Raw genomic sequence first — 68613 nt, forward strand, 5'->3', positions numbered from 1 at the left:
GGAGTTTGTCTTGCTAGCTACAAAAGCTCAGCTCTTGCCTCTTCACGGTCATCTCCCACTCTCATCATGTGGACAACCATCAGCTGCAAAGCATCCACCCAAGCCACATGTTTGGGTTGACTTGGTGGATGCCTTCCCAACATCACTAGGGCAGGTGTACATAGCCTGCCCACGTGAATATAGAGCTACTCGCTGTGTAAAAGGCTTCACCTCGACTACGCCAGTTATGGCTCAAGATCTCTGCAGTCTGCTCTCTGAGCAGGTCACGTCACATGCTGCCAAGAGAGGTAGGGTGCAACCCCACAGACGGCCTGCAGAGTCAGTTAGCTCCAACCTGGAGGGAGCCAATACTATAGGTTGGGTTGGCCATCACTGATGTCAAAAAGGTCTTTAGTCCGGAAATCTCTGTAGACCTAGGGAGGAGACACTGCTCCTCAGTGTGAGCTGTGATATCAGCATCCAGCCCTTTGCTGTTCTGGGGGGAAGGAAGCAGGACGGCCTTGCAAGACAAGCGAGCACAAACAGCTAAAAAAGCAAGATAAATATGGGACATAAATATGTGATGGTGCAGGAGGCGTTACCATAAACTTATTTTATTGCCACTCGCCTGCAAAGGCCAACATAACTCACTCCCTTCGCCTCGCTCTGTCATTCATGAATAATGAGATTGCCCAAACACATGCCAATAAAAACCTGCTCACGCCCTGCACCGGGATGTGTGACCACAATCCTGGGTAAGCAAATAAAGAGCTGGAGATTTTTAATGAAGATCAAGCCCCTGCTCTCCATATCCTGAATATCTGATTTAGTGTTTACTGACTATCAGTATAGTCTGATCTTGCATGTTGGCTCCTACAAAGCTGGTCTCAGATTTTGCCCTGTCCTGACTGCTGTATATAGCCCATGAGGCAGATGTCCATGGTGTTTTGTAAGCAGGACAGGCAAAGCTGGCTCCTGCTCTGGGCCGAGCAGATCTGTGCAAATGTAGTCAGTACCTAAGTGATACCATACCTAAGCAAGCATCCTGAAGACTGTTCTGCCTCTCTGCAGGGTTAACGTGGTTTTTTCTTGTTCTGACTTATGGTACACCATGCAAGCACACCTGTAGACCCAGATTCTGCCTGGAGATGTAAACAAGGGGTTGACCCATGTCTTCAGTGGAAGTGGGAAGCCTGCCTTGTGGTTTGAGAGATACACGTTAAATAGTTATTGCCTAGTGCCCTGGGTACTGGCAGATGAGAGGTTAATACCTACTACCCCTTCATCCAGTATCAGCTTCTTCTCACCTGCCCGAGAAACCTGCACTAGCGACATGATTTTGTGCTAGGAATTAGGTGCTCTGCTCCTACCCCTCTACTGAGGTGGTCAGGGCCAGCCACATCCGTGCAGCCAGCTCCAGCCCATGTGTTAGTTAATATCCACAAGGAAGTCGCTGGGAGGAAAGTGACAGGGGAGACATGTGTGTGACTGACTCTGCCAGAGCCAGAAGGAGGGAGCTGAATCAGGCTTGTGGATATGCAGAGCCATGGACAGACGTTTCTGGTGCCTGAGGCAGGGCTGTGCTCCCCAGCCTGTCACTCAAATGCACGGATGTGTGGGCATGCCAAAACCCACATCAACGCTGCCTCTGCCTCCTGAGGGGAAAGCCACTTCAGAGGCGGGATGTCTCTTCCCCTGCAGGCACAGTCCAAGACCAGCCAAGGAGCCCTCGTGGGAGGCAGAGCCAGGGTCACACACTCCCTTCCTGCTCCTCTCTGCCAAAGGGCAGAGCAAGAAAAAGACAGTGAAACAGGGAACATGGGTCAGTAAAGACAGCCAGGCAGCACTTTCCGGAGCCTCTTTCCAGAGCCCACGCTACAGCTTTAGAGCTATTTGCCATGATCCGATGCACAGGACATAGGTGGTCAGTAAGTGCATGCTGGGGGATGCATGGGCAGAGACCTGGTCCTCAGGTGCTTAACCTCTTTCCTTGTCTTATGGACCAGGACATCTGTGTCATCACAGTCGCTGGGAAAAAGGAAAGCAGATGGTTCCCTACTACCTTAGATCACTCTGTGGCACTGAGTAGCATTTCACCAGGTTGTGCATGTTGTATCATCTGATACCGTAGCCATGCTGTTCCATCTGGGCTGAGAACTGGAAGCCATAAATCAAGGTGCCCAGCATAAGTCGTAAGGGGATAAAGCATCCACAGTAAAATTTCTCTGACAAGAAGTCACAGCTGAGATATCGCTTGATGTATGGCAGCAAAATCCCAAACATAAGTTGATGGATTCTCAGAGGCTGCAAGCAGACTGAACACTGCCATGGCTGTGATGGCTTTAGGACTGCTTAGGTCCTGCTTAGGTACTGCTAAGGATGTACCCAGCCCAACCCCCCCACCACTCTCAGTGGGAGTAGCACAGGTAGCTTTCCCTTCCAGTTGTCTTCAGCTGAGGAGAGCTGACTTTGTAGCTAAGCCACGAAGCACAGAAGCAATGGTTTCAGTCCCACCTTGGATTCTTTGCTCTTCTCTGCCTCACTTGTCCACATCAGCAGAAAAGGGCTAAGTAGTGCCCTCATCTATTTAGGGTGATTTCTCCAGGGCAGAGCCTACAATCAGTGGCAATTGCAATGGGGCCTCAGAATGGTTTAATTTCTTCTAAGTGGGTATATAAAAAAATTATAGTGAGTGTTAAATAAAGAGGAGATGTAGGGACCATGACATCTAACCAGGTGCCATGGCATGGCTCCACACCTTATCAGATTATGTCATTAGCAGTGGAGCCAGTAACAATGCTGAGCACTTTATCTAAGTATAGGCTGGTTCCCAGGGCTATGCTGGAGAGAGATATGGGAGAAAGACTATATCTTGATTTAAATCAAGCATCCCAAATGTTATTTTCAGGATGCTGGGAATGTCCCCCATCTTCTGGAATGGTCTGCAGCCCAAACAGGGTGTACGATCACCCTGTAATGAATACTCATCCTCATTTATGACCATCTGAGTTGTAACAGGAATTATAACAGAGAAAATAGTGCCAGATATAGCTTGGGCAGGACATTCAAATTCCCTTTGGTTTCCTGGAGGTATGAGAAATTTCCTCAAGAGATTAGGTACATCTCTAGCAGATTCTAGTACTTCCATGTGCTGAGCATCAGCCGTAAGAATTAATTGGGTCATAGGAACTGACTTTCTCAAGGGCAACTTTCTAGGACTGAAGAATTGCATCTCATGTCCAAAACCATTTATAGTTTTTCAAAAATAAAATACAGGTGCCTAAAGCCATTCAACTGGAGTTAGATACAGGGTTAGTCTTATTTTCTGCTTCCTGCCCTGAAAATTTTCAAAGCAAATATAAATTGTGGTTGTAGTCAAGGTTTTCTAGGGGAATTGCTGAGATTTTGCCAAACATTCCTGCTTTTGAGATTTTTTCAGTTCTGTACTGAGCAATCTAGCAGTTCTCACTGGCGAAATGAAACTATATCATGGAGTCCATTGCTCATGACAGATAGTCTGGTTGAGTATCTCAGCCCACAAAGGGGGACCAGAGCAAAAAGAACAAAATACAACCCCCCGAAAGCTGCCACAGCTCCCAACCTGTCAAGGTTTATGTACTAAATGTGAAACTCAGGTGAGTGAGGCTTGTCATAACACTTCTGCAAAGATGGGCCTGTATTTTGTGACTTGCAATGTTGTTGCATTACTGTCCTTTTTGTTCCCTCCAACTTCATGCGCCACACAGAACCGAATGGTCTGGTCCTTAATCCTCCATCTGGGGGACACCAGTACCCAGCACTGCCTGAACAGAGGTGTCTCATGTGACTCTTATCAGACCCAGTGTGGACTTGTCTAATACATTGGGAGGGAAATGAGAGGAAAGCGAGTCCCATTTTTCAGCTCAAGACGTCTGTGTTCAGCAGATGTGTTTGATGAAAGATGGGCTTTTATACAAAAAAAAAAATGTTTCGCACTTAAAAAAAAAGTATTTTAAAAAGTCCATAACCTCATTTTTGTTTGGAAAAGGCTTTGTGTCATTTTGTGATTGGGCCTGCATTATGCATACCTCAAGCATGCTGGAAACCAGTCTGGTCTACATCAAGGGAGAAAAATGTACATTACCACTGAAGACTTTCCACCCATACCTCCCTTTCAGCAAGTCCCAGCTACAAAACAGAGGAGCAATGTGATATGCAATATGGCCACATATCACTCAGTGCTTACATGCTGTGGTCATGCTCTAGACTCAGCCTACACATAGCAAAAGGCTATAATAAACACTACTGCAAAACCATCCCCTTCATTTCAGTGAGATTCTTCTCACGGAAAGTGAAAGAAATCCAGAGACCAAGGAAGAAATACCCACTGGCTCAGATAACATTTGGATCGGGTCCTATTTTAGATTCTGTTTGCTGGAGGTCCTGGCTGCATTTGGATTCACCTGCAGGCGCATGACCCAACACAGCGCACGTTCCTTCTGCTCCCCAAGCCTTGCAGGTGGTGAAGTGTCCAAGAGTGGCTCAGCTGCCTTCTAGCCCGCATACAGGGTTTCACTGCCATAGCAGCCAAAGCACACAGTGATGAAAGGAATGGTGTCTGCCTTTGCTGTACAGGGTGTCCATCCTTACCAATGACCTGGCCAATTCAGCCTGACAGATTCCCAAGGATGACATTAGGATGAGGTCTTATTTTAGGTTCTGTTTGCAGGAACAGGTCTGGGCTGCACTGTGTATCCCCCAGCCACCCAGATGAGCGAACTTTCAAAGAGTGGGGAAGAGACTATCTGAGTGCCATGAGATGTGATGTAGGATCCAGGAGCCTTAGAAATCTACAGTAACTCACCAAGCCTCCACAGCTCTCCTCTTTCCCTCCTTTCTCAGATAAGGACAAATTTTGCAGAGGACTGAGCTGACCTTGTACTTCCTTCCTTAGTTTTCCACTCTCATTGTGCATTTCCCTGTTTAAGGCAGCAATGAACAGTGACAGCATGTAATTTAAGCTAGAAGGACAACAAGACTTTTCTTAAGCATTTGGACTTTCTGAGATTTGAGGCAGATGACAAACCTCATCAGGATGAAGATCTGAGATTTGTTGTGCATGTTCCTAAGTCAGCATGTTTGGTTTTAAGAGCTATCCCACTAACACTCCTTATTTTCTAAGGGCTGCCACTTTTACACACACACCAGCAATTGGAATAACACTGTCCAGAGCCAAAAACATTCCCTGATGCAGCTTGAGTAAGAGCTCTCTAACTGGGAGCATAACAGACTTGCATGTTGATGGAGAGGATCTGTCCAGGGATATTCTGAAGCAAAACGCACAACCATCTAAAATAAGGATCAGCTCAGATCTTCAGAAGGATCTCAGATTGCATCCTTTCAATGCACATTGAATTGGACCTGTAATCCAAGAGCTGTCACTGCTACAGAAAGCCAAAAAAAAAAGTCACGTGGGTGTTGTTCCTTAGCACTTTGGCTTTATCTTCACAATAACTTGACTCCCTGCTAGTATAGATTAGAGCAACACAATGACAATGAAGTTTAACAATGTAAGAAAATCAGAGAGCTGATCTGATGAGGTTTAAACTACCCAATCAAATGTTTTTGGTTTTCTTTTTGTTTTATTGGACAAGACAGGGCCAACCCAAAGAAAATAGGAATAAGGGAGCCCTGGACATTTCCAAACATCTTTGCCCACATCTGTATTTTGCCTGTGCATTTCTATACATTGAAAGTCTGCAGCCAAAGTGGGAAATTCCTTGTTATCCTTTAACACCTTACAAATGCAATCTGTATCTCCACAGTACTTTTGCCTGCCTAGGTCACATCTGTGGCTGGAGTACATGGAGCTACACTTAGATATCTCACAGCAGATGCAGCCCTAAGACCTTGCAAGGGGAGCAAGACTGGCTTGTTGCAGTAAAGTCACACACACTGGATACCAAAGAGGTAAGGTGGGCTTTCCGTTGGGACATTAACAGTATCCTGGACTCTTTGATGGTATCTGTCTTTCTTACTTTCAGTCAAACCCTCTTATGAAGTTGAGCAGTTGCTGCCTTCAGAAAGACTGACCACAGTAACCACTCTCAAAGACACGACTGCCATTTCCCAGCTAGTGAAAAAGATTATCAGAAATGGCCATCTCCAAAGTGTCCATTTAACTAGGGTTTGCTCAAGCTGGGCTTCTGAAAATGTTTCAGAGCTTTCCTTGTATTTTAGCCACTGAAGAGAAGACACAGGTTGGCACTACTATACTGTATATAGTATTATTTAGATGCCTGGCTGCAGTCTCTTTTGATTTGGAAGATCTGGCCTTGATCATACGTTGGGTCTTATTTTGGATTTGCCCAGCAGATGGAGGATTAGGATTGGCCTTGGAAGCCCTGTTTTTTTTCCCTCTCTCTGCTTCTGTTGTGCCGGGTAGCCTTGGTCAACTCACCTAGCATATCTTCTGCCCCATCTCATTTGTAAAATAAAGATAACATTACTTATCTTTCCAAGACCTGTCCTCATTCAAAGAGACAAAGTGCTAGGCTTTATTAGTAGTAGTAGTTTTCCAGCATTGTCAGGTAAAATGATAAAAGCTTATTTCTTGGAGAAAGAAGGGACAAAGCATGAGGGTTCTGTTCTGCTGGGGTTTATAACCTCTTGCATACTCAACAACTGTTGTAATTTAAATAAAGGAGGGGGCTGGAGGAGAATTCCAGCCTAGTTACACATTACAATGGTGCTGTGCTGCTTCTGGGAGGCCAGCCAGGCATCTGGAAAGAGGTTCAGTTCCCAGTAGGGGGGAGCTGACAGGACAAAGCAGAGAAAGAGGACTGGGGAGTAAGCAGGACAGAAAATACAACCAGAGGAGGGTGGCCTCACTTCAACCGGGAAATGGCAAGATTAGCAACACCAGGCAGCATGAACACAGCAGACATGTTGCAATCTCAAAGGTAAGTCCAGGCTATAGCGGTTTGAGTCCAGGTGCCACAGGTTGTCCCTCTACCCTACTCAGAGCCTTGCACCAAGAGCACATGCAGCTCATAGCTGAGCATCTCGCTTTCCATGGGCCACCTTGGAGACCATTTCAGACAAGCAGACATCCCAAGACAGTACCTGAGAGCTCTGTTTCCTCTCCCATCGGCACAACAGTCCTGCTTCCTTCAGTGGAAACAGGACTGATCCTTGGCTCACCTGCTACCAGAACGTTGTTAAAATCATCTCCCAACTTTCTGCCCTTGGACAGATCATCACTCCTTCTTGCACATATTCCCAGGGCAAAGGTGGGTCTATAGGACCTTCCTCCCCACGTTTTCCCCCACATGCGGTAGGCTTCCCTGGCCCAGAGCATCAGATGGGAATGGTTAGCAAATGCTGAACCTGTGTCTCTTGCAGACAAAGGGTGGTCTTCTCTTTTTTGGCATGCAAAGCAGCAGAGGAGGGTGCCCTGGCAGCTGCTGTTTGAAAACACTGCTTAAGTGACTGTGAAGAGCCAGATGGACTTCAGCCCTGAAGACTCAAGTGCCCTATTTAGCCACAGAGCTGGGACACAGCAAGCGACTGCAGCCTCTGCATGAGCGCTCTCTCAGTATTCTCCAGTTCTGGTCTGGAGGACTCCATCCAGGCCTGGATCCCAACATCCATTCAAACCTGCCAACAAAATACCAGAGCAAGTTGGAGGAATTGAACAACCAGGAGCCAACCCAGTTCACCAGCCTTCAGATAGATAGTAACAATCCTTCCCAACCCACAAGCCTGCAAGCAGGAGAGGAGAAAGGCTCCAGATTTCATTCTTAATCCTCCACGTTATTCATACTACCCTCATTCCCCAGCATTAGGAAGGGCAACGTTCCCTTATATGGTCAAGAAAAAGTGGAGAATATCTGCAATACATTCTCACATCTGTGCTCAGTTGAGCCTGGCCAGCATGTCCCTGTGAATGCAGAGGTCGTAACTGCCAAGAGCTATGGAGCAAATGCCTCCACCCTGCTGTGAAAAAGCAGGCAAGGGGGATAAACAGATACGGGTGGAAACATTGCAAAATGTATCACATTAGGCAATGCTGCTCATGGGTTTATGGTATCTGATCCGGGATGTTTTCCCGTGCAAGCTTGGAGCCCAGTGGGAAAAGGCAACTTGCATATGTGAAAACAACAATAAGAAAATGCTGCAAGGCCAAGTCCCCAAGAAGTAGCTAAAATGAGGCATGCAGACCCTCAAAGGACCCAAAAGATAATTGGTCCTGCTTACCAAGATGACTAGGTGCAGGTTACCTTAAGGAAATTGCCCAACATCTTGACGCTTGATACCAAGGTTAAATATTTGAACAATGGAAACTTAGGGGAAAGAAGGAGGGTTCAGACAGTCTGTTTAGGGATAAAGGGATGAGAGCACTGGAAAGATCCTGCCACTAGATAGCGGGAGGACAGAGTTATTCTGCTGCTGCTGAGAGGGTCATAGTGCCATATTTCTGTGCTGATAGAGAAATAAATGCCATTTGGGAGTTTTGAACACAAATAGCTGTGCCACCTCATGGGCAGACAGCATGACCCATGTGGAGGGTTGCACAAGTAGCAGTGTTCACCTAATGCTAAAGTTCTTGAATGAATTGATTTCTTCTGCTTAGACATCCTGCCTTCTTTCAGAAGCAATCAGATTGTTCAGTGGATGGGGATCTTTCTTGCAGGACCCTTATATGAACACCAAGGAGAACTAAGCATGTTTTAAAGTATAACCCCTGCATCTGAGAGGCTTTTATGCTGACAAAAAGCCATTCTTTAGTCCTGCAGATAACTGAGATGGTACGTATTGCATCCGCACAGTGAAACTCTCTTCTTCCCCAGAATAGGATTACCACATCCAAACCAGGCTCAAGCATTGCCCAGTCCAAAACAGTGCTGACAATGAAAGTGTGTTTGGTTGTGTGCCAGCAGGACCTCCTGGCCTTGCAAAGGGTCTTGTCAGGATGCAAGATGTCACACTCTGCACTCCTACTTCCTTGGTCTTGGCTCTGCAGCCAAACTCCTCAAGGCGACGGTGCTGGGAGGAGGCCATGGTAGGCACCAGGCAGCAAGCTGCTCTCCAAGGCACCTTGGGCTTCCCTCCTGCCTCCCACCTTGAGTCCTGCTAGAGGATGCTCAAGGCCCAGGGAAGCTCCAAGCCTGAGGACCAGGGTGGGATCAGCAGAGGAAGAGTTTGGGCTGAGGCTGGGGAAGGGGGCTGAGAGCTGGGGAGGAGGACTTGAGGAGACAGAGATAACATCTGCCCATCTTTCTGTCTTCCAACAAATATTTGGATTCCTGGGGGAAGCCATCCATTAACTTATGCATTCGACTTGGGGTGAGGTAGTAGGGAGGAGAGATCTCTTTGTAGTTGACTGAAAAGGAAAACACACAGTTTCAAAACCTGCAGTGCTTCTCACAAGTCCCCACACCAGCTCCAGGCCCAAAAAGCTACAAACGTTCTGGAAATCAGAGCCTTTCTGTGTCAAGCTCCATATTTAAGGATCTAAACAGAGGCACTCTGATTTTCAAAGGCGCTGAGCACTTTTATTGTCTTCTTCCCTCAATGGATTTTATCGCTCTTTTGAAACTGGAACACTTTAAAAAATGCCTTAATGTGTGACTAGTGTTTGGGGAGGGCCTTGCTCCAGAGCACAGCTTAACACACAAGAAAACAGTATGATTTTCAGTAAAGACCTTTCCTCCCAGAAAGCAATTTTTCCAAGACAGGCATCTCAAACACAGAGGCATCTTGATTCAATAGCCTTTTTAAAAAATACTAGCCAGTAACTCATTAAATGCCTTCCAGCACTCAAAAAAAACTACTGTATCTCTACATCCTAGAAACTGTGCAGCTGTAGGAAAACCTGAAATCCTACTGTCACAAAGGAAAACACCCCAGTAACTTTCTCCTGAGCATTGCATGAAGAGACGTTGCTGGCAGCATGTTCTGTGTCCTTCTCGCAATCAGCCCTGCTCTTGTGATTAACATTTTGCCACTTGCTGTCAGCTCTGCAGCAAAAGCATGCTCTCGCCTCCAAACACATGGGGACTGGTGTGATACAAGAAGAACTGCCTTCTCCTTATTGAACCAGAGATGGTAGGACTAAGACGCACAGGGAAAGTTGGGCACTTGCTGTTTGAGCTCTATTTAGGAGTTGTTAACTAGCTGCAATGGGAGACAAAAACACCTTCCCACAAGTCTTCTGTCTTGGATATAACACTGAATAGAAAGTACCTTTTACTGCCAATGTCATGATGCCTCTGTGCACTGCAGGTCAACCTGGAAGTCAGAAGTCCTGTCTGGTCTCAGTCTCTGGAGCATGTCTGGGCTATAACAACAGCACGTAACAGTCTTCTCATGAAAACAGCACTAAGGTGTGAATTGCCTATACTAAATGGACATGGACATAATGCTTTCCTTGTCTCCGGCTGTGTTCTTACCTGTTCTGCCTCCTCCTTGGCAGCAGGGAGACCAAATGCTCAATGTGCTCACAGCACTCCGTCTGGCTGCTGCACCCACTGGGTGAATGAGCACAAAATCTGTTGCTTCTCTCTCAGCAGGCTCCCATCTCCCGCTTTTAAAATCAAATTTCACCTAGATCCAGCCAATTTTGTTATATTCAGATAGGATTCCACCAGTGCCATTTTGACATGGTTCTGTGTTTCTCACAGTGACCAAAACCAACAAGATAACTTGGATCCAAGCTTCTCTGAGATATCCTCTGAAGATCTATCAGATCCTGAAGTGAAGACACCCCCAATTTTGGCATAAATTAATATGATTTAATTGTGCTGTGAGAGACTTTGCGAATCCTGTGAGGACTAAGCGCTTTTCAGCTGAGCACCTTGCAAACACATATGGAGACAAGCTCCCTGCTTTAAAGACCTTCACCCAAACTTCTCCAGCTGATGGGGCGAAGAGGAGAGAAATGAATGAACATAAAGAAACGCTCCCCAAAAGTAAGGTGGAAGCGCCCTCTTGTGTCCTCAGAGGAGGCCAAGTTGCTTTGTTATCTGAAAATAGGTGGGTGCATGCTCTTCTTCAGACTATTTTGCACAAGTTAACACCTTTGCTACCTAAATGGCAAGAGAAGTGAGAATAAGGAGTTCTCACAGTGTGACTCCGTGGGAAAAGCCCCAAATCTTGGTATAAATGCAGTGGGAAGGACCATACAGAGCCAGTAAGAAAACCTGTGCAATCTGCACCACACTGTGAGGAAACTGAGTCCACAGAGCCCGCTATGCTTCAAGGGCATGAAGGCAGAGACGTGCTGGGAGGAAAGTGCTGGATGAAGAAGAACAGTGAAGGAATCTAGGAAAATAAAACTTCAGAGAAAGAGAAAAATATCTTTTTCTCCCCAGTGTAGTATCCTTGGAAGTCCCCTGACTCGATCTCGTTTTGCTCTGCAGGTAGGAGAGGACTGGCATAAAGGGAGACCCCCCCAAAGTCCTTGGATCTCAGCTAAGCCGCACTTTGGCAGAAGACCCAAAGGGGCTGGGCATGCACAGATGCTTGTGGGACTGTACTGTGGCATGCAGGAGATATTCCTAGGAGAGGTACTGCCGTGTGGGACTGCTTCCCCCTAATAAGACCCTAGCTAGAAGGACAGGATGGCATTTTCCATAGGAGTCAGCTCTTGCATACTAGACCCTTTCCAGAAAGGGATGCTGTCAAGAGACTGGCTTAGGGCGCCTTCCAAAAGAGCTTTTTCCTCCTGAACCAACCAAGGCACTTCAGTGCTTCCCGCTCCCCAGAAGTTTTTCCCTCTGCTTGGCACAGCGCTCCTCCAAGGCTGAGGCCAGCAGGGCAATGGTACAGTGCTGATGGCCTCCCTCCATGGAGCGAGGGCGCCGACCGAGCTGCCTCATCCCCCCAACACACGCGCCTTTGCAAGCAGGGCCCTTGATCCTCAACAGAAGACAGGTCTCACCAGCGCTGTGCCCCTTTGCATGGCCAGCTGAGAGGCACTGGGGAGAGAGGCCAAGAGCGGCGGACGTTGGAGTGGGTCTCCTCAGGTGGGCAGCAGGCAGCTCCAGGCATGTTGTCCAGGACAACCCCCAGAGGAAAAAATGTATTTATTTAGAAACAATTTTACAGCAGCCTCACAAATCCACTGTCCTCGATGGACTGCCTTCTTTAGGCAGATAAACTTCCCCACAGCAGTGGGTCTACCCAAGAGGAGAGGCAGTGGCATGCCGGGGAACAGGGGACCATGAGGCCTCAGCAACATTTCCCACACCAAATGGGGAAGCCGGGGGAAGGCACTGAATGAAACTACCACTTTACACCGAAGGGCTAAACATTTTCACAAGATGAAGATTAAAAAAGTGCCCTTGGCCATTTCACAAAAAGCTCTCTGAGGTCAGGAGAGCAGCGAATGCTTCTTCAGGATGAAAGAAGGACTGCAATAACACATAAGGAGGAAAAATATACATCATCGAAAACACATGCAAATTGGTTGACAGACATCATGTTTAGTGCGTTTACCTTCACAGGCATGAAGATGAACCTGAGGACAGGGTTGCAGACAAAGAAAAGAAGCTCAAAAATACAAAGAGGTCACAGACAAGGAGAGGGGGAAATAAAGCATGGGCTTGCAGCTCTGTAGCCCAGGATTTATTCATGCAACATCTGTCCACAGGTAACGCAGAGTTTGCTGTGCAGACAGCCAAAGTAACTGATTTACCAGACAACGGCACTGCTGAACATATCCCCACGTATAATCTCTGCTCTCTGACTCCCCTCTGTCAAACACTCATGCCTGCAGTTCCCACGGGGCTTTATCTCGTCAGAGTCCCTTTAAGCTCCTCAGGGCCCAGGCTGTGCCTTGCCTGCCTGCACACGCTTCCATATGTTCCCACGTTGCTACAGACAGACGACCTCTGTCCTGGTGGGGATGTCCCCGGGGCTCCTCGTGTTCGACAGCTGTCTGGAAATGTATTCAGAGCCGCAGAAACGCGATGCTGTGGGATGCACACAGGCAACCTCTAAATCTTGTAATATACTCTTTGTAGTGGCTATAGATCACGTTTTGTATTTCAAGCAAATAGTGGCACCATGGACTTAGAGGTTTCAATCTTCACAAATCTTTCTCTTTACAGGGAAAGAAGGTTTTTCCTTTTTTCCCTCAACTTGGACATATTTAGGAGAATATGCTGAAGGTCTGAGGGACATCATGCTCACTGGATTTTTATTCTGTTGAGAGGGCTCTATCCACTCTATTCATTATTTCCAGAGGAACAAAACATACTGGTGCAAGTACCTTTACTTCAACCACCTTTGCTGGTATATGCAGAAGGGCCAACTTTTTGTCTTGTACCATTTCCCCTTTCCACCCAGCCTAAACAAGCTCTGCTGGAAGATCCTCCTGCCAGATGTGTAAGTGCTCTCCAGATATCCAGCTATTAGCACAGTGAGGTGAACAAATAGATCCTGCTGGAAAAGATCTCTTATTTTCCAGGGGCTGTCTCCATTTTTCTACAGCAGCCTGCCTTTCAAGACAAGTAGAAGCACACTATCATTAATAATAGCGATAGTAATAATGCTGAATAAATCTCACTTGGATCCCACTTGAGGGGCAAATGTGTCTTCCTTATTTGCATCCTAACAAAGGATCATGCAGATATGAGGCCAGATCTATTTATACACAATTTCATCAAGATAGCAAAGTGAAGACCTTCAAAATAAATACCCAGGTTTTAGGAATGCACCTCTTTCTTTAATGAGGATTTGCAGGCAGTGAAAGGCAATAACTGACACCCTGGCAATTCACCTACAGCCTGCAAGCCCTTGAAACCTGCTGCAAAATGTCACGGATCTGCACTTTTCAACCTACAGTCCATTCTGGTATCTGATCTTGAAAGTCAGACCAGGCGTGATGAAAAAAAATTTGTTTCCAGGGCTAGCAAGAGTGGATTTGAGTCCTGAGACATGCAAGACCTATGCAGTTCTGCCCTGCTCCCAATCCCCGGTCACAAAGCCCTTTCCTTGCTCCTAACCTGTACCAGGAGGAAACTCAGCCCAGAGACCGTGGTGAGGTGATGACAGCTGCCAAGTGCCCGAGCCAGCTGGAAAGAGCCTGAGGATTGAGCAGCGCTGCCTGTGCCAGGCTCCAGGGATGAGTCCCTCCACCCCCGGCACCGCTGGGCCCTAGAACGCAGCTGTTCTGCTCCAGACGCACCCGGGATTGGATCCTCAGCTGGCACAAAGCTGTGCCCCTCCGCAGAAAGCGGCAGGGTGTCACACATGTCCCTTCACAGAGGTGCAGACGTGAGCTGAGCCAGGCTTGCCATCCGCTTGCAGCTTGCTTTTTGGAGACCATTCATTGCAGCAGGACTGACACTGCTGCCGTGGCCTCTTGCCCACTCTGCTGAGCCCAAACTGGGGAGCATCTCGCCCTCACCTAGATTTACAGTCACTTGTGCTCCCAAGGCAGACCTCAGCAGATTTCCTCTGCGTCTGCCGCAAGGAGCTTCGTCGCAGCCGGCAGGCAGGAGCGCCTTTCAGCCGGCCCCTCCCGAGCCACCCTTCAGCAGCCCCTTAGCAGCCCCTTTTGTCTGAGAGTCGACGCTTCCAGGTGCAAGGGTTTGCCGTGCCGGGAGCCCAGAGCACAGGCACAGAATAAAAAAAAGAGACCCTAATGGTCGCCAAACCTTTGCATATCTTCCAAACAACCTGAAAACACACTGCAAACTGTGCATCAGGGAGGAGAGGGCAAAGACGCTGAGGGGGTTGCTGTTCCCTTCCCTAGCATCAGTCAAGGCAGTGTGTTTTCTCCAGCTCATAAAAGAAGAGGGAAAGCAAAAGCTTTTGTCCTGTTTTATGGCTGCACCCAGCTCTGAAATATGTCCACAGAGCACAACATCACAGAATATGCATGCTGTGTAGTTTGCAGATACGCACACACACACAGCCCTGCAGTGTCTTGGAGGCAGCCAGGAAACGTTTCCTCATCCCGGGAAACTTATTTTTGCTGATTTTAATTTTCAGATCTTCCCAGGGGGTGTTGCGGGAGGGGAGATACTTTTCAATGAGAAACTGAAGCCTGAACTGTATAGCATTTTAGCATTTTTCTCGGGAGGGGAGAAGAAAAATCCACCTCTGAACATGTTCCCAAAAACATCTCAGGCAGACACTATGAATGAACATTAACCACCCTAGGGGACATCACAGTCCTATACAGGGAGAGTAAGATGGTCTCTACCCTGAAGACTTAAAAGGCAAAGTCTTTCCTTGAGAAAAAGGAGTGCATGGGACAAGCAGAGCACTCAGGGTAAGGACAGTCACACAGCTTTTAGTTAATGTGCTTATTTGTACTGAAAAAGTGAAGGTAGATCGTGTCCTCACCTTTCTTCCTACCCTTTCTCCCACTCCAACATTCATTTTTCACTGGCACATAAATGAGCAATTCCTCTTCTGTGATAAATAAGTGAAATGAATAGTTAGGGGAATCATCTGGTGCCCTGGGAAGGGCATGGAAGGAAGCAGCTGGACGTCAGTGAGGAGATGGTCATTCGTCTTCGAGAGTGGCTCAGGAGTAGCTCGTCCTTTGCTGCTGGCAAAAACCCATGTCTCCCTCACCAGCATGAGCTCAGGACCCCCACGGTGTGTGTCGCCAGAGGAGGATGCTGCAGTACGGGCCTGGGTGGCCGTCACCTGGCTGTCACCCAAGGTCACCCTGCTCCATGGGAGAGATGGGCCACTGCTGAGTGAAACACCACCACCATCCCATCACTCAGCATGGCCCTCTGCATGCCGCAAGTCACTGAATTACTGGGCAGCATGTGATCCCAGCTGCATGGATGTCCGCGGGTTGCTGGTACAAGACAGAGCTTGGGGCAGGTACGGAAACACGGACAGAAAATAGCAGTTTGTCAAAACAGAGACCATTTCTGGGAAGGGCTGGTTGTGATGACTGTCTTGATTTGAAAACTTATTTTAAATGTCTGGCATAATCAAAATGTTTCTTTGGCATCTTCAAAGCCCCAAACTTTTTTTTTTTTTTTGAATGCTTCCTTCTGAAGCTTTATGGATTCAGAGTTTACAAGTACTTCAGTTTTTAAAAGCAAATAAAAGGTTGAATCTCAAACTCAAGATTGCAGCATAAAAAAAAAAGTTTCACTTGGCCATCTTCAAAATTTTCACACTCATTTGCAGAAATTTGAGATTAAGTTGTTGTCTCAAATACAAAACATTGTAATTTTTTTTCTAACACCTGAAAATTTTGCAGCAGATGGGAAAACATTTTCCTGCCAGCTCTATTTATCAAAACCAAGTGGCAAACCTGAGGAAGGAATTAGCAGAGAACTTGCAGAAAGCTCTCCTTGTGATCTTGCTTTTACCACAAGATCTTCACTGTCTACCGGAAAAATTATTCATGGGCCCTAAATCCTCATTCCTCTTCCCAGGGTCTAAATGACAATGCTCATCTCAGTGCTAGTCTCAAGATCAGACCCTAAAATGAAGGCAATCAGAAGCATTCTCTCCTTTGGAGTATTTTGGCCCAAATGCTTTTACCCTGTTTACCCCAGGGCGAACTTCACCTTCACGCACCCTGCTGCAGCGAGTGAACTTACCTACTGACGTCCTGAGGGCCACATCCCAACTCCAATGGAATCCAAGATGCTGACTGATTTGCTACAGTTCACACTCAGGTCTCTGAGAAAAGCAAAGATAAGCAGGAGCAGGAGCTGGCCCTGGAAGTCCCCACACCCTGAGCCCCACAACCAAGGCCGTGTCACTTCTCTGAAACCCAAACTCCACCTGAACCTGCGACTCTGGAGTCCAAAAATTTTTGACTTTGGGTTTTTTTTCTTTTCCCTAAATAAGCCAGAGGCCATCCTACTTCTTGAAGTGGAAATTACCAAAGTTTCTCCCATGATATTTCCAGCCCCCACAAAATCCAGCCATTCTCAGAAGTCTCCTGAGGAAAGCCAGTCTCCTGAGATTTCTCTCCTGACTCCCCAAAGGAAGAAGTTGGAAGAAAGAATTTGCAATATTCAGCAGGGAGCATTCAAACAAAGCGTGCAAACATCGAGGCCTCACCCAGCAGCTCTTGCAACAGTCCCTTTTCCCCCAGGGAAAGTGCACTGGTGTTTCTGGGCGCCAGGGTGAAGCTGGAGCCCTGTGTCCCCAGGAGGTGCGGGGAGCCCAGGGCAAATGAGCACGTTAATTCCCTCCCCAGCACATTTCGATGCTGTGGAAGCTAATTAAAATGGACTGAGTGATGCGACAGCTGTAATGCAAAGACAGGTCTTTTCAAATAAGCCCCATTAGTTCCACATGTGCGTTTGATAGATAATTTTTTGGTTACTTAACATGAAACCAATAATTATGGAAATGACTGCAAGGATACAGATATACTCTCCACAAGAAAAAGACAGAGCATGAAGAGAAAGCAATATGAGGGACTTTGCAAGGGATTTTTCTTCCCCTCGTGCATCCATCCTCTGTAAACTGCTAGTGCACAGCCCTACCCAGCAGACCAAAGGAAATAAAGAAATCGGCTCCGCCAGCATCAGCTCCCTGGGGCTACACAGTGCCTTCGGCTACGTGATGAAACCCTCGCTACGCAGCCTGTACCCAACCCTGCCTCCACGCGGGGAGAGCAGCTCCCCTTGCTCCGGCAAGCTGGGCAGAACGGGCTGGGGAGGGTGAGAAATTTGGCTCCTTCCTCCAGTGCTTGTAGCCAGTTTGCTGTAAATTCCCTTTTCCCTTATAGGGGATCGAATCAGGACGAGGCACAGATAAAAACCAATATTTCCTAGAATACCTTTTACTCCTCAAGCTGTTATAACTAATAGCTGATCGCTATTCACACCCCACACAGACTAACTCCCTCTCGCGGCTCGCTTGCGCCCTCCCGCACTCACTCCAGCTTTCCTGGTCAGAGCAGCACACAGGGGCCACAAATGGGTTTTTGTAAAGTCCTTCAGGGACCCTTGTTTCATCAGGTGCACATATAACCCCTTTGCGTAGAGCAGCCACCAGCCTTCTGGATGCGGTCCAGACTGCACAACCCACTGCCGATGCTCATGGCCTTGCACAGATTTGGCAGGGCTCTGTGTTTATCAGGAACTGCACCCTCAACAGGAGCCCATCGGTCCTTGGGAAATGGTCACACGCTACCTTATCAGCACGGACTTTTCCTCTCCTTGGCTCGTCGCTTTCCAGTACCTGTTCCTCCACCCACACCTACAGCATCCTGCAGGACTCATTCACACAAACTCACACAAATGTGTTTTTATAGCACATACAGATGCCTGCACTGTCAGGCTGCAGATCACAGCCCCAGGGAAGCTGAAACCCCAAGGAACATCCATCCAACACCATTTCCCACAGCATGGCTCCAGCAGCAGGGGAATGGACAGTTTAGGGCCATGCCTGACTCTCTCTCCTTCCAGAGTTGCCCACTCCAGAGATGGTTTCCATCACCCTGTGTGCCACCCAAGGAGATGCTGTCAAGTGTGTTTTGTATTCACCGCACTTGTCTCAGTCACCCAGCTTCAGAGCATGCAATTCCCTGTTGCAGGAAAAATTTTTAGCTGCTGGCTTTGCCTGGATGAAGGGGACACCAGTATTTAAACTCCTGTGTTAGCTGAGAGCAGACAAGGCACTGAAGGCAGTGGAAATTGTGCCCTGTCTCACCTCCCCGCTGCTTCTGTCTCTGTAGAGCAAATCTAGGTGCTGACACGCTCCCCCTCTCTCTCCCACCCCTTCTGGGCTCGTGCTTTTAGTATTTAGAGCTGGGAGAAGCGAAGGCCATCGTGACTGCCCTGCACCATCCTGACAACCCACACACGGGCCAGCTGACAAACAGGGGACAAACATGCATGCAGCAAAATAACACGAAGCAGCCAGAATAGGCTGGGCACACGGGGGAAAAGATGAATGCACACATTTTTAATTGGAATGCTGCTCTCAAAACAACATTATACAACTATGAAAAAAAAAAGAAAAAAGAGGTGGTTATATAAACCCTGTCTGGTCAGTAAAAGTCTCACGTGAGCTTAGGTCAGTCCATTTGACATGGATAGAAACAATTAACTGCGTTAACCATTAATTTCTGTTTATTCTCAGTCTCTGTTCAAAGTTCCCACTTGCTTCCCTCCGTCCTCTGCCCATGCTCCTCAGCCTGCCTCACGTTTCACCTGGATGTGATACCCATCCATAGGAGACTGCATAACGCAGGGCCCATCCTGAAGGGCTCTGAGCCTCAGCGGGTGAGCAATACAGGGATGTGACGTGACCAACGATGAACCGCAAGGGGCTCGAACCGCAGCCTCAACCCTGTACACACTGCCCTGCCTCCCAAACCAAGCGCCTTAGGCATCCTTCTGGAGCAAGATCCCTTATCTCATGGGGTCCCGCAGAAACTTCTGCCTGTCCTGCAGAAATCCTGCCCCTTCTTCAGGTACCTCTGCAGGCTCAAAGGAGTGGAGGTGCCCAGGTGATGCCTGTAAGACCGGGACTGAGCAGGATGTGTAACTTCCCCATGGAGTGGCTGGCCATAGTAAATAAAAATAAAAAGCAGACCTTATTGCTTCTAGAGCAGTGGCCAGCAGATGTCCCAGGCAGGCGATAAGGCTTCGTAGTACCTGGAATAAAATATTAGTCCCTACCCTGGAGAAGGCCTAGGTTGTAATCATAGGACATGAAAAGCTTGATGGCTGTAATAGGAAAGAGCTGTGATCTGACAGAGGAGCATGCCAGTGGCCTCACTTCTTGTACAGACTCATGGCAGCATCTAGGGGACCATCTAGCTCCATTTTAATTATTTTCCCCAAGCAAATTCCCACTGCTTGAGGAGAAAGGGTATAATTTGGCTCATTGTCACAATAAGGAGAGGAAAGGGCAGCCTGGCTTCTTAAAATTTCTCAGCTTTCTTCTCATCCAGTGTGAGAGCTCACAGAGGATCCTTGGGACAAAGGTGCACATAAGTAACGTGGTTGTCCCCACCTTTCTTCAGGAAGCAGAGAAGGTATTTGAATCTGGCTGCTCTTTCCAGTGTGACCTACAAGAACACCACATTTTATTTGGACTTCGGGACATCTGAAAGGGCCCATCCACGAGCATGGAGGTTTGCTCCACCTTGGAGAACCGGAGCAGAGCAGCTCTGCCCTGGACAAAGCGAGCGTTGCTTGGGCTGGTGACTGGAATAAGCATTTGGAGGGCCACAGAGCAACACGCACTGGACGGGTCCCCACAGCACTGCTCTTCCCCGTCAAAACAGCCCGGGGAAACTGCTGAAACTCAAACATTGTGTCCTGCCACAGCTCCTGGTCACCGCAAGGAACCTCTTCTAGCTACTCACACAAGGCGAGATGCACAGTCCCAGAAGTCTTCAACAGTAACGAGTCTCCTTTCAATTTCCTTTCCTCAGTCTTTGGAGAAAAAGCTGTTTTGGGGGCTGGTACATACTTTCTTTCAGTCCTTCCATCCCCTGATTAGTCCACCCTCCCACTACCCTGTCCCTGATTTGTTACCCAAAGTTAGGTCAACCTGATTCAGGTGCATTTCCACAGAAAAGGAGCTACTTACAGCAGCATGAAATAATTCAAGGAGAGGAGAACCAGGGGAAAAACCTTGTGGGATTCTGACCCAAGGGGGATCCGAGCAGGGACCGAGGGGGGCTGGATATGGCAACTCAACAGTGTGCGGGTGTGAGTAGCTCCATTTCAGCACACGTTTCTCTCTCTTTTCTTTCAGCACTGTTTACTGCGTTCGTATAAGGGAGAAAAAAGTCATGACTTGTCTTCCTCCAAGCCCAGCCACCCCGCTTTCGGCAGGACTTGGACCCACCTCTTATTTTCAGCTGTCAGAAACTACTCCACATGAACAATTCTTTCCTATCTTCCCACAAACGCTTGCCAACAGGGCAAACCCCGTGCGCAGCTAATAGTTAAGACTAAAATCACTGTGAGCTGAGCAAAGCCCCCGGTAGAGACAGTAGCTGAGGAACAAGCATAAGCATCATAATCCTGGCAAAAACAGTTTCAAAATGCACTTTAGCTAGTGAATGTGCCTTGGAGCTATGCAGAGAATTGTTTCATGCAGCCTTTTTATGGTGAGAGGAACAGGATAGCAGTAGTCCCTGAAATAATTCACGGGCCTTTGAGCAGCCTCTATTACTCACTATTGGATGGACTGTAATATTCATTGTTTCATACTGTCAACCCAGTCCTTTTCTTCTAAATTAAATGACTAAGAAGGAAGAAACCCAGCTCCAGAGCCTTGGTTTTGCTCATGCAGCTAAAAATCCTTCTAACCTCCATTAGATTTGTCTTGACGATCCAGTAGCTACTTAAGTGGTTGGTGTTTTTCCATTATGGCACAGAGCATCCTACACAATCTTACAAGAACTGAATCTTGTTCAGTGGGAAACATCCAGAAGGTCACGGATACCCTGGGAGCACAGGAAAAGAGTAAGGGGTTCAAGTCTGGTTCAAATCTGTGTATGTACAAAGTCAGGGCTGTGCTCTCAGCTGGTCCTTAGGCACTTCTGTAATGAACATGACTAATGTATAAATCACACTCACTTTACCCACAGGATGTAGAATTAAAATCATTAATGTCCCTTAGTTGTTTTTTAGGTGCTTGAATAAAAGCTTAATAGTGAGTTTTCCATTTGTTTCAGTAAGGTTTGAATCAGGATGCGCAGAAGCACAAGTTATTGTTTTATGAAATAAGAACAGAAACAGGGTGAGTTTATATATCCAGTTCTCTGGCTTTGCCCTAACTACCTCACTCCTAGTATCAAAGGTTTCTTGCTTAGCTAAGGCATTTCTGGGTAAATGATTTTCCAGCTTTTGATGTTAAATGCAGCGCTTCTTGTTCATTATAAACCAACCCCAGCCAACACAGTATTATCTGCTGTTGTTCAAGCACTGGCTTTGTTGCTTGGTCGGCTTTCCAGCATGCACAGGATAAATCCCCAGAAAGAACTTCATAGAAAGCAATTATTGTTAGGTGCAAAAGCATCTCTGTTTGTGGTCATGATGCTTTTCGAGAGGGCTGAGAGGTCACCTTAGTCAAACTTGGACTTTAATCAGACTTAGACTTTACCTAAATTGGATCTCCTCAGTCAGTTCTGTCCTTCTTTGCCCCTAGTAGTGAAGTATTTAAATTCATTTTCTCCGAACCCTGCCTCCCTTAGGCCTGGCCCCCCTTTCATTACCACCTGGCCAAACTCACCAAACATAAACAGCATGGCTAACAAACTGTGAGGAAAAAACAGGGATAACTGGAGTCTCCTGGTCCTTGTGGCTGGCTCTGAGGGGTCAGAAAAACCCATGTGCAAGAGAAAGGCAAGGTGACAGGCAAGGAGAGACGGATTCCAGCAGATTTACCCCCAAATCCGAATCTAGCTTTGGATCTAGATGGCTATGAGTGCCACAGCTGGAATCTGAATCTTCCCCGTGTTTTTGTACGGAAGAGTGAGACTTTATTAATTGGCAACAGGCTGACAGGAGCCAGGAGGAGGCCTGATCTCTTCTGCTCTGCAGTGCCAGCTCTCAAATTCACACTAGCCCTGTTCACACATCAGCTTTTAATATTTAATTGCAGCTTTGCCAAGGGACTTTGCCTCCTGTCTTGTAAAGAAGGGGGAGAGAAGAAGGAATCAGAAGCGTGGTAGTGAATAGCTCCAAGGAGACTATCAAATGGCAGATCTCGGGTGGAAGAAAGCACTCTAGCACGTAAGTGATTTTACACAAAAAACCTCCCAGATCACAGAAAATTGAATGAATTAATATTAGAAAAATCCTGTAAATCCTTAGCAACTGGGGGATGCTGTGATGATTATGGGAACCCTTCAGGGTGGGCTGAGAAGACTATTTCAGTCTTCCTCTCCTGCTGTATTTAAGGAAAGGGGGAAATAAATGGAAAATCAGGGAACACTTCCCTACCAACAGGCTCATTCTGCTGCAAAGTAAATCCCTGAAGAGCTCTTCACCTGGAATTGTTTAAGATTAGATATCACCACAAAAATAGGGAACAATCACTGGACTGTGGGAGGTGGGAAACTGCGATCTAATAAATCTGCCTCTTCCCTACCATTGCGGGGCTCAGCTGAAATGACCTGGAAAATAAAAAGGGAAATTTCTGAAGCGACTAGTAAGAAATACATTTCCTTCCCTCTGATCTTGACTGCAGATATCTTAAAGGCATGAGAGGGGAGACAATAGCACTTGGCACAGTCCAACACTTAGGCCAGTGGAATAGAAATTGATTGTGAAACATATTTTGCAAGTAACATGGCTTTTAAAACATATACACCCAAAATCTAAGTACATCTATCTAATAATCCCATAGTTTGTATGCCTATGTCAATAATTAGAGAGTAATTACAAATAACTTGTAGGTCCCTAGAGCTCTGTCTAAATTCAGAAACTGAACCCCAGATGACCTAATGTACTTCCACGTGTCAGATCATTCACTGCAGATCCACTGTTGGAGACTTCTGCTGTGCATTTCTGAAGCCTCAAAAACAAAAACACTTCTGGCAGAAGAGGCCAAGAGATCATTAATCCTCCAGTTACTGCCTGAATTCAGTGCTGGTTCAGGTCTATGTGACATTAGAAATATGAGAAAAATTTCATCCTACAATGCACATACAGAACTTCCATCAAATTTTTAAATGATTTAAAGCTAAGGCTTCAGGTTCTTTCCCCTTCTCTGTCATAGAGATGGACTGGGAGATTGAAGAGAATAAGAGAATTGATAGTCAAAGGTGAAAAACACCCAGTTCCTGCATTAGGAGAAATTTCACTTAAATAGCATCTCCTTTAACCCCATTTTACTTTTTAAAAGTGAGCTTATTTGATGAGATTTGCAGATATATCAGCAAAGACAGAATTTGTCCCATAGTCCTTCTGCACCCTCCCTGTGAGGGGAGATGGATGCGGTAAATGTTGGCCTTTTCTCCCTGGGTCTTTCCATCCAGGACCTCTCTGCTCTCTTGCTCTGATGCCAGCAGCCAGAGAACATGGACAAAGCTGAGAAGCTGAGGCCGGCTCAGTCCTTCCCTGTTCTGAGCCGTTCCCCAAGCAGCCATCCAGAGCTCAGAGCAGTTCCTCTGAGAAAATCCGTGTCTGTCTCTGAACTGGTTGCCAGGTGAGTGGTTAATCTGCGATCAGATCTGGGGGTTTCCAGGGTGGGCTCTTCCCTCTCCCACCTCCATAACAGATGGATCTCACTCAGATAAGGTCTTTCCCAAGGAAAGCACCCTAGCATGTCAGGTCTTAAGCTAGAGGCAGGTACTTTTCTGCCTTAAGTGCATCTAGCTATTATATATTATTTATACATTATTTAGTCACGGTAGACCAGTCCTGATTTAAAAGCCAGACCTACTTGACAAAACTACCCAAATGCAATGACACATAGAAGAATTTTCCCTCAACCCTGATGACTGGAGTGATCCCAGGTGGGAAATTAAAGCTTTTAATACTGATAGTCTCTAAGGTGCCACAAGGGAAAACAGCAAACTTTGGAGAGAGGTGCTTGTGAGGGGACAAGAGAGACGTAGACTTCTCATCCCCTCCCAGTTTCTAATCAGCCGCTTCAAACCAAAATACTCCAGGGAGAGTCATATTTCAACCCAAGCCCTTTAAGGGACAATTTCCCTTTCGATTACAACCCATAACTGAGATCAGACCACAACACTGCCAAGAGCGAAACAAATAAGATTAGCAACTGTACCGGTGGTTCATCTCACTTAACATAGGGGTGAAAGAGCAGCTGTCAAGACTGTCTCTTGAACTTCCGCTAGGGACAGCTTAGTTCTGAATATCTTGAACTTAGTCAGTTTTCGCTGTAAAAGTCATCTATCTGACTGGAGTCCTTAGAGAGAGCTGATGGTGTACCACCCACGGCAAGGAAGAGAAGGAAATTGGTTTCCTTCCTTCTGCAGCGGTCTCACTTGTCACTACTGTTATGGTAGGCAGTCACTGACTTGATAAACCCCTTAATATTGTGTTAAAGCTAAATAAATTAACAACACATCGACCTTCTGGAAAGCCTGACTTTGGACGCAAGCCTTGTATCACCAAATGCAGTAAGACACCGCTTTCAACCAATACACCCCCCAGCAGATCCTCTGCCTTCTACCACTGGGGAGATGGTGTGCTCCAGGGACGTGTCTGCACTGACCTCAGAGCATGGGAGGAGGAGGGGAGGGCTCACATTGGATTCAGTGATACTGCATTGATCTAACCCATTAGATTTAAAGTCAGGTCTCTTCGGAGGATTTTTCACATGTCTCTCACCCTTAGAGACTGCCTTTGAAGTCAGTTGGGCCTAATATTTTCCAGAGGATAGAGGAAGACAGAAAGATCCTGTTCACTATGGGGGGAGGGAGGGAAGGGAAGTGTTTCCTAAATGCCGTGGCTAGAAAGGATTTAAGCTGCTCTCTCCTGTCTCCCCTGCAGGTACCAGAGCATCCTGGACTGTGAAAGCAACATGTCAAAGCAAGAACACCCGAAGGTGAGAGCCAAAGGCTCAGATGAGTCGACAGAGCACATCCCACCAGCAGAATGTTCCAGTTCTTAGCAATTAGAGACAAAAAAAAACAGCACTTTTTTTTTCAATTGCAGGTGCTGTTCTGAGGATATCTCAGGGCAGGTCAGAATTTGCCTCCCTGTAACATATCCACTTGAACTCACACAGAAAAGATGTTCCATAATGGGATGAAAGCTTCTTTTATAACCTTCAGATTGTTCTGGACTGAATAAATCATGGGGCGGAGCATTATGGAAGGCCCTCAAAGGTTTAGGACCTGACGGAGGATTTGGTGGTTAGAAAATGAAGGAAGTATTCAGCTTGAAAGGAAGGCACCCAAAGATATTAAAGCACCTAGACATCCATACTGGGCTGACAGATGTGACAACTGGGACACCTCTGCCCTGCTGCAGCAGCAGCTGGAGGCTGTGTGGGTTGTCAACACACCTTATGCATCTCAAATGACACTAAGCAGCTACTAAAGGCAACTGTATACCCCAGGGTAAGGAAATCACTTTCCTGTTTCTTTTGATTGTAATGGGACTTAGATATCAAGTTCATGAGTAGATTTAGCTCACAGCTCTGACCCAAGAGGGAAGACAACCAGTGGTAACACTTTTTCTACTCTAAAGCTTGCTTACCTGACCATGAAGAAATCAGAGAGACACATAGGAAAAAGGAAAGACAGAAACTTCTGCCACAGTTCAGAAAGGTCTAGAGTGTTTTTAGATCATGTCCCTGTGATTTACTCCAGGGAATATAGATCAGAAAGTGACAGGACACTCTTTCATCTCTAAGAGTTAAAATGGTAGCAGATGTGATGCTTGCAGTAGAAGAGTAGGAAATTAAAACTGTAGTGGATTTCTTATGGTAGTTAGATACGAGCCTATTTTGATGAGTTTTGTTCTTTTTTTTTAAGCTCATGGAGAGAAGATATCTATCACAGGCTAATGTCAATCCAATGGGGAAAAAATGTGCTTTATCTCAAAACCATCTCAATGACATGTCCAGGAGCAAGTCCATGGAGGACCTTCCCGTGCATAACATCAGCCCAACAAGGAGGAATCTCAGAGGGCTCCTGACCAGCTTTGATACCCCTAAAGCCACCCCAAGGAGTAAGACTTTATCTTTTGCTCCACTCAAGACAGCATCTCCCAAAGGCATCTTGAGGAAGAGGGAAGCTGACACTACGATCACGGCAACAATCCAGCCCCTGAGCAGGGAGAGCAAACCGTGTAAAGATGCATCCTTCCCTTCATCTCTTCAGGGCAACCAGAGGAAGGCACAATGGAGTCCTGCCACCATCACGTGGAAAGAGTCTGCAGCAAAGGTTAGTGAGTGCTCTTCTTCCAAAACTCCCCCAAAATCTATTTTCTTTGGGTATCCAGAGTCATCCTTATAAATGGTTGCGCTTCATGGTGGTGGTTCACCATCCACTGTTTCCCCTGGGCATGAGAGCAGCCCTGTGTAATGGCAACCATAGCTAGGGGAAGAGAGACAGTTTTAAAAGGGACCTGTGTTGTGATACCAGAGCTGCCCATCAGGATGCTCCTAGGTGCTTGTGGAGGTGAGCAGGAGAGCCTACCACCAAAAACTGGCCCCTTTGCACATTGCCTCCCTGTGGCATGGAGGGTACCCCTCTTCCTAAGCTGTTAAAAGCTGGCAGACACATCACCAGGTCTCCAAGCACATGCTGGGTCTCCCTTGCACCAGGTTCTGTAACACCACAGTGTCCAGTGGAACAAGGGTACTACTTGCTGTGATGAGTGAAAGACAGACTTGACTCTACTGTTAAATAATAAAGCACCGAACAAGATGGAAATGGTGTCAGTTCATGCAAGCAGCCAATATTGTCTGGAATCAGGCAACATCTACCAGCAAAAACAAATTGATAATGCCATCTACAGCTTAAGCTACCTTCCAGCCCTGTTACTTTAACCACACACAACAACACATTTCCTTGACCCAGTCCTCTCACTCCAAACATCCTTTTTTCTTTCTGTGCTCAGATATAGTTTATCTCTAATCCCATCCAGCTCTGAGTGATTTAATGCTGTCTGTTATCAGGAGCACAGGTCATATTTTCAACAGACTATTCCTTGCAACGATGCCTCCTCTAATAACCGGGAAATGGGGTGGGAGGAACGTATTCAGGGTGCCCCTGAGGACAGGCACTTAACTGAGGCTGCGCAGCATCTGTCTCCCTGTTCTCTTGTGAGCCGTGAGCAAAAAGGACATCACCTGCAAGCACACACAGGTCTGTGGTCTGCAGCCCTTGTCTTAGTAAACATGACAGGAGAGTGATCCAAGACCCCTGGAGTGAAGGAATTAGTAGGAGTGGACATCTACATGGGAGAGAGACCTACAGGGACCTACATCAAGCAAACAAGAGAGTCCCATGAAGTCATTATCATCAGGAATATTAATTCTGGGCAAGATCCTGTCTGACATGGCCAGACCCATCTCACTGCTGTATGGTATTGCCCCAGTGATTAATGCTCCACAGGAGGGTCTGGTTGCTTCATGAGGGATGCAGTGAAGGACAACTTTGATCATTACTGGGCTTGAGAAACTGAAATTGTTTTGGGGACTGGTAAAGGAAATAAAAGGATAAACCTGACCCAGAAAGAGAAAGAAGCAACGGTGGCCTGAAAATCTTAGGTGGTTAGAGAAATTACTGCTTCTCTCTGTAAAGAGAGGGAGGCCATGCCCAAAGGCCTGTGAAGCACTGTGCTTGGAGAGAACACAGCAAAGCCAAGGCCATGGTTAGGTCTATAGGGAGAAAGGCTAAACCAAGCCCAATACATGGAGGCAACATAAGGGCCACTTTCACCTCTGGAAACCTGCTGGTGCAGTTGCCTTCCCCACACTGGGGCTTTGCTTGGTTCCTCTCCTCTGTTTATGGGAATTTAACTGTTTATGGGAATCTAACTGTTTACCTGTTGTCATTCCTGCACAGGAAGGGAAGATCGCCAGCAACAGACAGGCGATCATCTCCACAGTGCCAGAGACAGCCTTTGACTCAGCCATGGGCAGAAACTGTGAGTTGGATTTATTTTGGTTCCTGGTCATCATCGCCACTCCAGTGCCAGCTCTGTAGTTGCAACTGGGAAGGGGCATCTTTGGTCTGTGGGGGAAGCTGTATTTCCCACCTAACCTGTAATGGAGAGTGGAGACTGGCAGAGCGATTCTGGCCCTGTCTGCATGTTCACACGGGTACTCCCAGGGACGGCTGTGCAGGAGTGCAGCCGAGGATAGGGAGTGCAATGAGGAGAGCAGACGGCCACATAAATGCAGCTGTACTCCTTCCAGCCCTAAACGGGCTGATCCACCCATTGCACAGAGCTGGCAAATCCCAAAGCGGCTCAGGTCTGGGCCACTGATGAGTCCACAGAGCCATGTTGACTCTCCCTGTGCTATTATTCCAGCATTTAAAAATAGTTCGTATCAAACACAAGGGCAGAAACACATCCATGTTTAGTTTGGGATGAGTAATTTCTCCCTGCACTTCAGTCCTGAGGGTGAGAAAGGGAGAGGCTTCTTTGTACCTAACTGAGGAGTCTGGCTGGACTCCTTTTTGAATTTGGCAGCAGCAGTGTATGAGACACCATCCTTGGCTCCAGATAGGATATGTAAGTGATCCCTAATGATATGATATCATTGGCACTACAGCAGGTCAGGGATATTTCAAGGCAAGAGGCATCTGTGAACAGTGAGATATCCAAGCTGAAGCCTTGCGTGGGAAAGGGTTGAATTTTACCAAAACTCGCTGCCAGGAATGTTTCACAGATTTGGGACAAAAAAGAAAAAACTCTCTTGTAATCCCATAATGGCTGGATTTGGGACAAAGGGGACCACCCTGCCTGCTTTGGACCTCGATCTGGAATCCGGGGATCCCGTATCCAGCTGTCTAGGGTTTTTCTTTTTCCTTTCCATTTCTTCCTTTTCTTTCACACAAGAAAAAAAATCACATGCTGCCTGGAATTGAGACGCTGTATTTAATTACACAACTATATGGGAAATAAGTATCTCATATGAGTACATAGGTAGATGAAGGACCTAAAGTTTCCACAGAGTTGATGTTGCTTTTTTTTAATATCAAAACATGTGAAGTCACCATGCTATCTTGCTAAACAGGGTCACGGTATTAGCTGCCTTGTTCCTTTTACACCGTTAGGGACATCTTTTTCTCTGGTTGACGAATGATGAATCACTGTCTATCTTAGTGCTTTGCACTGTTCTCTAGTCCCTGAGTCAAAGCCATTGCAATAGCAAAGACTTCATATCATCTCTGGCACCACTGCTTTGGTAGGGCTAGACTCCACTTGGTGTGTGGGGTCCTTTTGGAGAGGCAAACGCAGCCAGGAAGGATACTGGGAACACAACAGCTACCTCTGATGCAAACTCTGGATCTGCTCGGAGACAGGACTTGCAATGTTTCCTGAAGATGTCCAGGAATGAGCTGTCCCATATCTCCTCTGGGACAAGACTTGTCCAAACCTAAACATGAGCTCTGACTGGTCATTCACATGGAGTTAGAGAGGGATCAGTACTCCACGTGCCCAGCAGTGAGCAGCACAGGTCTGCTACAGGAGCCTCCTTGACATCTCCCAGGGACAGTCCCACAGGCCTTTTCCCAGGACGCCCAGCTGATACAGTGACGTGGAACAGGGAAGGCAGTGTGCTGGGTGGTTTGAAGCCACATGTTGTTATAAAGTTAAGCACAGAAGACATTTCTCAGGCTCTAGTTTGGGCCTCAGTGGTACGGATGACAGCAGCTTGACAGTGTACAACACAGCTCTGCTGCCTGGCATTTGGCTTATCAGCAAATGCATGTCCGTGCAGTGGTTCACTGCTGAATAATGACATGTGCAGTCAAAGCATCAGCTGCTGTACCTCCATCCAGACACAGCTCAGTCATCTCCAGGACACTGAGGGAGTCCTGAGCACTGCTCAGAGGGAAAGGCTGACTACACACCTTTAGAAAGCCCAACTTCCAGGCAGCTAAACCATCACCCACCAGGCAACATCCCCAGCCACACCGAGGATCCCAGATGATCTGGAGGAAGCTGTCACGAAGGACGTCACTGATTAAAAGGGTCCAAGAGGCTATAGTTAGCAGTAATGAGATTAAACTGCGCAGTGGAAGATTTGCACAGTATAGCAAAATACTTCCTAAGAAGGAAGGTGGTAAATCAAGAAACCATTTTCCCAAAGGGAAATGGTGGAAAGCTTGAGTCCTTTAATATTAAACAGCAGAAGACATCAGCTAATTTACTGTAGGTGCAGTCTCTTGAGCACACTGGATTTAAAAATTAACTACTAGATGAATTTTGGCAACGAGGGAGATGAGAATCGCAGCCAAGAAACAGAAGAGAGGGACTTGTGTGTGTGCATGCCATTCCCCTGGCTCACACACATATATACGCTTCTGCATGCGTGTATTAATATAGCTCCATTATTCAGTGCTTTCAGCTGAAGGGCACACGAGGATGTTACCTCAGTGCCGTGCAAAGATAAAATGGGAGTCTGATGCGACTACAAATTACAGAGCTGCCTCCAAAACGCATTTAATTCCCTCCTCCCCTTCCCCCTCGCTGTTCTGCATTCATTTGAAACTCTACCCATGGGGATTTTCCGAAGCCCAGAGAGGAGAGGCAGCGAAGGAGAGCACAGAAACAACCCACTGCCTGTCTTTCGCGGTTGGCTCCCCTGTCCCCGATGCGGGGAGAGTCGCGTTTGATTGCAATGCTCACTTGGCATGGGATGGCTGGCTTCCCCCGCCTGCTGCAGCACCTGCAGCTTCTCCTGCAAGGGGGTGCGGTGCCATCTAGCGACGACCAAGTCATCTCCCTTCAGTCCCAACCCCGACCTCAGTCTGTACGCCGCCGTTACAGCAGCTGCCGGACACCACGTCTCAGGCCCAGAGACAGAGGGAGGTTGTCACCTGTGGTCTCCCCACAGCCTGGGACCCGGCAGCCAGTACCAGGGAACCCCCTTGATTTAAGAGAAAAGTCCCAGGTGGCTCTGAGTTCGAGGCAGCTCTGGCACTCGCAGTGATACAGGCTCCTGCAGTTAGAAATCATTCTCAAAAGCTCATTTCCCTTTCAGTAGTGTCTTTGCATGAGCGTGACAAGAGGGAATTGAATGTTGGGTCTCCTGTAACGAGCTAATCCATCCAGCTCTCAGTGGTTCATGCCTCCCCGCTTCAGCCAGGAAGAAAACTTGTGGTTTTAAAGATGGGATCCATCTGCCCCCCCCCCCGACTAAAGCATCCTGTTTCCCCCCCCAAAAAATGGGGCAAAAACAAGCCAGTAGCAGATTCCTTCCCCTTGCACCTTCTCCAGCCTCCTGTGACAGCCGGTCAGGGGTCCAGGGGTCACAAGCAGCTTTTATGGGCTGCTGTGGGAACGTATAAAGGTTCACAGCCCTGCCATTCCCACACGGTCGCCAAGGGCAGGACCAGTGCCTCTCTCCATCGTGTGGGACTGATCACCCTCCGCTCACTCCCAGCCCTGCCCTGCCTGAACGATGATGAACAATTAAAGGCAGCAGGAATCAAAACAGATAAATTAGTCCCGTTGTCTGGCTTTTCCCGAAAGTCCTAGTCTCTGCATGCATAACAGAGACCTCTCGTCTGATCTAACCTAAAGAGCCTTTCCCCTGCTGAGCTCTTGTTGTCTTCTATTCTCGGCACCTGGGAGGTGTCAGCCTGGTCTCGGGTGAGGGCGCAGAGCTACGCTCCGCTACAGAGACTCGCATCCCTTGGGCTGCTTATTTCTCCCTGCACGCTCTTTCTTCCTGTCACACTCCTGGCGCTTCTCAGAAAGACTCAATGCCCCATTGATTTTTTTCAGGCCCTTTCCTGCTTTCTAATAAGTTGCAGTCTTCCAGACAGGAGGAGAAAAACACCTCCCTGGGGGCTTTGTAGACCTGTCAGGTAGCTCAGATCTTGCACGCTGGCATGGGAGTGCTCCTGGGGAAATTGAGGAGCTGAGGCAGATGCTTGCAAGACACTGACAGGAGCACACATGGAAGACACAGCCCATAGCAGGATCAGGACCTCCACAGAGGGCAAGGGAGATGGACAGACAGAGAGAGAGGTACCATGAGTATGAATGCATGACACAGACCACCAGTCATGTGCATGTATGTTGTGTGGTATAGCTAGACAAACAGACGGACAAATATACATTGCAGATGAAGAGAGAGAGCCACATGGATGGATGGATGTGCCCTATGCGTTCCTGCCAGACACGCACATGTCCCAAGGACACTGTATGCATGACCATTGGGAGCTGCTAACTGCGCTGATGTGCACTGCCCTTCACCTTCTGCCTCTGTGTCCTTCCACCCCTATGAAATAAATAAGACCCGCTCTGCTGTGCGTGTTGCTCCTTGCCTGCTGCTGTGTTTGCTGACTCTCCCCTGCCACCCTGTTCATGAATAACCCTGCCACCTGAGCGGGTGCATATGACAACACTTGCCATTCCCAGCCCTCTGACTCACAGCTTGGCTGGCAATCAAGGACCTGTCTATCATCTGCCTAACAACATCCTTCACTTTCCTGCGCTGCATCAGCTGGATATGCTCAGGCTGGGGCACTTCGGGCTGCACCTCTTTGACTGTTAGCAGCGCCTTGCTTGCATCCGACCCTTACCCCTTGTACAGTCTCCTCCTCGGCATGCAGTAGTAACAAGAGCAGCCGCATTTTTTTTCCTATGGATGGTTAAATTTCAGTCTAATTTAGCTCTTTTCTGTGATCCTCATGTATTGAAAGAAGCAACAAAGGAAAAAGAGACTATTTCAGAGGCAGGGGTGATAGTCTTTCTCGATGCAGGGCTTAGCAGAGACTCTCACCTCAGCGGGGGGCCAGTAATTCATTGCCTGGCATATCTAAAGGAACCAGGCTATTACTGTGGGGAGGAGCTGGGCCCTTTCAGGAGGCCTGATGAAAGCAGATGGTCATCTAGAGCTGGATGTGATGTGATGTGACACGATGCCATTCAATGCATGCTGGATGTGATGTGATTTTGAAGGGGAAACCTCCCTGTGGCGTGCGGATCTGTAGCCTCACTGACATGTAGCGTCCTCTCCAGGGAGTGATGCCTGGAGACTCGCAGGGAAGGCAGGAGGATCCTTGTGGCCCTCCCTAACACCCTCCATAAATCTTTCACAATAGTATTCAGTGGGAGGGAACCAAGAAACACAAAATCTCAAACTGGAAAATTGGCACCCATGAGCTGCTTGGCCCTCTGGAGCAAAGAGCACAGAGTCCCTTAGGGAACCAGGATCCCTCTTCACCTCCTCAGCACAACGCTGCTGAGATCTTCGTGTGACCAGGGTGCCAATGAGCCCAGCTGAAACAAAGGCCTCCCCACGCTAGGTGCCATACAAACACGTTGAAGAGAGGCAGAAAGAGCTTGGGGTGAACGAAGGAAGTACCCTCACCCCCCGTTACTGATGGTGCATCGGGGCACGGGAAGGCTAAGGTGGCTTCTGTGCTACTATCTAAAACAGATATGTCTGGTTCAGCACAGCTCTTTGCAGCTAAACTCCCTCCCCCACAAATGCAGTGTAGATACTGGGAATAGGCCCATGTTGTCTGGCATTGGGAATGGCCAGTTTTGGGTGCTGTGGTGCATGTGCATTGCCTGGCAGGGTACAAACAGGATGGGACTGAACATGGGTGTCTTGCCGTTGCCACCGTGTTTCACGATTCTAAGCACCTCTGAACGCGTGCTTTATTCCAGGCGATGATGGCATCTGTATTTACTCTTCTGGTACTGACACAGCAAAGCCACATCTCCGTCCATCGTCCCATAGTGGTTTACTCAAGCTTAAGCTCCCTAAAGGTGTCCAAAAAGTAACTGAAAGAGAGAGCAACAGGGTCTGATTCAGACTGGGTTCTCCTGCCCTTGGCCAAATGGCTATCCCGGTCTTGTAAAGATGTTAAAATAAAATGACTGTTAAAATAAGCCCCAATTCTCCAAGCCATTCGCTGTGGCTGTATTTGTAAATTAACAGGGCCAGGCCAGGGTCCCAAGCACTGTCACACAATTGCACAAGCCATTAAATTGCTAAAAATAGCATCCATTGCCCAACTGAGATTTGAGGATATCAAGAGCCTTCTGGGGCTCAGCGCTTTATTATTATCCCCTCTCCAAACACTGGCTAAAGCACCTCCCTGCAGTGCCGCACCATTAACGGAGGAAGGGAGTACAAGGAAGGAGGTGATTCCTGCCTGGTCGCAGCTTGCTGACAGGTTGTGCTCCCAGACGGCACGTCTAGTGGTGCTCTTGCCTCAGTGAGGGAAATAATAGCTGCTGTGGGTGTTTATCCAAAGAGTCTTTTTCCAAAAATGAAAGGCAAGTGTGCAAATATGCATATATGGGTGTATACATCTATAAACTCAATGAACAAGAAATGCTTTTTTAATGAGAGAAACTCCTTGCTTTATGATTTAGCATCATGAAGCAAGTAGCTTGTTTGTCCTTCTTTGTACACATATTTCATTTTACTTTCTCTTTCCTAAACCTACATGTTCTAAAACACTTGTATTGGAAAAGAAATAAGGAACCAGAAAATGTAACTAATACCTGCCACCTTCCCGGCTTTTCTCTTAAAACTTTGGCTGTTATAGGAGCCAAAAGGAGCCAAGCGGCGGTTATCACAGCCTAAGGTCATGACAGTGAGTCAGGGAAATGCCTCTGCTGCTTGCACCATCGCTTGGAAGCATCCCCAGTCCCATACTGAATTACAGAAGGGGTATTTTGAATGAATAAGTTCTGAAAATAAGCCAGGCCCCAAGACTTTCCCCACCACTGTGTAGGACTGCGAGAACTCATGATTGACTCAGCCTGATGGGATAGCAGCTACACTCTTCCCTAAAAATAGACCATGTGGTTCATCCTCTCAACATAGCCCAGTGCTCGGTGATAAAACCAGCTGCCCGAGACCACTGAGAGCCAGTGAACAGGATCGAGGGTGAGGACAGCGGAGCAGGGCTCCCCATAGGATACACTACAGGCTGCCTGGCCCTGAGTTTCACATAGTTTTCCACTGGGACTGCCTACAGTGCGACACAACTATCGGGACTACTGAGACCTCTCTGTAAGTAATTCTGGGGTAGGTTAGCATGGGGTGAAGTGTTGCATGAACATGAACCTTGGACTGATGTTAAAATACAGAGCAAATGAGGACGCTCGGTGCCTCGTAGTATGAAAGAGGCATTTGCAGCTCGTGGAAAGCAGAGGATTTTGTTGGTCCAGAGCTTGGTAAATCCCAGTCTGTACTACAGAAGATACTTTCTCTCTGCACCACGGGTTGTGGCTTCTGTCTAGTTGAGCACTGTTGTCTCGGGTGTTTGGGCATGTTCAAAGTGGGCGCAGAGCTTTGTACGTGGGTGATTCTCCCCTGCCCCAAAACATTCAAGTTTCTAGCTTTGAGACTTAAATTCATGAGGCCAGATCCTCAGCTTCTTCTCTCTCCCCCTGAGGTGCTGTGAGTTACTGGGACTCTGCGGCCAGGAACAGGGTAGAGGGTCTAAGCCAGACAGACACTATAGGGGCGAGGGGGAAACTTCTTCCAGATCAAAATCAATATCAGGACTGGTCACAACGCAGTAGGCAATGAAATGGGGACTCTTCAGGGGGAAATGACTCTTGCTCCTTCTTACATCCCTAGGGACTAGGAGGCAGGCTAGGATTTGTTCAGGAATTTCTTCTCTCCAGGGTCAAGGGAAAAGTGAGAAATGTGTTTAGGTCCCTGAGCATCATCCATGTGCTCTGCTCCAGGAGGGAAACAGAGTCCCTGCCCAAGACAAGGGGAGAAAAGTTGCTCAGGACCGGTCACACTCGCTTATTGAAACCCTTTTGTTATTCCCGCTTACTTGTCCAGCCAGATAAAGGTCTTCAGGAGTGCCCAGAGGTCTGCCAGGTTAACAGCATTAAAATGGTCATACCTCTTCCTATTTCTGTTCACGTATGGAAAGACGGCTCCAAAAACCTGCACAGCTCTGTAGGGTGGAGCAGAAACCTGTCTCATACCTGATTACGGGTTTGCTGAAGCCAGTTAGCTCTAAGGTCTGCGTCATGGCCAAGAGGCCCCATGGGCCACCAAGAGTCAGGACGCCAGGTCTATCTCCTGATTCTGTCACTGTCCCTGTGCAAGTGCCTGGCCCCAACAGCCTGAGCTGAAAGCAGGATTTTTCTGCTCATGTATTCAGTGGTTGTTAGTGTTTCCTTCTGAGACACACGTTTTCCTGATTGCTATAAGAACAACAGGGTTCTGTGACTTCCCCCACTTCCCTCTCATTCTTTAATTTTCACCCAAATTTTTGCTGGAAAATATCTGAAGTAGGTTCAGGTTTTTATTAGAAAAAAAAGATATGGGGAAAGAGAGGTAGAGCTGGTCTCTCAGGTACAGATGCCACTTCTTGAGAAGAGGCAAAATATGAAAACCCTTGTTCTTGCCAGGCAAAATTGCAGATAATCCATTAGTGGCAATTAAAGGATCTAGCAAGGGTGGAATTTCCTAGGACACACATTCATGCCCATCGGACTTAGAATAGTTTTATTCCTGGAACAAGATCTTCTCTAGTCCTACAAGATCTTCTCTAGTTCTTTTCTGAAAAGTTTTGGGTTTACATGCAAAACCCATGCTAATGTCATGAGACAGGTGCAGTTCAAGGGCTATTTGGCCCTTGAACAGGCACAGCATTTCACAGGATACAGAAGCCTCCTTCATGGGAAACTGGGCCAGGATGCCCTAGCCCTGTTGTCAAGGAGGATAAAATACTTCCGCACTGGCAAAAAACCTGGGTCTGGGTCTGAACACGGTAGTAGACGTTTTTGCATGAAGTACTGTACAAAATGGTATTTTATTCTTTTGAAGTTAGCTGTTTCTCTCCTCCCCCATATTCTCAGTGGCAGTTTGCCTCATTTAGAGACAAACAGAAAAGCTGGAGGAACTCAGTCACTACAAGTGGGTTAGGGTTTTCTCTTTGAAAAATACTGCTTTTTTTTTTTTCTGGCTGTGGCTGTTTCTTCTAAAAGAGTATTAACATTTTTTGGCTGTAAATGACAAAGAGTTGACAATAGATTGAAAACTCCATGATAAGAAGAGAAAACAAGGGCAGGGTCTCAACAGTTCCTCAGAGATCCTTCAAATGTGGTGCGGATGCAGTCCCCCACTTAGTGCAGCTCCCCCCCCTTGACTCCTGCAAATGCCACAGCGTGATAAAAAAATGATTAAAAATCCATGTTGCAGCCCTGCTGCTGGCATTCCTCACTCCTTTTCCCACTGGCTTTCCTCCTTGTCTCAGCCATGCACAGGACATGCAGTCAGCGATGCTTGCAATGTTCATGGCTGCGCTGACATTCCCAAGGTATCACTCGGCGGTGGTCAGAGAGGGCTTCCCTTAAAAGGCTTGGTATTCCCGGCACGCCAAAAAGCCCTTTCCCCAGGAGAGGTTATTTCGGTGGACAGCTCTGTGTCGCTTTTTCTAGTTTTTTTTTAAAGGGGTGGGGGAAGCCGCTATCGCAAATTGTTGCCCGGCGCTTGGCTGGGTCTGCAGGGTCCGAGATGCTGAGGTCGACGGGAGCAGGTAGAGCGCCCGGTGCTGCAGCGGGCTGGGGCTAAAACTGCGACCTGCATTCAGGGCTGGGTGAAACTGAGAGGCAGAGAAATAGGAACAGCTCTTGTTATGTGGCAAGCACATGTGTTTATCATCATTTCAGTGAAAACTCCCTGTACAAATAATAGATAAAGAGTTACTGGACATTACGAGAACGGTGCCAGCATGAGCAGGGTGTGATACATGATCCTCAGCATGTCGGAGGGCAGCGCTGGGCTCCAAGATCCCCAGCTGTACGCTGCCTGGGGGAACAATTTATTAAACGTCCGCTCAGCATTTATTAACCTGTTGCAGACAGCAGGGAGAGATGGAGAAAGAGGCAATTCCAAGCTGGCAGTGGGGGCCGCGTCCGCCTTGTCTAGTCTCTTTGTATCCCAGAAGTCGGGGAGCTGCCCTGGGTGATGCTTAAGGTCCTCTCCAAGGAGAGACGACCAAACACCAGCTGGCCCACTCAGGAAGGCCGTCCTCAGCCAGCAATGCCACCGACAGCTGTCACTTGGTGAAGCTTCTTGGCATTTTTTTGTATACCAGGAATAGTGTCTTGCACATTCCTGGATTTTTTCAAAGTCCAAAAATAGCCCTGAACTGCCTCGGGGCAGATACTCGTCTCTGTCTGAGGCTCAATATTCCTGAGTCTCCTCTGGAGCTGTTTAAAGTACCTGGGGTTGGTGACATTCCCCCTGCACAGGAAAGTCCAGCTGGCGCTAAGGGGTCAAAAAAGCTTGCAGAAGTGACTAAAGACCATGAACCATCAGTTTACAGGTGATGGAAATTGTAAAGAGATTTTATTTTAAAAGTCTAGTGCTGGAAAGAAGACAGTCTTCAGTAGCTGTATTTTCCTTCCCCAGATTTGCAAATGTGACTTTATACACAAGAAAAATGTTAATTGTTTGGCTAGAATTTAGTAAACAATCCCTAAAGTATGAAATAATATTTTAAATCTCATTTCCTCTTCACCGCAGCTGCTCTTTGGTTGCGTTATTTTATTGTACTTATTTGCGTAGCACCTTCCTCTGGTTCTGGCACTTTTCACTGCAGACAGTTTACCATTTTCGAATTCATATGTTAGCTCTATGTGCCAGCGCTGTTCACATAATTGCAACATATGGCTTGCAGACTCTGCAAAATCTTTCTTTAAGTAGTCTAAAAGAGAGTGGTTTGTATTTTTTGGATGTGCATTAGTAATTTTATTTATGATCTGTACGAGAGATGTCCCCCAGCTCCAGATCAGAGATCTATTGTACTAGACATCATTGTCCAAACTTATTTGAAAGGACAAGATCTACTCATGGAAGTTTGGAATCAGAAAAAAAGTGTTGTTGATCCATACCATTTTTGTTAGAAATCTGACTATAACCAGTGGTATTCTTAAACCTGAGATGGTTAGCTGAATTTGTGAAAATCTCAGTTTTTCACTTTTAAGGTTTGTTTGCTACTCATGCAATTATACCAAAAAAAAAAAAAGAGAGAGAGATTTAGACCCAAATGATCAAAAAGTAGGTTATTATTATTATTTTTTTTTTAAAAAAGGTGGTGTTTATGATTGCTAGTCTCCCACATAGTTGGCCAGTCCCTGGCAAGAAAAGCTTGAATTTCAGATCCTTGTTGTCCTTCATGGAACTGAAAATGAGAGGAAACACTGTGGTTTGCAAACAGAGCCCAGTCTGATCCAGGAGCCAGGGAGCACCGGCGCGAACCCGGGCGCTTCAGAGCATTGCTGGTCCTCACTCTTTCCTGGAGGCAGCCCAAGACCCAGCAGGTGCTCCCTGCCACTGCCTCCTCCACTCTTTTCCCCCCTCCTTTGGAAATTTTGGCATTTTGACTTTCCCTGGAACCTCAAGAGCAGGTCGCAAGGCCAGAAGCGGAAATGCCTTCCCGTCCCCAAGCCCGCACCTGCACCCTGCGCTCCTGAGACCATCACTGCCCACATGCTCGCCAGCACCACTCGCCCCTGGGCAGCCTCCGAGCATCTCCTCCCGCTGGTGGGAACTCTGCAGGAGCGGCTCCCGGGGGCTGCCCCAGCCCATCAGCGCGCGGGCAGAGGGTGCAGAGATTTGAACCTTTCCCCGCTGACCGAGCACTGCCAACGGGCTGCCGGATTAAGCGGCGGCGCTGGTTTCTCAGCCAGCTTTTATGAGCGCTTACCCACCCGTGCAAATCCCCCCAGCCCAGCTCCACTGGCGGCACCAGTGTTCAGGAGCCCCTTTTGGCGGGGGGAAGGCCAGGAGAGGACAGTCTTGGTGTGATTCGGCACACATGGGTTGCGTGGAGGGAGGAGGATGGGGGCATCCCTGAAGCAGAGGACCCTGCGGGTTGCGATCATCCGACTCAGGGTAGCTCACGACCCGCCCCAGGCAGGAGGGAATAGCTGAAATGCCCCAGCTGCCTGGGAAGACGCCAGCTCGGAGCGCCACAACCCCGAGAAAGCAGAAGTATTTCCATGTCAGTCTGCCTCCATCCCTTCTCGGCCTTGCTCACCTAGCAGCTGTTAGGCTGGGGCTTGGGATATTTAAAAGCAGGATAAGCGAAGAGTTGGAAAACAGAGTCCCTACCAGGCCTCCCCTATTTCCTCCCCTAATTTCCCCAGGGCTAAGAAGCACCCGGACATGGGTCTCTTTGCTCCTAGCAGCCTTTGGGTGTTGGGCATTGGGACCTGCAGTGGCCAAGCAATGGCACGGCCGGGGGAGTCGAATGCATCGTGCATCTGTGCCCCGAGGCACAGGGCACGCAAGGCCCCAGCACATCTTGCACCGCTGGATTTTTCCTTTCCCTCTTGCCCGTGCGGCCCCGGGCGAGCCTGGTTCCCACCGCGCAATCCCCTTTTCGCGGGCCGTCTGGAGTGGGGCGCGCGCGGCGGCACAAAGGCTTTGCTCAGCAGCTGTGTTTGCTCAGAGCGGCTGATTTTGGGAGCAAAGCCGATGACATGTGGTTGGCCGGGTGGCCCGGGGAGTTTGGTGCTGAGCTTGCAGCTTCCTTTTTTAATAGGTGACTCAGTCGTTCGGCAGCTCAGTGGGGTTGGTGGTGGGAGCCAGTCTACAAAAGAGGGCCAGCGGCAGAAATGGTGGACACCAACAGGTGGGTAATATTGTTTCTCAGTGGGATATAGAGGTTTAAATAGAAAGCAAAGTGAGCCAGAGCTGCCTGTTACTGGAGGGATGGGGATTTCTTGGGGGAAGGAGCAGGGAAGAGTTTTGTCAGTGATTCGTTTCCCGCTTGCTGGGATTTGGTTGTTGGATGTAAAACAGTTACGGTTCGGTAAGAAGAGACCTGTAACATTACCTTCAGCAGGAGACAGAGCGGTTGAGTGATTTATGGGCAACAGCAGCAGAGGAAGTGACTGAATTTTTAGATGAATATTTAAGAGTCTCTTCCTCCCTATTCCCCTTCCTTCCCCCTTCTTCCTCCCCTGTCAGGAATGATTAGCGAATACAAATGAATATGATGAATGATTTTCCCCCACTGTGAGTTTTCCAGTTTGATGTTATGCAGATTTTTAAGCTCAGGGTTTCCAAAGAGTCCTGCAGTTTAGCAAGTGAAAATCTCTGAGCAGCGAATCTGGGCACAAGCCTGGCAATGGGAATACGTGAGGGCCGCTTATTCCACTGCACAGGGAAGACCCCAAACTCTGTGGAGCAGATGCACAATGCTGCAAAATCAGGACATTTCTGCTCACTGGGAGGAGATTACGGAGCTCTTCTGGCCCCAAGAGTGCCTTGGGATTTCTTTTCTTTTTCTTTCCTTTTCTCTCTTTTTGGGCATAGTGGGCTCCCAAGAGACCCGTGCCGTCACTCCGCACCCTCTTTTCCTAAAAAGGGTCCCCACGAATCACAGCCCTCCCTGCTCACCCAGGCTGCAGCCGCTGGGGCAGAGAGACTGTAAATCGACCCTGAGCTGCCAGTACATGGGACGAGGCAACAACCAAAGAAACACCGACAGCTGCTCCAACAGACAGGCCTAAATTTGCAGCCCCTCACATGAAACGCACGGATTGATCTGGCGCCAGATCCCGGCACAAATGGCGGTTTCCCTGTTGAAGCCCAGCAGGGAGGATCCTCTCCCATATTCTTCCCTCAGATAAAGGTGCCATCAGGCCCCGGTGCCAGCCTTGGATGGGACAGCAGGAGGGAGCGTTAAGGGACTGTATTCTTCCGTTTTTGCTCATGAGGATCCTTTAATGGCTGGAGCATCAGGTTTTGTGCTCCCTGGGGCATCAAACAGCATCGTGCGGGATGCATCACTCATCACGTAACAAACACCAAACATCCCAGCAGACCCCTTCATCTCATCAGGGCAGAAAAGTGTCTCAGATTGGGTCTCTGTGCCCTCAGTCTCATCTACAACAGATCAGGCAGTAACATCCTTAGCCTAGTCTGCAAAATGCCCTTTGGTTTTGCTTCAGCATCCTCAGCCGGGAAGTTCCCTGCCTGCCCCGTCTCCTTTCCCTCCCGGGGCTGCCTTTGCAGTGGTGCTGTGTGCTCGTAGCTCTTGAGATGTTTTGGGTGCTGCCTGGGTGCCCTTAGCTGCAAACGCGCTACAGCCTGGCTTTCTCATTAGCAGAACGAACTGTTGTTGTTTTGCTCTTGCCTATAATTAGCAATTCAGAGGGCGGCAGCAGCCCGTTTCGCCAGGCAGAGCCGGGTGGAAGGGCCAGGCTTCCCGTGAGCGCCGAGGCAGCCCCTCGCCTGGCTGCCTCGAGCAGCCCCTATCTGCGGCAGGCAATTTTGTGAGAAGCGATAAGCAAGCACAGGGCTTTGAGCAGCCTGCGTGCTGCAAAAAATGCCAAAAAGGGAAAAAAAGAAAACAAAATAAGCAATAAGCAATAAGGGGAAGGCTTTAGCAAAAGCCTTTTGTCTAATTATATCCGTCATTAAATCCGGAGTTCTGTAGCCTTTCATCCATTTGAGCTGAAGGGTGAAGGAATAGTCAGCACTGATGTTGTGCTATTTTCCACTGTGTCGACTGCAGATCTTCATTCAGCTGCATTATTTGTTCTTGGCTGGAGGGGACCATTAAATGCCACCAGCCCGGCTCTGGGACAAGGGGCTGCCTTTGCTCAGCGCTGAAGCAGTTAAGCACAGTTACGCTCATGTCAGCCCATGCTGCTGTCCCTGCACTGCTGCAAAGTGCTCCCGTGTCCTAGAGGTAGTTTTTAAGACAGAGGTATTTTTTTGGAGTGTGGCCACCTCGAGTGCTACCATGCCATTGCCAGAGGTTTATGTTTGTTTTCCCAACCAGAAAGGCTAGAAACTTGTGCTTGGTTTTCCTGTGCTTTCAACCTAGCCAGGCTGCCTCTACCCCACTTTCCCCATTGCTCTTAGTGAGAGGCTTAGCAAAACCCCATGCCCTTGCTACGTTCTGGTTTCCAGCCTGAGATTGCCTTTTGCCTTTTTAGTAGGCATTTCAACAATATAGCATAAAATAGAGATACCCTGATAAGCTCTCTACAGCTAATTCAGCGCATACTTTAATGCTGCTTATGGCCAAAACAAGGAATTACCGTGAAATTCAAGGTACCTTCATTGCCAAGGAGTTCACTTTCCCTTTTTACAGGGTGGCCCACATCCACCCTGATGGCTCTCTGCAACAGCAGGACCCCTTCAAATGTGGGCTATGAACCTCCAATCGAAGGGAGAAGCCTTCTCCAGCAGGTAGTGGGTTTGTGTTAGGAGATATCAACACCAGCTCCTATGAAAGTGGTTGTCTCAGTGATGCCTTGCCTCTTTCCTCCCAATTTCCAGGGTGGCATTCATCTCAAAAAGCCAGGCATCTAGTCAAAGCATGTGCTCTTGTGACAGAGTGGAGAAAAACTGGTATAATGAGAGGGTAGTTTATATCCCAAACTGAAGCCAGGGAAAGAAATCCCATCCTTACCTGGCGACTTACAGAAAACAAGCATTAAGGAAGTCTCCTCTTTTGTTTCCTCCCCTTATGTCCTAGTGACCTCTGGCAGACTTGGGCAGCTAAATCTGTATTGCTTCCAGCTGCATCCCCAGGTATCCAGCCTCAGTTTTGAGTCAAAGTGCCTGGGCATCTGTAGAAGCAGCTGGTACCAAGGACAAAAGAAAACATGGGATTTGGCGCCTTTCAGTAATATGCTAGCCAGTCTTTTACACTCTTATGGGGGTCCCTCTGCTCTTATCTCTATGTCTTTTTGTTGGTGGTGTTAGCTAGGACATTTATCCTCAGGTTCCCGAGGGAACTAGTGCTGCACTTGAAGCACCAGCTCCTGGAGTCATGTTATTAGATGACATTAGCTGCCGTCGCTTTAAAATAAAGACAAAATACAGCTCCTTTAGTATGTCAGAGCAAAGCTTGAAAATCTGAACTTAAGGACTCAAAACCCAGAAAACAAAGAGAAGAATCGTAAGTCTGCTGTTTATAAAATCTCATGATTTGGGGTGGCTGAGATTTGAGGGCAGAGAATGTTAGAATTGTTGCAGTGCTTTCAATGTGCACGTATTTAAAAGGCACATCAGCCCATCCCCGTCTGTGCAAAAGCTGGATTTGTGGGTGGAGAGCCTATTGTTCAAAGAGAAAGCATCGCAAATACCACACTAAGTCCGAATGCAGCAATGCAAGTCTGCAGATAAAAGGAGAATCTTCTCGTGTTTTTACAGCAGTAACAGAGAAATGACAACCCTGGTTAACCAGGAGGACTAAGACATTTCATATGGGCACAAAGCTCTGTACGTGCCAGTGGGGGCCAAGGTGGAGGCATCCTGCTCACACCTAGCGGGGTAATGCAAAAAAAAAAGAAAAAAAAATCGGTGTGCAAACGGCAGAGGCTCCTGGCAGAGCCCTCAGTAAGCGACGTGCCTTGCTTGCACTCAAGGTCCTCAGCACCTGTCTCACCACGCACGTCTGTCTCTGTTTCAGATGAGAGGACGTGGTCGTCTTTAGACGTATCAGACGGCACTAGCCACATACTGCACCAAGGCCGAGGGAGGTCCTCTGCGCCCTCGGTGAAGGAGCTGTCGGCTCTCTATCTCTCCCAGGCAGCTGCTGCTGCTGCTCCCGCCGGCTGCCCCCCGCGGCCCGTAAGTGCCCGCGCTTCGCATTCCTCCCTCGCGCCCGTCGCCAGCGGCATCCCAGCGACGCCACATCCCAGACAGCCACCCTCAGAGGGGGCGAGAGAGCGGCTGGCTTTGCAAATCTGGGGGAACACTGGTTTCCAAGAACTGCCAGCTTTTTTCTTGCCAGCTGCAAGATAAATGTTATCAGAGGTTACATGTTGCATGTACACATATTCATATATATACACATATACATATATATATATACACATACACACACACACATGCATGCGTACCCCACACTCACATCCATGCAGGACACACAGCCACCCATGGATCTCCATGCTGTGTCTGTTCAAACATACATAAGGACATATGCCTGTATTTGTCATCCTCTGATGTAGGTCTTCCATGGCACCCTCCCACTGTTCCTCCTTTTACACGCAGTGTTTACACGCTGTTCCTCCTTTTACACGCAGTGGAAAGGGGGACAGGCCACTTGGGAGGAATATAGGAACGTTGTCAGAGTATGCAGGGATGCAACGAGGAAGGCTAAGGCCCGTTTGCAATTAAATCTGGCTAGAGATGTCAAGGACAGCAAGAAGGGCTTCTTCAAATACATCAGCAGTAAGAGGAAGACTAGGGAAAATGTGGGCCCTTTGCTGAATGGGGGGGGGGGGGGTGCCCTGGTGACGAATGATACAGAGAAGGCCGAGTTACTGAATGCCGCCTTTGCTTCAGTCTTTACTGTCAGGCGAGCCCCTAGGAATCCCAGACCCTGGAGACAAGAGAGAAAGTCTGGAGAAAGGAAGATTTTTCCCTTGGTCGAGGAGGATTGGGTTAAAGCTCATTCAGGCAAACTTGACACCCACAAATCCATGGGCCCTGATGAGATGCACCCATGAGTGCTGAGGGAGCTGGCAGATGTTATTGCTAGGCCACTGTCCATCATCTTTGAAAGGTTATGGAGAACAGGAGAGGTGCCCGATGACTGGAAGAAAGCCAGCGTCACCCCAGTCTTCAAAAAGGGCAAGAAGGAGGACCCAGGGAGCTGCAGGCCAGTCAGCCTCACCTGCATCCCTGGAAAGGTGATGGAGCAGCTCATCCTGGAGGCCATCTCCAAGCATGTGGAGGACAAGAAGGTGATCAGGAGTAGTCAGCATGGCTTCACCAAGGGGAAATCATGCCTAACCAATCTGATAGCCTTCTATGATGGATGCCTGGCTGTGTAGATGAGGGGAGAGCAGTGGATGTTGTCCACATTCAGAGAGACCAGGACAGGCTGGAGAGGTGGGCGGAGAGGAACCTCGTGAAGTTCAACAAAGGCAAGTGCAGGGTGCTGCACCTGGGGAGGAATAACCCCATGCACCAGTACAGGTTGGGGGTTGACCTGCTGGAAAGCAGCTCTGCGGAGAAGGACCTGGGAGTGCTGCTGGACACCAAGTTAAGCATGAGGCAGCAATGTGCCCTTGTGGCCAAGAAGGCCAATGGTATCCTGGGGTGCATCAGGAACAGTGTTGCCAGCAGGTCGAGGGAGGTGATTCTCCCCCTCTACTCAGCCCTGGTGAGGCCACATCTGGAGTACTGCGTCCAGTTCTGGGCTCCCCAGTACAAGAGGGATGTGGCACTACTGGAGCAAGTCCAGCAAAGGGCTACAAAGATGATTAGGGGACTGGAGCATCTCTCTTATGAGGAAAGGCTGAGAGAGCTGGGCCTGTTTAGCCTGGAGAAGAGAAGGCTGAGAGGAGATCTTATCAATGTGTACAAGTATCTAAAGGGAGGGTGTCGAGAGGATGGGGCCAGACTCTTTTCAGTGGTGCCGAGCGACAGGACGCGAGGCAATGGGCACAAACTGAAACACAGACGCTTCCATCTTAACATGAGGAAAAACTTCTTCACTGTGAGGGTGACAGAGCACTGGAACAGGTTGCCCCGAGAGGTGGTGGAGTCTCCTTCTCTGGAGATATTCAAAACGCGCCTGGATGCAATCCTGTGCAACGTGCTGTAGGTGACCCTGCTTGAGCAGGGGGGTTGGACTAGATGATCTCCAGAGGTCCCTTCCAACCTCAGCGATTCTGTGATTCTGTGATTCTGTGATCCCCTGACCCAGGGGTGGTTTTATAACCTCTTCACTGCCACATGGCAGCGATGTGCGCTGCTGCCGTGCTCCCCTCCCAAGAAATCCCATGTCCAAGCAACGAGTAAAGAAACCTCCTGCCCCATTTGCTCCTATCTACACGTAGTTCATTGAGCAATGCAAGTCCAGGAGGCTTCAAAGAAGCAAGACGACTTCAGGGCCAGAGACACAAAAATACAGTTGGTGGATCCAACACAGGAGATTGGAAGGAGGTTTAATCTTGGCTGAGCGAGCACCTGCGATGCCCTTCATTTCCATTGAGAACTGGAGCTGCCGAGCACCTTTGGGCCTGGGGCCCTAATCAGATTATAGGAGATGAACCACCTTCTGGCTGGAAGGGGCTGGTTGATTGCTGTTATTTTGCAAGGGTCCATCTTTTCATCGGGTAGCTGGGTGGCAGCAGCCAGCGAATGCTGGGCACTGCGGGATTGCACGTGCTGGATTATGCATACCTGTGTACAGAGCAGGTTCAGACGCTGTTAAAAGCTGCCCTTTTGCCCCGTGGTCCATGCTCACACTGGGCTCGCTTCAGCCCCAGGCTGCGAAAGACCAGCGTGCTCTTGCTCAGCAATGCATGACGGGCAATATTACTTGCTGAGAAATGTTTCTTCATCAGAATCTCTGTTAGTCGAAACTTTTTAATTAATCTGCATTGCAATAAGTTGTTCTGGATGGGAAAGAAAAATAAGAGTCTAAGAAAAAAAAGAAAATTAACTTCAAAAAAATTTGTCATTGAGGTCAGCTCTTAAAATTCATAATGTAATCACAAATGCAAATCAACTTTATTTTAAGTTACTTAAATATAAACAAAAACACAAGCCAAATCAAATTTAGGAGAAATCAGTACTTTTTTTGTTTTTTTTTTTCTCCAACCCTAAACAAATGTGTTTGGGATTTCTTTTTGTTGACTGAGACTTTTGGGGAAAAAAAAAAGTGATTAACCTGCAATAAGATTGTTTTTCCCAACTGTACGGAACTGTCTGTGAACCAAAACATACTCATCCATAATGGTTTTCAGCCGTCTTTAATAGACACATACATATATATACAAATATCAAATGTGTCTGCCTATGCACTCTGATGTCATTTCTCTCTGTCTTTTGCAGAGTACTTTAAAGGACAGCTCCATTCACTCTCCTGACAGCCAAAAAACAGGCAAGGTAAGAAATGTTAAAGATATGCACTGTTATCTAACCAAATATTTGTGGCTGTGGTGGAGTGTGATTCAAATACCCACACAAGACAGTGAGTAGTGCTTTCATACTGAATATAGCTATCAGCTGTTCAGGCGCCCTTCCCCGTGTTTAGACGTTCTTCACAGACTCAGAATAAGTTTATTTTTTAAAAAAGTGCATTCAAAGTATTTTGGCTCATATGAAAGCTTTACATTTTACACTCGCTGCAGAATATGCTGATTTTGGTATTCTGGAGTTCTTTACTAATGTTCAATACTTATTTTTAGACGGAACAATCTGTATGTAACAGAGTGAAATAACATTGCGCACCATTGCTTTGAGCAACAACTAATAATATTCCAGGCGTAACTCTACAGGTGTAACTCTGAAGGCATGCAAAGGTCAGCAGGTCTTTTTGCTGAAGGAAAAGCTACCAGGATTATAGTCCTTCTTAGATAATGATTATAGACCTTAACTACCTTCCCTTTGGAAAAATGTCAATCCAGTAGAGCTCGCAGGTATTCAGTTCAGCAATTGGCTATTCAGCGCTCAGAGTTCCCAAGCTAAGGAGAAAAATTCAGAAAGTGAGGCCCAAAGGTAGGCTAAACAGCCACAGTCCAACCCTTTTCACTTTCTTATCAACACCGCTGAGAAATCAAAAGCTGAATTCAGTCTGAGTGAGCCTGAGAAGGTCACACTTTTCCTGACCCTCAGCTGTGGGTGTTACTCCAATCTTGCTTTCTCCTCCTAACAGAGCACATCAGAATTTGGCCTGCTAATCCAGCAGTTTATAAACTGAGTTAGTTTACAGGCTGAGGGGCCAAAAATAGAGAATTCACAAAGAAAAGCACCGGAAAGGAACGCTTAAAAGAATGTGAGTTGAGGCAAATGAACTCTGCTGTGACATAACAACGATATATTGGCTTCCAGGTCTGCAGCGAGTTACTCGTTCTTACAGAACATGCTAAATGGGATAGGTCTAAGTGGATCGTAGTTAAGTGCCTCTCATTTTATCCTCATTCCCTTGATCTGTATTTAAGTCTCCAATGTATAACTGTGCATCTATTCTCATGCAAAATAATGATATAGAGTTATATAGTTGGAGATTGTCCAGAAATGGACTGTCCTCATCAACTCAGTTTCACACATTTATTTGGTTCCCTCCACCCATTTTCTTCTTGACACCTCTTTGCGAGTTGCTCTTTGGCCTTCTCCTCAACCCATAGCCACGTTCCCTGACTCTCTTCAGGACCCCACGCTGCCCTGGACACATGGGAGCAGGAGGGAGAAGTTAACTCTTAGCTTGCTACTCAAACATAGCCTTCTTTATGCTATTCTTGTGGTCCATGTCTCTTGCCGACACAGTCCAAATCGGGCATCGCTGTTACGCTGTAGCTGGATTGAAGCCCAGGAACTCCAGGCTAGCCACTGTACGTGCCTGGATTAGAGACCTTGCTTTAGAGTTCATTGCTGTGGATTCAGAGCTAACACCGAGCCTGGAGCATGTGCAGTGGTGTGATGCTTTGGAGTGCTGTGTGCTACTGAACCAAAGGTATGGAGCTCAGTAGGTGCATTGATTTCCTTTGTTTGGATGGCTTTTTCTTTTGCCGTTTGCACTACTAATGGCCACTGGACTGGGTGGGAAGAGACAATGCTGACATTTAAAACTGTTTCCCTAAAGATGGCAGAGGTTCAGAAATCATCTAAAATTGCCATCAAGAAAATGGAAGAGGATTTATCTCCCGCTCCTGCCCTTGGCTTGGTCCAAGTCAGCACTCTCGCTGCGGGGAACCAGGATCCCAGCCCACTCCCCATGCCTCCTACGAAGCAATCCTTCTCCAAGTTCTACCAGCAGCGCCAAGTGAATGAGCTAAGGAGGCTGTACAGACACATGCATCCTGAGCTCAGGAAGAACTTGGAAGAAGCTGTGACTGAGGACCTGGCAGAAATGCTTAATACTGAAGATCCCAATGCACAGGCCTCTGTGAACCTGGACAAAGTCCTGCCAGGGGAGGTTCAGTCCATGCGCTGGATCTTTGAGAACTGGGCGCTTGACTCTATTGGGGACCATCAAGCCACAAAGAAGCTGACAGAAGAAGAGGTCATTCCTGGTGGGGATGTGAAAAGTACTTCCCTGAGGTTCGAAAGTCAGTCAGTCAATGGGGACAGGCTGTCAACACCAGCCAAGGTATCAGAAACAGACCATGCCAAAGGGGATGTGCATACCGCCAGGTGGCTGTTTGAAACCCAGCCGCTAGACTCCTTAAACAAACTGTACTCAGATGAAACAGAAGTGCAGGAGGCAGTTCTCAAGGAGCCTGTCCAGGGAGGTGATGTGAAAGGTGCCAGACAGCTCTTTGAAGCCCAGTCCTTGGATGCTATAGGGCGCTGCTGCTCAGTGGAGGAGAAGAGCATCTTACAACTCAAGTCAGAAATCCAGGAACTAAAAGGTGATGTCAAGAAGACTATCAAGCTTTTCCAAACAGAGCCACTCTGTGCCATCAGAGACAAAACTGGGAATATCCATGAGATCAAATCTGTTTGCCGAGAAGAAATACAGAGCAATGCAGTCAGGACTGCTCGCTGGCTGTTTGAGACTCAACCACTGGATACCATCAACAAGGACACTTCCAAAGTGCAAATAATCCGTGGGATTTCACTGGAAGAACTAGGAAGGCCAGATGTCAGTGGAGCAAGGTGGATATTTGAAACTCAGCCTCTGGATGCCATCAGAGAAATTACAGTGGAAGAACAGGATTTTAAGGCTTCAATGGATTTTACCACAGGGGCGGATGTTAGTAAGCAACGAATGCTGTTTGAGACCCAGGCTCTTGATTCTCTGAAAGGAGAAGCTTCAGAGAGTGTCACAGCCAAAGAACAAGTCATTGGAGGTGATGTGAAATCTACACTCTGGCTATTTGAGACCCAGCCAATGGAAACTCTGAAAGATAATTTTGAGGTGGGACATTTAAAAAAAGTAGAGCTTTCAGCAGAGGAGAAGGGAGATGTGAAGCAAAGAAAACATGTCTTTGAGACCTGTCCGCTCAGCAGCATCTCTACAGCATCTGAGGAAGAAATTTCAGCTGCCAGTGCAGAAGAGGTGGTAAAAGGGGATGTGAAGTCTTTCAAGATTCTGTTTGAGACTCTTCCATTAGACAGCATTAAGCAGGCTAATGCTGAGCCCATCACCAAAGAAGAGGAGCAGATTCCTGCTGGGAACGTCAAAGCCAACCAAATCCTGTTCGAGACAACACCTCTGTATGCCATTAAAGACAGCTTTGGTAATTTCCACGAAGTCACCTCTGTAAGCAGAGAGCAAGTCATCAGTGGTGATGTCAAGAACTATAAGTGGATGTTTGAAACCAGACCGCTGGACCAGTTTGATGAAAGCACCAAGAAAGTGGACATAATACGTGGGATCACAAAACAGGAGGTGGTAGCTGGTGACGTTAGAACAGCCAAGTGGCTCTTTGAAACTCAGCCCATGGATGTCATTCACCACCAAGCCATGCAAGGTGAGGAGCACCCATTGGTGAAGCGGGAGGTCTCCCAGAGGGGAGATGTGAAGACCTGCAGGTGGCTTTTTGAGACCCAGCCCATCAACACCCTGTATGAGAAGGCTGAAAAGAAGCAGGAAGAGAATGGCTATGTACCCCAAGCTGATGTGAAGTCATACACATGGATGTTTGAGACCCAGCCCCTGGACTCTCTGAAAGGCCAGGAGGAGCAGTATTTGCAAGTCAGCAAAGCATACAGTCAGGATGACGTAGAGGGAGTTGATGTCAAAACTGTCCGACATCTGTTTGAGACCGAACCATTGGGCAGCAGTGTTGCCAGTAAAGCTGACCTCAAGGAAACTGTGCGGTACTGCAGTCGTGTGGAGATACAGTCTGGAGAAGTGTCCAGAGTGAAGGAGTTCTTTGAAGCTAAGCCCTTGGATACAGCAACTAAACCAACAGTGGTCGTGAAGGATGATGGAAAGATTGAAGCTGGATCTGTGCACAAGTTCACTTGGCTTTTTGAGAACTTCCCCATGGACTCCCTGAAGGACAGTTCTGAAGGCATCCAGGAAATCCCTCCAGAGAAGGATACCAAGGGGGGAGATGTTAGAGGCAAAAGGTTCATATTTGAGACCTACTCCCTTGACCAAATTCATGATGAGGTGGATGAGACAGAGATCCAGAAGATCCAGAAAGACACCATGAAAAAAGTCAATGTCAAGTCCTGCACGATGCTCTTTGAAAGCCAGCCCTTGTATGCTATCCAGGATAAAGAGGGGGGATACCATGAGGTCACCTCAGTGCAGAAAGAAGAAATCATGAAAGGTGATGTGAAAGGTGCCCGGTGGTTGTTCGAAACTAAGCCCCTGGACCAGATCAAAAAGGAAGAAGAGGTGTTTGTGATTAGGGCCGTCACCCAAGAGGATATCAAGAAAGGGGATGTCCAGGCTGCCCGGTGGAGGTTTGAGACAGAACCTCTTGACTCCTTCTCCAGGGAAAAGAGGTCTGTGCCCAGAACAGTAGATGATGTGCTGAAGGGAGATGTTCAGTCCAATAAGGAACTCTTTGAGTCCCAAAAGGTGGGCCAAAAGAAGTATGTGAGGATGGTCAGCGTCAGTGATGTCCAACGGGGTGATGTGAGGACGTCCACCTGGCTTTTTGAAAACCAGCCTGTGGACTCCCTTCATGGGGATGCAGACAGAAGCTCATCTATTAGCACGGTGCAGAGAGAGGACAGCCAGAAAGGGGATGTGAAACGCTGCACCTGGTTGTTTGAAACCCAGCCGATGGACACCCTCAAGGACGTGGATGTGACAGCCAGTGCTGAGGTCCAAGAAGCTATCCCTCATGCAGATGTAAAAAGCACAACGTGGCTCTTTGAGAGCACACCTTTGGATAAGCTGAGTGCTTCTGAAGGCCATGTAGAAACAGAAGTGAAAGAAAGGACCATGAAGGAGACTTTGGAGATGCTCTGCGCTTGCCAGGCTATTCAGCACAGTGGGATCCTCATTGAAGCCAATGATATGGAAAGTGTGAAGATGGTGAAGTACCAGCTCAGCAGCCCAGGTGCTCCAGAAGTACTGAAAGAAGAGATTGTGGGAGGCCATTTGCAAAGGATCATGCTACAGCTTCTGCACAGAACCAACGTGGAAGCACAGGGAGTGCTGGTGGAGGAGGACAGAGAGGGCAAGATCAAAGTGAGCCCATTGCAGCTACTAGACCTGAGTGAAGCTGTTAAAAGCAAAGAGGACATAAGTGGAAATGTGGCTAAGGCTGTCCAGGGCCTCCTCAGTCAAGAGGCCTCCATCAAAAAGGGGATGGTCTTACAAGAGACAAAGACAGGATCAGTGAAGATGACTCTCTACTCCCTCTTGTTCCACTCTGTCCAGCAAAAAGTTGTCAAGGGGGATGTGAAGACCACAATAGGGAACCTGCTGGCTTCTTCTCAGGGACAGAGAGCAACAGCAACCGTCAAGCGGGAAGACAATGAGAAGGGGAATGTCCAGCTTTTCACCAGCTGCATTGAGAAGGGAGATCTGGAGTATCTGAAGAACCTCCAGCAGGAGTCAGAGATACAGTCCCTCGTCTCTTCTCAAGCAGAGCAGGGGACAGCTGAGAGTGCACCACAGGATGTGCAGAGGTCCATGATACATATCTTACAAAGGGATGAACAAACAGAGAAAGTTATTGCAGAGGGTGAGCCAGGGGCCATGGAGGGAGCAAAAAAACTGTGTGCATGTGAAAGCATGGGCAAAGAGGGCGCATTAGACAGAGAGGCTGTGCATGCAGTGGGTTTGAGAGGCACCACTGTGCATTGTCTTGGGAAGCCCCTGAGCTTGCCCACAGTTATGGGAAAGGAAGAAATTCTTTCGGGGGGGCTTAAAGTGACTACAAAGTCAATTCAAAGGGTTGCAAATGGCAGCAAGAAGCAACAAATGACAGAGAAAGAAGAGACCGTCTCTGCCAGTTTGATGGAACCCAAAACTGTGACACAAGGCACAGCCCAGACCACAGTGACAGCTCAGAGGGACAAAGTAGCTGGGAAACACCAGAGCTTCGTGGCTGGAGAAGCCAGCCAGATGTCAGCACAGCCAGAAGAAAAGGCACTTGGGAGTGATCTCCAGGCTGCAATGCAAAGCCTGAGGCTAGCAACAGCAGAGGCGAAAAGCATTCAGCACCACGTCCAGAGCAAGCTACAGAGGAGCAGGGAGGAAGTCCATGTGGCCTGCAGGCATCAGGCAGCCAGCACACAGAGGACAATGACCCTTCAATCAAACACACACCAGCAAGACTCTGCAACCAAACAGGAAAGCACCAGCACTGCCATCAGGACCACCACCACTAAAATGCAGGAGGCATCCAAGACCCACACAGGCGTGTCTCAGAAGACCATAGCATCACACAAAAAGGTCAGTGCTTCTGAGGAAGTACAGGGAGGACAGCTGTTGAGCCAGGAAAGCCAAGTTGTGCCTAGTGCAGATGTTAGCATTAAGGATGGCCTTTATACTGCCAAGCCTGTGAAAACCTATGTAAACCCTTTTCTTGAGTCTGATTACAAAGAGCAATCAGTGCAAGAAGAAAGAGAGCGAGATGTTATTATCAGAGGGGATGTACAGACAGCTATCAGAGCACTGCAAAGTGCCACCACAGAACAGCGCCTGGTAGAAAAGGAGGATATTGTTCGAGGTAATTTAAAGGCCACACTTCAGTCACTGGAAAAGTCTAACGTTAATGTCTCCAGAGGGGATTTTAAAGCCGCTATGATATACAGAAATGCAGGGCAGTCCTATTCTGTGTGTAAAAAGAAAAATGAGACTCAAGACATTAGTAATCAGACAGCTGTAGTGGCTTCAGGGTCGCAGGCTGATAATGACTCTCCTCCTCCTCCCCCAGTTGCTGTGATGAAAGCAGAGCATTGCCCACCCTCATCTAAAGCAACAACAGAAGGTGCCCTTCCACAGCCAACCAGCCAAGATGAAGCCCCAGGATGTTCTGCAACACTACAGAACCCCCTTCCTGCCCTCTCTCCTCTGTCCTCCAAATCCAGTGATCAGAGTCCTGCAGAGAAGCCCAGAATTCCTCCAAAACCAGAAATTACTGCCCCACTAAGGAAAAAACCTGTTCCTCCTCCAAAACCTGAGCATCTCTCATATGAGGCACATTCTGCCCCTGCAAGCAATAGCAAAGACAAATCAACTAAACCTATCCCTCCATCCCTGCCTCCAAAACCTCCATGCCTGAGGGAGGTCAGCAAGCCAAAGTCTCCACCATCAGAGCTGGGATTGTGTTGCATGGATGTGCAGGAACAATCAGGCCACAGGGAGGTTCAGGCAAAATGCTGCACTTCAGAGTCACCAGTGCACAAATCTGTCACTGTTCAGGATGTGAGCTGTGAGAGACAGCCACCAAAAGACATTGTCAAAACCCCTCTTCAAATTGCGGAAGAAAGGTACAAGATGAGCAAAGGAGGACAAAGTAATGTAGAATCAGACACTGCTAAGACCTCAAAGACACTTAAAAATGGAGTGGTTGGTTTTGAAGCTGAGCAAGGAATGAAGAGAGAGAAAGCAGCAGCTCCAAAGAGCTGTCCAGATGAGATAATTCGGAGGCATAGACAGCTGTGCAGCCAAGAGGACCGGTGCACTTCAGTATCACAGTTAGCCTGTCCCAGTGGAGCAAGGATGCTTAACGCACTAGGGCAGACTGAACTAAGCACCTCCTCTGTGGGCTGCACTACTCCTCCCAAAGGGAGAGATGACATTGCACAAAATGCCTCACCCAAGGTGGAAAGGGAAAGTGTGTCTAATGCTTACGGATCATGGGATGGTCAGAGAGTCACACAGCAGGTGAAAGAGCAGAGACAAGAGGGTCATTCAATGTCCTTCCATCAGCAGCCAATGAACTCCTTCCAGGAGCAACAGCAGGAGAATAGCAGGCAATTGAAATGTCCTGATATGGAGGCAGAGATGCCTGCCCAGGAGAAGCCAGCAGTGACCATGAGAGAAAAACCCAAGAGAGAAACAGAAGATGAACGTCGAAAGAGGCTGTCTGTGCATAAAGAGGAGATCATGAAAGGCAATGTCAAGGAGGCTATGGAGATCTTTGAGAACCTGAGGAGGCAGGAGGAGCTGCAAGAGATCTTGACTCGGGTGAAGGAGTTTGAAGAAGAGACAAGCAAAGTGGATGTGAAAGCCCTGAGGAGTTTCTTCGAAAAGGTCCCTGACTGGGTGGTTCACCAGAAGGCCCACCAGGCCAAGCAACAGTCCAGGGCTGAGACACCAGTGAAGGAGGACACTGACAGCATCTCCTCAGTGGAGCTGGTTTTTGGGGACCTGGAGCGAGCGAGTGCTGAGATTGCCCACCTGAAGGAACAGACACTCTCCCGGCTCCTGGACATCGAGGAGGCCATCAGGAAAGCTCTTTATTCCGTTTCTAGCCTCAAGTCTGAGTCAGACATAGCTGGGCTCTCTGGGCTGTTCAAGGAGTCTCTAGGGAACACCCAGAGCCCTGTGAGCAGCAGCAATATCCGTAAAATCAGCATTGTCTCAAGCAAAGCCAAGCAGGAGGGCACCACACTGGAGACAGGGGAGGCAGTGCCTGTGGGGTGTGCAAAGGCGGCGGAAAACATTGAAGTACCCAAAGCAGAGCTAGAGGTCCCCCGCCTCATTCATCCTCGTGTCAGTTCTCCCTCCTCACCTTCCTACATCTCCATCGAATCTGCTGCCAGGAAACCTGCAGAATCACCCAGGACTGCACATTCCCCATGGGAAATCCCTTCACCGGACTGTCTCAATGCTTCAGGAAAGAAGGATGCCTTCGCTCAGGACAACTTTAGCTCCTTTAGCCATCCATCAGCAGGGTCTGCTGGGCATGACCTCGCTTCCTTCGAGAACAGACCAGAGCCCATCCAAATGAAAGCTGGGCTGAGCTCAATGAAGCAGCTTCCCCTTGGCAAAGACAATCATCAGATCAATGAGAAAGAAAGGTGCCCTCTGGACACCTCCAAAGGCAGCTGCCACTGTGGGATCAAAGGAGGCTTTTCAGACTATTGCTCTCTGAATGTCCCCAGCCCACAGAACCCACGAAGGCAGAAAAGCATCTTGGAGCTGCAGACGGGGCCTGATGGATCCAAGCTCTATGGAGCCACTCGGACAGTCACAGAGCAGTACGAGGAAATGGATCAGTTTGGAAACAAAATCATCACCTCGTCCACTACAGTCACCAAGCAATCCGAGACCCAAACATCCTCCACATGCAATGTGGCATCTCACCCCAGATATGAGGTATCTGCCACACCCCTGTTTCGGAGGTACTTGAAGAGCCCAAGTGAAAGCTTCCACACCAATGGCAGTTTTCAGGAGCCGGGCGTAGTTTTTGTCACCTTCGGCAACTCCAAGCCAAAGAAATAGGAGATCCTGAAGAGCAAGAGGCAACGGTATAAAGCGAAAAAGAAAGTTCACAACAATAAATCTCCTGGTTTATCCAAATTACACAAAGGGACTTGTCTACACCCTAAAGAGTTCTCAAAGTCATCATCTCAGTGTTTTCATACAGACAGGACAGATGCAGTCTGACTTGATGCTGGAGGTGAACAGCAGCCCTCACCTGGCCAACCCAACAGACTTGGTGCTGCACCACAACCCAGAGCCCTGACACTGTTAGAAGCACAAAGGAAAATCCATCCATGGGCATCTTAGGACAGCATCTTCCTCCTAAAGTGTTTTGGGGGATTGTACCAGGCTTCTATGAACCAGAGCATAAGAAAGGATAGATAGAACCAACTAAAGAACCAGCCAACCTGATCACTGGGAAATAAGCACCTTTATGCTATCTTCTTTTTCTGATTTTAGTACAAACTTCCCAAGAAGGGTATCCTAAACACACATATATGTATATATACATATATTCACATTGATGGGTGGGTTAGAGAGGTTTTCTCTTAGCCAGTAACAACAACAACAAAAAAGAAAATAAAAAGCAAAAAAAAAAAAAGTAATGATCTCAAATTGCTATCACAATGGGCAGGGGAGGTATTTAGCAGAGTTCGGTTCCCTGAAAGTACTCAATGCTACTGAAAATTATCTAAGTCAAGATTTACAGCTATCATTGTCATTCCCCTGAAGAAAGATGCAATGAAAAATGCTGTAGGTGAGACAGAACGGTTATTGCTTTCCTTTCTTTATTTTAGAATTGTAATTTATTATTTAGTATATACAAAACCTTGTTTTAGATTTTCCATGCTTTCATATGTTTACTGTTTAAATTCATTTTGAAACTTTGTAAAACAATTTTCTTTTTATTATGACTTTGTTTTGTACATTCTCAACTCAAGATTTTAGATATTTTGTGGCTTTTTTTACCTTTTATTGCTGCATTATGAAGGTAAACATTACCTCTAAAAATATTTTGGTCTGGCTGACTTTCTTTCGTTGAGTGCTTGTTTCCTTTCAAAGTAGCAGAAATTGTCTTTCAATGAACTAGTTGAATTACACATTGAGGATGCGCTCAATCACTTGAGTGATTTAATCTGCACCTTCTTTACAAAGTGGGTGGATTATCAGTTCTGCAGCAAGCAGCCTTCAGTCACCAGTCAGAAAACTGAATTGAGTCCAGGCTAATATGCACCACCCAATCCAGGAGCCTGTGCAGGTGAATGGAGACTAGATAGTAAGCAGACCCCAAAAGAGTCTGAACACTAACCTGTACTGCTTTCCTCTGAACAAGAGGGTAGCAGAGGTGTTGTGCCTCTGTGAGCCTCACAAGGAGAGGCAGGTGCTGAACCACCCTTTGCTCAGTGCTGTAAATCACAGGTTGGCCATTTCTGGGGAGTGAGGAGAGTTATCACGGAGTTTGCTCCAGATATGCAAGAATGTGAGAGCTTACAGAGCAACTGGGTGGTCTCTCGGGGAGCTGTGTCCTACCACCTGGCTCAGACTTAGGCTACCAGTCTGTCTGACCTGTGGCAATCCACCTCATTTCCCTGTGCATCAGTTTATCCTTCTTCAGAGGGGGACATGGACCTCATTCAAAAACAAATCATGTTTCAGTGAGATGCTATGGTTAATATTTACTTTTTCCCTCTGAGGAAAAAGATATCCCTTACATTGATGATTAAAGAACAAACATTGGGATAGAAGGGACCATTTCAGAGTCTACCGCTTCATATCCCTGAGTCCATTTAGCTATCATCTCCTACCATTCAACACCTTCTGTTCAAGGTGGTGTAGACCAGGCAGGAAGATTAAATCTAAAGTATTTGTTATTAATGCATAATGTGGATGTCTCCAACCTCCACAAAGCTTTTCGCTAAGATCGAAATTCATGGAAAATGTGTTAAGAACAAACACTGCCTCTCTGGTGATGCCCTGACAGTGGTGACTAGAAGGGATTTATTCTTAGTGTCTGGGTCTAAGAGTGATGAATCCTCAATGGAGGTGCGTGATAATACATCCTACCCTAACATGCTCCTGGCAGAGTTTTGGCTAAGCCTTCTTGGCCCATAGAAGTGCTCTGGAGAAGGATTTAGAAAAAAGTATGAGCTGTAGAAGTTCTGCTTCCCCCCAGAAAAGCTTCCTCATATCCAGAGTTGTTCCGTTTGCCTCTAGGCCCCCATAAGCTTGAAAGTGAGACATGCTGAAAGAAAAGTAATGCAGTTTTCAGTTCTGCCCTAGAATGTACCAAAGGTTGAGGTAAAACCAGGCATATCTGGTTTCAGGGAATCAGAACAAATAACTGCTTAGACCTTTCCAACTGTTTTAGTAGGATACGTTGTAGAAATAGGGGAGAATTATTAATTCTGAGTTGGTCTTGAAAATTTTTCCAGCACCACTTTTCTTATCCTTGCTTGTTTCTAGTCTTAGCTTGTTTCAGGATGCCCCAATATATGTTTGTTTCAACTCTTTTTAAGGACAGCTGCAGAGCAGTTTTAGTAAGCTGCAAACCGGTTGCTTGGGCAATGCAAAATGATTCCACAGGAACTCAAATAAACCCTAATATCCTGCATTGCCAGTGCTTAAAAATAGTGATCTTATTGTTTGTGTTTCCAGCTTTACAGGCTTTTTAAATGTCTCAATGAGCCATTTATGAAACTACTTTGAGATGTGTTTCTTTCATGGCATTTCCATCAACTAGGAACTGAAATATCATGAAGAGACAGATACTACATTATTTCAGTACCATACATGGCTCCTTGAAGCATTGAAAGAGATGGAAAGAAAACAAATGCAGAGATTTGAAACTCAAATGCAAGCTGAAGAATCAGTTCACAGTCTCCCTGCTTCAGACCTTGCAATAATAAACCAGCAGAGCAGGTAGAAACTTTAAAATCTCAAACAACTTGTCATAGTTTTCTGGGCTCTTGGATACAAGACATGATATTGTTCATCATGCTTCGTCCTAGTAGATCACTCCATTCTCACACAGTGTTAGGAGAAATCACCATACATGATTTCCTTCATTATCTCTTTGAAAGAACAAACTAGCTGGGAGAATTACTGGGACCAGTGGAGTGAAGACAGATGACCATGTCTTGACTGTACTTCCTTGAATGGTAAAGGAGAAATTCAGCTATGAATCCAGTTCTCTTGCAGCTGTAGGAATGAAACATGCCACATTTCAAGTGTCAGCATGGAGTGCGGCCCTTCCTGGCTCCATTTCAGCTGCTGGTCTCCCTGAGGACGCTCAGTCTTGGGCCAGGCAGTTTTGAGCTCACCTTCTTCCTCACCCATTGATAACACAGGCATTTTCAAGCTGATCCCTCCTGCCATAAAGATTTCAATGCACCTAGAAAAAAAAATTAAAAAAAAACAACTGATAAGCAGTAAGCCAGTCCTGACCTTCAGCATGGCAGTAATCAGCAGTGTACTGAAAGAGGCTTCCAGGAATAATCTGTACAGTTTTTTGAATAAGTCTTAAAATAATTTCCTTGCCCACAGTGCCATTTGATGGCTGCTAATCATCTCTCTATTTTCCAGACCATTAGGAAGGCTTATTCCTGAGGCTTATAAAAATACCTCTGAAGAGCAAGAGTATTTATAATGCGTCAGACAGTGAGCACTTAAAATAAATCCCCCTGGTAAAAGAGACCTGCATCCCCTCTAAAAGATTACTCCACTTGGGGAACACGATCCAGTAATAAATATATTCCTTCCTGCCTAAGAGTAGAGTGATCTTGTTTGTTTGCTAAATGGCTCTGCTTCCTTCCTCAGTCATGATTAAGGGAAAGCATTTTTGCTTGAACAAGAGAAACACACCTGTAGTTACTCTCTTCTCTGCAAGGACACATACCTTTGTGCTGTATGATAGCTCACCACAGTCGATAGAAATGCCTGCAAGAGAATCTGGATATAACTATGATCTGTACTGCAAAATGCATCAAACCAGATGGATGCAAAGTCAACCCATTGGCTGAGATTTACTATTGCCAGGATTGACACTTTGTTCCATCGCCACCAATGATGACAGGTTCTTGCAGCTGCCTGTCGCCTCTTACTGTTCTTTGCCAAATAGCCTGCTCATTTCCTCCGGTGAAAAGGCATCCATGACAAGGTGCAGAGCTCCAGTTTCTCTGAGAGACTCAGTAACACACTGTTGCTTCTCACCTAGTGTCTGCTACCATTTTCCGCTTGGATAATCTATCTTTTCTGTGTGCACAAAATCATAATTTCTGCTTCACCTTCACTAGCACTGCCTTCACATTGGCGTCAGCACAGTCCTCTAGTACATTTTATCCCATCACTTCCTGCCCACTTGGAGGCATCCCAAGATCCCTCATGTTTGAGTATGTTGACACTGTGCTGTTCACAGCTCTCAGCCTGAGCAGTATAGAAAAGGAAAATCTCCAGGTTTGTGGTGCCTGTTGGTAGCTTAAAGGGGAATGTCACATTGGTGAAATTCATCTTGCCTAACTGACTAATTTTATCCAACTAAATGTGCCTGTTTTAGGCTAGATGTATCACTTTCCAGATTCCTTTAACTGGACCTCTACTGACTATACTAAGAGTTTGGACATCCATTACGCATATAGACATTTTCAAGTCCATGGTCTGTTCTCTGAAGCAGACTGGAAAATTCAGAGGTGTGTTGAGATCACTGAACACTGAAGAAAATATGAGATTTTTGTTTGGATATACCATGACATTTTTGCTCATCACCACTTATTTAGCAAAAAATTCTTCAGAGGAAAGTTTTACATTTGCAAGTGAGAGTTTCCCTCTAGAAAGAGGGAAGAAAACCAAAGACGTTAAACCTTTCTTCTGGAAAGTGTTGTGATAGGACCACAAAGATAACTTGACCTTGCTGGCATGTTCCACCAAAAAAAGAAAGTGATTAAAACAAATTCAGGCCTTCAGCTATCTATTGAAAGTAAAAGGCAGGGTTTTGGTTCCCTCATCAATTCATTTCTTGAGATACACCGTGTGTACCTGATGCAGAAATGTCTTTGATGTTTCCTCTGGTTAAGGCTAAAATGTGGCCATCAGCCCATTCCACATAAAAGCAGAAAGTAAACTTACCTATTCTCTGAGCTGACAAGGCTGCAAACCAGGCTGAGCACATGTGGAACAAAAAACAAAGTGAGTTAGAGAGAATGAGTAAAACCCAATAAAATCAAACTGCAGCAAAATACCCCAGCAAAAAGGCAGAGATACCCTCATATGAGGGATTATCAGTACCTAGAGCACTGATCCAGCTAATCAGAGTTGATTTTTTATGGGATTGACTCAGCTGTGCTCCTTCTGGCTCTTTGGACAGACTTGACTGCGGATGAACTCACCAGGTAAGCTGAGCTCCTGCTTTGTATCACAGTGAAATGGAGCACACTGAGATATCCACATTTCCATGAGCTTCAGCAGCCTCTGAATTTCTTGCAGACCATGCAGACAACCTGGAGCTATTTCTGTCACTGGTCTAATGCTCATACTCCTTTATTCCATTCTCTCTCTACTAAGAAAATGGCTGGTGCTGGCAATACTTCCCAGAGAGATTCCCTGGGCTCTTCACATAAAGTGGTGTTTGAGGAATCAGGTCATGGTGTAAAATATAGCCCACAGTGTACACATACTGGAATGAACCACTGGATTCCTGGAGCTGTTGGAGCTTTAACACTGAGATGTGCTGCCTTTTTAGGGCTTGGACTACATGGTCTATGAGAGCAGCCATATGATGTCAGTGATTTCAAGAGTTGCCCACTTAGAGTTTTTGAGTCAGAGCCTCTTAATAATGTGTCCTAGCTCTTTTATGGCTTTTAAACAATTCAATCACTTATGTGGAGAGATCCAAGGATGCCTTGTCTTTTCTAAACCTATTCACCCCTGTCCTGACTGAACATTAATACTGACTTATCCAAGATGACAAGTAGCTTGAGTCACCCAGGAATTTGAACTCTCACAAAAAGTCTGCAAAATAACATCAACAAGAAAATCAGACGTAAGTATCATATTCAGCAAATGAGCTCACAAGGTTTTGCCAATGGTCATGATTCAGAGTTATTTAACTTCAGTTTCTCCTTTTTCTTCAGCCCATGTTGAAAGAGGTGTGCACCTCATGCCTCCAGCCTGTGTACTCTATGGAGCGTGTGGTCAGTGACAAAGTCTGTTTGCACCGCTCATGTTTCTGCTGCCAGATCTGCAGGAGGAAGCTGAGGTGAGTGGTAGGACCCCGGCCCATTTATTTTTAAGGATAGACCAAGTAGTTTCCATCAGAAGCGCCCAGTGCTAATTCTGATAGGGAAGGCTGCAGGTAACAGGAAAGAGCAGACTGTCTCCCTTACAAACCTGCCTCTCCATCACTAGAGATTGAAGACTGCTCACCTCAAGTTGTAGACACTTGTGGATCAGGCATTTGAATGGTGGTACAAGGATATGCTGGAAATAAATATTTCAAAGGGGATGCTGATATGGAACTCAGTTTGGATGCCTCACATGTTCATAGAGCCATGTAGGTTGGAAGGGACCTCTGGAAGTCTCCATCCAGCCTCTTGCAGACCCAGCAAGGGCCGATTGCTCAGGTCCAGGCGAGGTGTAAATGGCTCCAGGAATGGAGATTCCACAGGGAGCCCTCTTTCAAGTGGCAGGATCGGGGCCCCTCTTTCAAGATTTTACCACCTTATTGGTGACTTTTTTTTTTTTCTTATATCTCATCACATTTTCCTATATTGCAGCTTGTTCTCATTGCCTTTCAGTCTGTCACTGTGAACTTCCAAGAACAGTCTGGCTCTGTCTTCTCTATAACCTCCGATAAGATAGACAGACACAGGAATAAGATCCTCCCCATTAACTCAAGTCCTTTTCTGTGAGGCTGCTTGCCACCCCGTTGGCCCCTAGGCTGTGCAGACACACTCTCCCATCATGTAGCATGAGGGGAAACTGCTGTATCATGGGAGCCCTGCTATGTTTTACCCATATGGGCAATGCTATGCATACAGGGGGAGGATGAAGTCCTAGTGTGAAGCCTGGCCTATAAAGGAGAATAGGATCACACATAGCCTGGACTACAGCTCCCAGAGGTTTTGTGTGGAAATATTTAACTTTTCAAGTGTTTGGGTTTTTGAAAGAAAAATCAAACATATCCTCAGAAAGCAGATGCTGCTTTTGAAAGGTTTCAGTCTTCAACTCCTCCCCCACCAAAAAAAAAAGTTTCCACTGGAAAACAATTTTGCTAGAAACCTGTCCCTCAGGGCTCCTGTTAATCCTTCCCTCCCTGACAGCCTTTAACAGCTATGCCAATGTGTGTTTTCCAGCTTGCAAAACTATGCTGCCCTCCAGGGGGTATTTTACTGCCAGCTCCACTACAAGCAGATGGCTGAAGTGAAAAGCAGAAGAGAGACAGGAAGGCTGGAGCACCAGCTAGTAGACCATCAGGTCCAAAGAGTGGCAATGGCAGGCAGAGGACCACAACCCCAGTACTGGCATAATAGGGTGGAAAAGAAAACTGAAGCAAGAGAGAAACCCACATCCTTTGAAGGACGGTGCAGCTTGCAGCTGGCTGAGCAAAGAGGAGAGCTGAGCAGCAGATCTGTCCTCTTAGGAAACCAGCAAAGAACTAGGTGGATGCTTTCAGAAACAGCCTTGTTGGCTATGGATGGAAAACCTGGAAAGGGAGGGTGTTCCTGGAAAAAGACTGCACTGAGCTTGCAAACCCGCCAGGCTGCGGGCAGCAGAGTGGACGTGATGATGCTCTGTGATCAGGAAGGAAAATCAATGGCAGAGACAGCTGTGAAGAAGGGAAGCTTCTTACCTGGGGTTACCTGTCCTGAAAAAAGAGATCAAGCTTGTTCCTGGCCTAAGCCAGGAGAACAGAGAGATGGCAGAAAGAAGCTAACGATCGTGGATGGGAATATATCCAGAGGGAAGCCAGGGGGCAAGGTCTCTGAGCGAGTTGCTGCGTTCCAGCAGAGCAAGTCCCAGCTGAAGAGAGGGCCTGTCTCTGCCTCCTCATCTGCAGTCCTGCGGCCTGTTAAATCTCTTGCTCATGGCTCATTCATTTTCCATCCTCCCACACTTCAAAACACTAAACCCACTAACTGGATGTACCTGGCTTCCACTGGGGGCTGCAACATCTCCACAGCAGAGCTCCCAGCAAAGGAAAACGAGGTCTGTGGGACTCTTTCCCCTCTGAGTGTGTCCAGTGAAGCATGCACAATGCCTGCAGTGACAGATAACAAGCCTGAACTGACCATAGGCACTCCAGCTGCTGCAGAAGACAAGCATCCTCTCGAAGACAGAAGGAACAACCCTTGGTCCAACTGTGTGCCAGGAGAGCCTGAAACCAGAAACACCGCACATACAGTGCCAAAACATGGAGCTAAGGATGTTGTTCCCCCTGACCATGAAGCCGAAGATGAAGCTTCCTGCCTCTCTCGCGTGTCAGTGACCTCTTATGTAGCATGTGGTTCCCTGGAGCCTGGAGGGCTGAGGACATCAGTTGAGGCAGCCGAGCTGGTGAATGAGAAATCAAAGGCAAACGCCAATGACTTCCCTGGAAAACTGATACCAGCAACTTTGGGGGAGACTACACAACCATCCAGTGGAGGTCATTTGCCTGAGGTTGAGAGCAAAGGGGCAGAATTTGGGAAGACAAAAGAAATGACACCAATAAGTGTATCAGGGTTTCTGGAAGAAGCTAGTCCTGAGCATACATCATCTCAGAAAAACAAACCAGAAAAGATTAGAGTCTCTTCATCTGGCTTGCCAGAGATAACAGATGACGACAATATGTCCTGCCTACAAGAAGCAGAACCTCAGGCCATGTATGACCCATTGATAAATAAACCTTATGGGGATGTTTCAATACACGATGGAAAATCATCTGCCAAGGATATTCCAGGATCAGCAGACATACCTCTGAAAGCAACCAGTGCCCCTTGGCCCTCACATGATGAAGCCAGCAAATTAGATGATACAAAATTCAAGTCGAAGGATCCCAGTAACGATCTTAGCAGAAACACTGTTCACATTTCAGAGCAATCATCTAAGAAATTAGACACTTCCAAATCGAATGTATCCTCAGACAAATCTAGAGGTCATCCAGTGGACAAAGGAAAAACAGATCTGAAACTCCCAGGGGAAAGTGCTGTGCACACACCAAGGCCTGAAGCCCGAAGCAAAGAGACCAGACACAGTCAAGCCAGGAAAGAGGTGCTGGGTAAAGGTTTCAGGCTTGGGAAAAACCCCTTCACTACGCTTTTTGGTTCTGAAGACAAAGGCAGCACTCCCAAGAAGGAAACAACAACTGAAGGGAAACCCACTAAACCCCAGTCAGCTTTCGTCACTTTGTTTGGTTACTCCTCAGAGAAGAAGCAGAGTCAACAAGAAAATCCTGAAAGATCTTCAGAACAAACAAATATTGAAGACAAGCAGGAAGAGCCTCAGGGTCCCCTCAGCTCCTCCAGGCAAGCCAAGCAAAAGGCCTCCAAGAACGATCAGCTGTCACAGCCAGGGAAGATGGAGATCATGCCTAAGGAAATGCAGGAGAGCTCAGGACGCTGCTCAGACAGCACTGACAGCAAAGAGACCAGTGACCTGTTGTTAGCTCCTGGTGCAAGCATTTCATGCACTGATAAACATGGGGTAACCAAACTTGACATTCATGACCAACCAGCTTTAAACTGGCAGGTTCAGCAACAACAGGACAATTGGTCTTCTCTATTGCCAGCAAAGGAATATCAAAAAGAATCTGCAGTAACCCTGGAAGGTCAGACGAATCCTCTGCTTCCTTCTCCAGAGCTTATGCCAACTGCTGATACCAACAAGGATCTCATCAGGGAAGGAAATCATCACAGTGCTCATCTACTGGAAATTCAAAGCTTGGTGAGTTTTGATGTTCAGGACACAAGACTAGAGGCTGGAATAATTTCTTCCTCAAGCCATTTAGGAGAGTTACCCAAGGAAGCTGAGTTTCAGTTAGACAACAGAGATCTGGAGGACAATACCATTTTGTTATCTGTAGAAAACAAAAGACAAGATTTTCCCAGCATAGCAAGTAAAACCCCACCACATTTAGACTTGCAAAATTCACAGACAGGAACTCCACCTTGCTTTGACGCAAATCCTTCAGAACTGTGTCAGAAAATCCCAGCAGAAACAAATACCCCATCAGCACTGTGGGATACCTCCAGCATCTCCCTTCTCCCTGGAAAGGATGAGATTGTCACTGACCCTGAAGGGATTCAGAGCTGTGAACTGCTGCAGCAGTTTGATCTACAATCCCAGGCTACAAAGGCTGCAGAAGATCCATTTGGTTTTGGTCTCAGTGCTGAAGGCTCAACCAACAAGCACCTCTCTACACAGGAAAGCAGTTTTCCACCAGTGTCCATGTTCACCAGCCACGTTTCTGAAACCCCTAATCAGGACGTCTTTGATCTTTTGAATGTTGATTCAGCCAAAATGGGCCAGGAGGCTCCTGCAAAAATAGACAGGAACAGAAAAACATCAGGAGCTGAAGTAGCTCATGAAAGTCACTCCTCTGCAGATCCAAATGTGTTAAATGATGGCCTTTCAGACCAGGAATTCTTTATATAGTTGACAAAAGAAGAGAGAAAAGCACCCACCACTGCAGTACAAGTTAGCTGATATAGGACAAAGATTGCTTTATGAAATCAGCTTAGAAATCCCCCACTTCTCTCACACAAGATGAATTCCATTGTACAAGAGGTAATTTAATAATGGCTTAAGGAGCTAAATTTTAG

The 68613-nt window shown here is 47.3% G+C and overlaps 1 protein-coding gene across 1 annotated transcript; it reads left to right on the forward strand.

Moving 5' to 3' along the window:
• The first annotated feature begins 23956 nt into the window (after positions 1-23956).
• Positions 23957-57838, forward strand: XIRP1 (xin actin binding repeat containing 1). Its single transcript, XM_067292533.1, has 7 exons — positions 23957-24084; positions 25398-25452; positions 26387-26797; positions 28427-28508; positions 44981-45141; positions 48361-48414; positions 50111-57838. Exons 1-7 carry the CDS (start codon positions 23957-23959, stop codon positions 57836-57838), a joined length of 8619 nt encoding a protein of 2872 aa, XP_067148634.1.
• The last annotated feature ends 10775 nt before the right edge of the window (positions 57839-68613 follow it).

Source organism: Apteryx mantelli, chromosome 2, assembly GCF_036417845.1.
Source record: "Apteryx mantelli isolate bAptMan1 chromosome 2, bAptMan1.hap1, whole genome shotgun sequence".
In the NCBI taxonomy this organism is placed as follows: Eukaryota; Metazoa; Chordata; class Aves; order Apterygiformes; family Apterygidae; genus Apteryx; species Apteryx mantelli.

What these genes read in the sequence shown, in the direction of transcription:
- XIRP1 (XM_067292533.1), top strand. Translation starts at nt 23,957, where the DNA reads ATGGACAAAGCTGAGAAGCTGAGGCCGGCTCAGTCCTTCCCTGTTCTG. An exon ending in GTCTCTGAACTGGTTGCCAG is followed by an intron (nt 24,085 to 25,397) that starts GTGAGTGGTTAA and finishes TCTCCCCTGCAG; the next exon opens with GTACCAGAGCATCCTGGACT. An exon ending in CCGGCTGCCCCCCGCGGCCC is followed by an intron (nt 45,142 to 48,360) that starts GTAAGTGCCCGC and finishes TGTCTTTTGCAG; the next exon opens with AGTACTTTAAAGGACAGCTC.